Source organism: Sinohyriopsis cumingii, chromosome 8, assembly GCF_028554795.1.
Source record: "Sinohyriopsis cumingii isolate HCF-2022 chromosome 8, ASM2855479v2, whole genome shotgun sequence".
Taxonomy (NCBI): Eukaryota; Metazoa; Mollusca; class Bivalvia; order Unionida; family Unionidae; genus Sinohyriopsis; species Sinohyriopsis cumingii.
The window spans coordinates 104,026,649-104,094,522 of NC_142968.1; the positions used below are offsets into that span (position 1 = coordinate 104,026,649).

The 67,874-nt window shown below is 38.2% G+C and overlaps 1 long non-coding RNA gene across 2 annotated transcripts; it reads right to left on the reverse strand.

The window, feature by feature from the left end:
- Positions 1 to 677: 677 nt before the first annotated feature.
- LOC149794285 (uncharacterized) lies at positions 678 to 34,979 on the reverse strand. 2 transcript variants are annotated; one of them, XR_016422619.1, is made up of 6 exons: positions 34,895 to 34,979; positions 2,725 to 2,838; positions 2,346 to 2,557; positions 1,701 to 1,860; positions 1,348 to 1,455; positions 678 to 921 (listed from the first exon to the last, which is right to left on the reverse strand). It is a non-coding gene; the product is annotated as an uncharacterized LOC149794285 (long non-coding RNA). The 2 variants fall into 2 exon arrangements; XR_016422620.1 differs by lacking the exon at positions 2,346 to 2,557.
- Positions 34,980 to 67,874: the final 32,895 nt, after the last annotated feature.

The window sequence follows — 67,874 nt, forward strand, 5'->3', positions numbered from 1 at the left end:
AAGTTGTTTTCTAACGTTATTAAATAACCTTCCTACAACATTTTTACAACATTCAAATCCTATATGGAAATCTGATGAAAGAGGCTTGTGTTTCTGAAACACATATTCCGCACTTTTGGCAAGAATGTCCAAAAATCGACAACATTACCATCCAGCTAGGAGTTGCGATAGCAGGAATGTCAAGACTGCCATTGCGACAGTATTAGGTGTTAGTTCTGCACCATTTTCATTCATGACGAACCAAACATCACCAGTCATTTGACCATAATAATAATACTAACAGGAATAGCACTCTGCATTCATTGATGCATGACAACTCTCACAAATCAGTTCAAAGTTGCACTTATAGTAATGCACTCTTCACAATACAGAATTTTTATTGATCATTTCATACACTTAAAATGAATCTTAGATAAAATAGTAATGATACTAATTTAATACAAATTCATACCTCCATTCTGAAGTTTGCAATCAGTTTCAGTGTAGGTGTCCTAACACGGTTTATATGCAAACACTGCTTTCTGTTCATTGTATGGAATCCTCTTGCTGGGTAGTTTTCCTAACAGACTTAACAGCAGGGCCTTCCATTAGATTTAAATGGGACATGTGAGTTCACAAAGTAGGCATGGGTTTGGGAAGATCTACTCCAATGAGGATAATTATTTTTTTTTTAGGTAGCAGGGTGTAAAGTAAAAGTAGATGGGTAAACCACACTGCTTTTGCCTGATAAGGAATCCCCTGAATATGCAGACTGAAGGTTTAAACATTTGTTTTTAAAAGACAAAAAGGAAAAAGGAAACAATACAACATATATTGTATTATCAGTTTTTGTTTATTTTCGAGATTTAATTAAGATTAGGACTCAGAATTAGTCTCCTCCTCCATTCTAAATTGTATCTCTTTCATCTTCTGCTCAGGCACCTGCAAATTAAAAAATAATTTAAAAGTCACATATCATCTCAGCACCGCTTACATATGCAGAAGTCACATTAACAGCATTATTAAACTTTATGAAACTTTCTTCACTGCACTTGTGCTTCCCTTAATAGTGTTAAGCCAAGTGACAAGATAACTTTGTACTAATGTGTCATTTCAGGCAAGTGGATGGTGAAATCATTTTGCGCAAAGATGAATTTATTTTGTCCAAATATTGTATGTGAATAAAAATTCCAAGTGGAAGCACTTGTCCTATCAGACAAGATGGATGAAGATTGCAGTTAGCTGTACTCAAGCTTTAATAGTCCTGGAAACTATGATAAGCTGATTTTGTTTGCAATTTAGAAATGCATCCACAATGCTTTAAAAAACTGAATCCAATATTGATGAAATAAGAGTCAAATGGCTAACCTTGTATTTTATCCCTCCGCGTTTGCTTGGGTGCATATTTGAGGGTCTCCAATGTGGCCTCTTCAATTTCAATTTCTTTCGCTTTGCCATTATTTTTCAAGCAAGCTTCTGTAAGAGTAACACAATATTTTAAAATAAGTTTCACAACAAAGAATGCATTGCAGTTTTCTAAATGCCAGCAATAATCAATGGAGTATTTATAAAATATGTACTCTGAAATATGGTCTCAGGTTCTTTCATATAGATGTAATTGCAGTATGCGTGAAGAAACATGTAGTACCTTATCCATTCATGGAAAAATCCTCGTCGAGTCATTTAAAAAAAATAGACAATTGAAATCAAGTCATACTTACTTATCAAAACTCGGCATATCACAAGGTCTTGAAATGCGTTTTTCCCTTTACGTCCCTTTAGACTATACTCTAACCAGAGCCTTTTTGTTCCTAGCCGTCTCATCATCCTGCGGACACTATCCCTCATATTACACCCGCCTAAGGAGCTCAATTAGTATATCTGAAAATAATAATAATAATAATAATAATAATAATAATAATAATAATAATAATAATGTGACAAAATATGCTTTAATATAGTATTTTTGCCATGATTTTGCATGCAAATTTGTTTGCTCTAATTTGAAACAATTTGCCAACACCAAGTATGCAATACAATGTACTAACAGCAATTATAAAACAAATTAACCACCGTGAATCATTTAACTTCATAAATTGCATTCACTCTAAGACTGAATTAAAATGCCAAAAAATATGTAATGGTGTATATGTAGCAAAACACCTGTAAATGTTCATCTCTGTACATGTTTTGACCTACATCCAAAACCTTAATAGCTGACCACTACAGCTTATCCACCCCACCCCCACGAAAATAATTCTGCAGGCGCCCCAGCACTTGTACAATGCACATTGAGGTTCACAACACCAAATAAAGGTTATAGACACGATAACAGTTTGATATGAGAAAATAAGGCCCCAAATTACCATCTTCTTGGAGACTTCGGGATTCTCCTCCAACCTCTGGCAAAGACCCTCTAGTTCCTCCACTGAATCAGGTGGAGTTGCAATAATTTCGTCTGTATATTCTGTGTCTGGGCTTTGTGTAGTAAAAAATATAATTTTCCTAAGAAGGGCCAGCTGCTCCTGTTGATTTTCAATTATTGTACCCAATTTCATTAGAACGCTGAGCTGGAAATCTGTAAGAGATTTATGATACCATAAACATCTGTTTTGAAAGATCAGACTTACTCCTATTAACTCCTTGTAAAGATCTGTAGAGTGAACATTGGTCTAACAATGAAAAACGTTTTGAAATGAAATAGTTGCTCTTTGTACAATTTATTTGAAAAGAAATAAAACTTACTGTCACTGGAATCCTGTAATTTTTTACTCCCCGGCCTCCTTGTTTCTCTACTGTTGTCTGTAAAGTGTTCATCCAATATAGATGGTTTTGGCGTCAGAGAAGACAATGGTGTACCTAAGAAAATAAAATAAATAAACCGATGGAATGAAAAACAGAGTAGACACATCAATGAAAAAAGAATCCATTGTAAATATTGTTTATAGGTACAACTAAGTGTGTGTGTGTGTGTGTGTGTGTGTGTGTGTGATTTGGATTTTTAACATAGCTTTAACAATTTCTTTCAGTCATATCGCTACGATGTCTGCAGTGTGGCAGTTTATAGTGATGTCTAGAACTGGGGCATCATGCCACAGACATGTAACATGATGTCCCACCCAGTCACATTATCCTAACAGAAGGCCAACCAGTCCTAATCAACAAAAACTTGTGCTTTCATGTCATAATCTTCCATTTCCAAACAAAGTTTGATGCTGACTCAATGTATATGACCTTAATATTGAACACCAACATTTATAATGTCTACCTCACCACCATCATTAGACTGAAAACTCACACTGTGACTAGAATCATTAATATCTGGATTATTTTCAGTGTCACTTCTCATGTTCACAAGTGATTTTGCAGCTGATTTTCATTTTCTCCTGTACTGTAAACGTTTCCTCTTAATAACATCACTCATTCTGTAATAAGTAATAACATATCAAATATGTAAATCATGCTTCAACTTCTACGGTCTTCTGTAATGTCTTTAAAATGACAATAGTAATCAAAGTTCATCATCAGTCTTTAAGAAGCTTTGTCAGGTACAATTAAGTCCTAGACTATAAAAAGTATGATACTTGTGATTCCATGCATATTACAGTCATGCTCTGTAGCAAGGCAAATATTTAATTCTTATCAAAACATGCACATTATGCTTAAAATGTATGATCCTTTTCTCAAAATAGTAAAGTCATTTATGCATTGTTTTATTGCCAGTGTGACATGAACTATACGCTTATTTCAAGTAAAATGAGTCAAAATAATTTTCCCAAAAAATCAAAGTTAAGCACCTGATATGGGATCATAATTCCTGACAATCTGACACATGCAAATTAAGTAATAGTACTTGTTGATTTGGTAATGTATGCATTATGTAGGATAAACTGACTTATGCTCAATCTCTAAACTCTTTTTCTTTATTTTCATACCTCATAATGTTTTGATATTTGTAAACAAAATTAAAAAGAGGTTGATTCTGGGTCTACTTAAAATCTGTTGTTAAGCTTATGCTCTCCACAATTATCATTTTGCAGCATCAAATTTATTCAGTAATAATAAAGACCACGTACACAATTATCAATTTAGAATTTAGTAAAGAAATAAATATAGGGCTTGCAAAATGATTTGCAAATTTTTGGTTGAATATTCTGCATGATTCTCTAGAACACGTGGATCCCCAATCACAGAACTGACCATGCAGACCTAGTCCTACAATGTAAGACATAACACATGTTTTTGTGCTTGACGCCCACAATATAAATCAGCATAGAGGTCTTACAGGTAGGACTAACCTAGACCCATCAACTTCAAATGTAACAAGTTCTTCCATCTTATTAATTAGTAAATATACTGCATAGCTGATGACAGATGTCTTTCATATGTGCTGTGTTTATAACTCACAAAAAGACATTTACATAATTTATCACTGAAAACATACCTATATTATAGATTATTTACAGCCATGTCTGTAATGATCAAAATTTAATCTTTAATGTGCATTGTCTTTTTCCACATCTATATAAATCAGCATATGTATACATATGTCTGAACATACATTCATTTGAATTTCACTTGTGATTGAAATCAATTTATATTACTTGGTAATTTTATATAAAAAAATGTTTGGTCAAGAACGATAAATCTTACGCTCTTGAGTTAAGCGCGCGTAGTTCGAAATGCTAGCCTAACGGAAGGCATTTTATCATGGTAACCTATCCTATCCTCGATATTTTTCGTTCCAAAAATGTACCAGTGTAACAATATAATTTGCTTAATAATAGTCTGATAAAAGTCACAGAAATATGCCAAGCAGTTAGGTCATTTTTACAAGTCGAACACGTTGGCCGATATATCCCATTTTCTTCGTTTGAAAATGCAATTGAGACTATGGCATTGCCTCGCGCCAAGCTCGTAGCAGTTTACAAGTGCTTGATTGCATCAACAGACATCGACCAATAAAAAAAACGTTATTTTCTGCACTAAATATGCGAATATACGTTAACTATTTAACTATTTAATGTTCATACCTTGGTGGTTCAAAATAGCGGGAAACAGGAGATACGTCTCTGCCTCAATTGCGATTCGGTCGGTACAGGATGAGCTAGCCTTTGGTTCGTAGATACGTAAAATATTGTTACGGCAATGGCAGTACCTCATGTTTGTAATAAGAAAAGCTGACGAGTAAAATGTTTTCCTACAAAAATTGCAACTTCTTTTTAGTTATTGGTTTTGAAAATAAAAATGGATGAACTACGAAACTGTGAGTGTTCTCCTTGACAATGTAAAGTTAACCACAACATTGGTACAACGTTGTAAAAACGTTATATAATTTCTTTGGAATAATTATATTAATTCTTGTCCATAGTATTAGGATCAATGCATATACATACCATTTGTAATTTGCTATATCTTTTAGATCAGATGACTATTTAATTTCATTTTCATGTGTAACGTTTTAGCAACGTTGCCAAAACGTTATTTTCCCACGTAACCAAAGCAGAACCATATAGCAACGTTGTGAAAACGTTGTGTGTTAGCTGGGTTATGGTGGCCCCCAAAGACCTTAAGAGGTGCCGATAACAGTGGTACCAATGATAGGTGTAGTCGTGATGAGTAAATGGAATAGACATATATCTCAAATCAGTGTCATGTACATATTTGATCTCATTATTACGAGTCAGTTATTGATTCATCTTGCAAACACACACACACACACACACACACACACACACACACACACTCCGAAAATCAAATTTATTTTCTAAAAGGAAACAGCTTACTATTCCAATACTTAATAAATTTTAACGGCACCTTCGACAATTTGTTGACATTATCATACGAAGGAAATGTAGGGCTTAGATAAACGTACACCAAGTAAATTAATACCAGTTAGAGCTAGTGCCAAGGACACACAGAGGCTGCTGATCTGGGCTGTCACGTGTGGGTGTCAATCAGAGATACCTTGGATTTCGAGTCATAAATTTTGGCAATTTACTCACCGCGGCTCCCCAAACGTTGAACGCGCTTATTACAGTTTAAATTAAGCTTTAATAATTCCTGAAACATGTTCATTGTATTCTGAAAAACTTTATACGTGCAATTAACGCAGAAACATGCAATTTGTATTGTATATAAAAGCACTAGTAAAACAAAAATATACGCTTTGCACAAACGTGGGGGTACATGCATATATATTCATTCTCGTCCATGTACGAACACACTCATACATGCTTAGATACATATATGAGTGTGCGTGTGTTTGTGGAACAAGTAACACATTAGAAGAGAGAACCAGTTACACGCACAAGAAGTAATTTGATCTAAGATAGTTGTCTGACACACACAAAGGCTGTAAACAACATCTTAACAGGGATAACACTATGCTCTCTAAAATTCTGAAAGACATCTTGAGGGCAAAGGTCACTAATGATTCTATCACCTATGAGAGACGGAGACAAAAATGGAAGAGATGCAAGGAACTTCGCCCATCAAGACATTATACATAAAGAAAGGAAGTACGGAAAGTGTTTAGGTTAAAAAAAAATCAACGAGACAATTCAACTCGTACCATGATCATCGTCATGTTTGAAAAAGATAGAGACGTCGGGGATATATAAGTGTTGCGTGCAAACCAAACGACTACAACATTTGGGTGCAGCATCTGTTACCCTACTCAAATGTTACACTCGGAAGTCTGTCAGAGACAGGCGCACTGTGATGATTCTACAATACCATCACTCAAACAATGTTCTCTCAATCAATCAGCACAATAAATGTATTAACGAACATAGTATGTTGATTTCCATATGACAACATACATTAATTTTACAGAGTGCACACTTTGAAACACAGGCCCGGCCCTAAGGCAAGGCGAACAAGGAAACCACCGTCAGCCCCGCGCTTTCAGAGGCCCCGCGCTGCTGACTATACATTATTATTACTGTGGTGATCTTTTTGCTTGGTGCCCAGCTCATCGCTTGCTACCTTCGGTCCCGCACATCCTTGGGCCGGGGCTGTTAAAACATTATAGAGAATACATTTTTTAAACGTCACTGTCCTAATTTACTGTAAAATCGATGAACTCCTCTCTGGTGTTGTAGTAAATTTAGTCATTAATCTCATTGGTGTAGAATGGAGTGGGTGATGGATGGGGTGGAAACATTTAATAAAAAGAAAATCTATTTTTCACTTGTGAAGTGTAAACATTTGGTTCGGCTAGTAGAAAGCTTCCCACTTTAGTCGTCAAATATTTCCTTACATCGGACTCAAGAAACTTACATACCCTCTATAGGACTCACGTTACTAATTCAGTTCCCATAGTAAACCTATGCAAACACCATGATATTACTAATTCAATAATTTAAAAATTTTGAGTGCTCATGATCAAACATATATTTATCAGTATAGATGAAACCTGGATGTCAGATTCTGTGTAGAGGAAAGGATACGAGCCGCGGCATTTTCTGGCCCTGCATGTGTTTGAAACATGTGCTTTCAATTCCGCACAAAAGAGTCAGGTGCTAATTTTAGTAATGAGTGTTCCAAACTCAAGATTGTTAAAGGACTGAAATGCCATCCATAAAACAATGTCTCTCTTTTTGCACTTACAACTAGGATAAACTCTCAAAAGATTATTTTTCCTATAAAATAACTTACATTATTAATCAATCCTGGTCAGCATAACCCATATATACTCTATTTTATTATTTTATGTTCACCCATTTCCAGGCTGGTTCCCATTTTTCCATACCATTAGTATCGTCCTATAGCTTCTTTCGGTAAACTCAGTATCTGCCCTTTCTTTTAGAGCTCTTTAGTCGATGGGGGTTGCGCTAGAAGCATTTCCGGTAGGTATTGCCACTGGACAACTTCCATTCGTTGCAAAATAGAACGAAGTGAATTATGTCATATTTTGCGCCAAGGACAAACTTTCCAATTAAACGCCCTAAATAAATACATGATTAAGTAATTAGCGAAAGTAGTAAAGTGGGTCACCCTACGGCAATGGGACTTAGCATTAAAAAAAGCCCTGGGTCACTCTAGGGACAATGGAAATTTAACATGGAGAAAAATCGTGGGTCACTCTAGGGACAATGGGAATTTAACATAGAGTTTGGGTCTGTCTAGGGACAAGGGAAATTAACATGGGAATAGAGTTTGGGCTTGTCTAGGGACAAGGGGGAATTGAATATGGGATTTTTTTTTTTTTTTAAATTTTTTTTAAATTTAAATTTAAATTTAAAAAAGGGGTAGGCAATTGAAAGGCTATCTCTTTTCGAGAAATATGGGGGCCCTGAAAAAGGCCTTTGGGTTTTTCTTCTTCTTCTTCTTTTAACTTCTTAACTTCTTCCACCATCCTCTTATTTTGTCCATCATTCCTTTCTTCTTCTTCTTTTCTGTTTCCGGCAGCCAGTCCGGGTGGCCCATGGTCCGGAACTTCTCTTGGATTTTCATCCAGTTTGTGTTCAGTTTTTCTAGTTCATCCTTTTTTTTTCTATTTTCTTCTTCTTTTCTTTCCTTTGACCACTTTTCTTTGATCTTCTTGACCTCTTCGGTCAGCACATTCCTCATTAGTTCTTCAGCTTTCTTAAGTTTTTCTAACCCCCACTTCGCGAAATACCAATCTCTCCATTCTACAATGTCTTCTAGAAAGCACCTTGCACTCGTCACATGATCTATTGCTTCTTTTAACTTACCCACTTTCACATACGGTGGGTTAAATAAACCTCTGATTCTCTTCTCCTCATCCTCTATCATTTCTTTTACAATATTTACGGATAAGTGGAGGCTGGTTACTTGTCTTGAGACGAAGTCTTTTGTCACTGCATACCTCCATTCCTGTTCAACCCTTTCTGCTACACTCAATCCATCTACCATCCAATACCAACTTCCCATAAGATCGTTGTATAAAGCTGAAGCTGCTGGCATCTTCTTGTTTGCTTATTCCGTAGAATGGGCTCCAATGACCAACACTGTTAGTTTTATACTGAAAGCGCGGACGTGATGGAAAACATCCCCCTAAAAACATAAAATTGATCTTACCTAGATCATGACCAAAAACAACAACGCGCGGACGTGAAGGAAAACATCCCCCTACTTTCTCATTTCATATAATAAAACCCTAACTATACTCTTCACATACGCTAAGAAACCTATAATCTACTATTCACACTAACATACCTGAGCTCTTACAAACACTAACACACAAACATACATTCACTCACATTTTTTTAAAAAGAGTTAGTGTTTATATTCACACTACTCACATTGGCAAATTGATCCTTATTTCTTTTCTAGAGTATTGGGTAGCCCTGAAAAGGGCTGTTTTTTTTAAACTCCAGATGCACCTATCTAATGGTTGCACCTTCCTGGCCTGGCGCCACACACGCATCTTCTTCCCCAGTCTTCTTTCACCTTTCTTCTGGGGAGCGCAGAGGGAGGATGATTCGCTTCAGCACCCCAATCTTCTGTCTCCTGAATATTGTACGACATCCTCTCTTCTATTTTCTTTTCCTCTTCTTCCCTCTCTCTTCTCTCCTCCTCTTCCTTCTTTATTCTTGCTTCTTCTACGATAGCCTCCGCTGATAGTTCATTTACTATGCGCCTGGCATATTCCAGGTGCATCTGGAGTTCTAACAGTTTCACAATTCTGGTGTTCATTCTTCTGGTGGTGTTGATCAATCAACAAGGGTAGCTGGACTGCCGAACGAGTTTCAATTTATACTGAAAGCGCGGACGTGATGGAAAACATCCCCCTAAAAACATAAAATTGATCTTACCTAGATCATGACCAAAAACAACAACGCGCGGACCTAAAAGAAACACTCACTCACTTTTTATGCTACCCATCACTATTTTAAATTTTTTATAAATCACTTCAATAGACTATCCACATACGCAAAGCAATCCAATCTAACTCCAAATATACACCTCAAACACCAAAACAAACATGATTTTAATCTACTATTCATACCAACGTACGTGAGGACTTACAAACACACAAACACATACCCTCACATTTTTTAAAAAAAGAGTTAGTGTTTATTTTCACACTACTCTACCTACACACATTGGCAAATCGATCGTTATTTCTTTTCTAGAGTATTGGGGTAGCCCTGAAAAGGGCTGTTTTTTTGTTTGCTATGGCATTCATTTTTTAGTTTCTAATAATGCGATGTCCTCTGAGGATTGACTTTCTGGCGATAGGTCTGCTTCTTCGGAAAGAGAAGAAGAACTCTTTGGTGTCGATACGACAATCGACAAAGCCTCTGTCAGCTTCAGGTTGTTGCTGCTGTTGTTGTTGTTGCTGCTGTTGCTGCTGTCTCTGAAATCTGTACTTCTCTGTCCATTCTTCTTTCTCTCTGTTCATTTCTTCTCTGAAGAGCTCTTCTATCAGGTCTTCAGTGACTTTTAACATTCTCACATTCTCTATTTCTTCCGGCTTCGGTATCAGACTTTGTCTGACTCTATGCAAATTCACGTAGGCTTCGTTGAGCTTAGCTAGTTTGGAGCACATCTTCTTAGGAGGATGAGTCGACAATGGATGGTTAGACTGGAAACAACCCCGGTTCTTAAAGTCAAAGCGCGGACGTGAAGGAAAACATCCCCCACACGGTTTTCGAGCCGCAACGTTCAGTGAGTGTCATGAGAGGGATAGTAAGAAATCAAAGAGCATCAATCCAACATTCTTATAGCTAAACAAAAGACAAAGGCATTTTTTTTTCAAAACACAACATTTTTTATTCAAAAATCACTTAACACTAAACAACAACTCTAACATTTTTAACAATAATCCAACAATATAACATCAAACAATTTTTTCAAATCACTAACATTTTTTTCTCAATTGACAATCTACTTTAAACAGGGCTGACAACGTTGTGAATTAAATTGTGATTTCCACTTTTGGAAATCATTAGGCCATTGATGGACACTACGTTTCCTAGCTTGAGACAAAAGATAAGCATAATGGTCACAAAACCATCGATCTACTTTCACATCGTTTCTAGAAGAAGAACGAGGATCAAAATGAGTCACTAAATGTTCTAAGGAATAGCCCAGGCTGCGATGATGCAGAAAATACACACAGTACTGTCCACACACCAAGGAATCTGTGCCTTGTAATTTCACGTTATTGAATCGGGTGGTCTGAGCATTTTTTCTCATAAAGTCGATGATATCGTCTTCCAAAGGGGGTAATCCGTACGAATCGAAATATTCCACACATCCTTCTTGAGGAAAGTAGACGGCTACCTAGTGGGTTCCTGGGAGATGACTGTCGTCCGTGTTGATCACGTAAGCTTGATGGTCTTTAGGTTTGCGATGAGGGAGTTCATCTTTAGCACAGACGACAGGATTCCAAGAAGCCGTATACGAACTGTGGTTCAAAAGGTAATAAAGTTCCCAGGTATCCATTGATTTGTGTGGGTTTTTCTTCTTCTTCTTCACAAGTAATAATAAGTCGTCAATTCGATCCTGACTTTTTGCTTGAAAATGTCTGACGAATAAACGGTTATTCGTTCTGTTTCCTCACTCTGATTCAGGAGAGCTTCGATACGATGGATCTCTTGAGTGGTTAATGGTGGACAAGAATGTTCACGCAAGTCTTTATACCACTGGTGCAACACGTCTTTGTTCGAGATGAGACTCCAAGCTTCGTCCAGATACTCGTCCAATTTTTCTTCTTGACTCAACATCAGGCATTTATCGTGTTGAATTTGACTGGGATGATCGTTTTGACATCCATAGCAATTTTTCTTGATCAATTCCGTCATTTTGTCGACCAAGTGTTTGGCAAAACAGCAGACTAAATGGGCTTCTTGTTCTGGCCATCTCGATTTCATCATGATCACTTCTTCTTCTTTTTCTATGGTCTCCTCACATTTCATGTCCAAAGTTTCTCCACTAGGTAAAGAGGGATAACAGTCTTCCATGGCTTCTAATAATCTAGAATGACTTCTCTCAAACTGTTGATTTCTATCGTATTATCAAATTCTGCATACAGGATGACGTTCAACGTTACATCATCATCACCGATTCTGTTTCCAAACTGAATTTCCACACGAATCTGGCCGGATTTTATAGGGTGGAAATGTCCCTCGTCGCTGCCTTGGTCTGGAGTGAAATCGAAAGCCCACAAAGCATAACCTCCGTCATAATCGTCGTACGTAATGCCGTGACTGGTGTTGGTTCCTAACTGTCCCGTGGCTTCGTACAGGGACAAGTACGATCTCAAGTAATTCTTCTTCTCAAAGTCGGGTTCGAAAGGTCGGGTACACAAGGTCTTGCCATCGCGACTGACTTCGATTTTCTTCACGTTGAAGTGATGAAAGTTGAAAGGATTTTTAGTGAAGGCTCCTTTGAAGGCTTCATTCGAGACCATACCAACGATCAAACGTTTGGGTAGCTATCCTTGGAACAGATGATCTTCGATCATGGATTTCTGTCCCCTAGGAATAGTGAAAGTTTTCACTTCCACGCGTCGTATGGGATACTTGGCGGTCGTTCTGCTCAAAGTCTGACTGATCTCGTTACCTACTTTAGGTAACACTTCCACACGGCGTACGTAGAGTCTGGCTTCTTGGATTTTGGTTTTGTAATTATCGTCACTATCAGCTATTAAATGGAAAGCGGCACTGCTGCTATTCAGTCTCAGGCGGACATCCACCCCGTTCAGCAAATACTTTTCTTGCAACCACATGTCCAAATGCAAACGATCCATCAGTTCTAAACTTTGGTTGACTCCCATGATTCTCTTTCTTCGTTCTACAAATCCCTCATTGGTGGTTGTTTTTGATTTGGGGTCAGCTTCAAGAGCTGTTTTATCAAATTCGCCCGCTTCGTCAGGTTCCCATAGCACGCAAGCATTGAGAAGAGTATCCTTGGCATCTATTCCGTACGTCAAGAGATTTTCCAGGTACGCTCGGTAAGGGTAAGTATCCATGCTGCTGCTGACCAGTTTGTTATTCAAGTACAAGTCCACTGAGCTGAACAAAGAATGCATAAAATTGTTGACGGGAGCTACTGGCTCAGTGTCTATATCATTTCCAGTCTTATCTAGAACTTTGACTTTCAAGTACAAGTAACTGCTATTCAGATCGATGTAATCTTCGGGCTGTCCCTTGATTTCAAACTCGATGGGAGCAGAATCGGCCAATGAGGAGACGGGATGAAATTCCACCCATTGGGATTCTTGCATCGTCATCATGGTGGGGGGCATGGCAAACAGATCCAGTTCCGTCTTGGAACAAGCGCAAGACTCTCGGTGCATCATTTTTTTTTTGTCTCTTTTCTCAATAATCGAAAACGTCTAAGTCTCGAACGGTTCTTCATTTCTTGGCCTTTCTCGCTTGAAGTCTGGTGAAAGGGTGTTTTCTTCTTCGTCGTCTCTTTCTGCCTTGTCCTTGCTGAATGCCTGACTCGGTAGCGTGCAGGGCATTTATAGGTGTGTCTCGTCGGCCCAAAATGTCTTTGCCCGTTTGCAGCAAGACATTTTTGCCTGCCCTCATGAAGGCTTCTTTAGGGTTTTGTTTGTCGATGATGACATTTTGGAGAAATTCTTTGCCTTGCGTCAGTGCCGCATCTTTCAAGGCGTGCAATCCGCGTGTCACCATCGGTTTCAACACCGGGGCCACCGAACGAAAGGCCGATTTTAACATGTCTCCTAAACCGTGTCCTCGCTGTCGAGCAACCCCTCGGTACACTGGATACATGACTTACTTACGAGTCGTGAGAAAACCCTTTTCGAAAATGGAGTTTCATCGTGACTTTTCCTTTGGTGAATGGAATATTTTGTCCCAAATCTCCTTTTATAGCAATGTTGACCGTGTCCAAATACGACTTGCTGACAGGCAAATAATGAGGATGGACAAATTCCCGGTGAACGTGATAGGTGTTTCCACCTTCCTGGTCACTGGTTGTGGTACTATCCACTTTGAAAGGAATGACACGCAGTAACGGCACAGAGGTGTGTCCCACCACGTTGTACTCCACCACATCGGAGTACACAAACATCAAATTCAGTCCTTGGTTCAGTTCTACCGGTTTTCCAAAAGCTTTGTAAAAATCCATATTATTGTTGATCTTGGGGCTCATATTGTGTGCGACCATTGTTGGATGTCCACCCAAAATTTCAAACAAACTACCATTGAACCTGAAGGACAACGTTTGGATATCCTGAAATTTTGTCGAAAGTGCGTTTGGTTTTGCCAATGCGCACCCAATCTCCTACGGTCAACTCTCCACTTTTCTTGGGGACAGCTCTCGTCGGGGACGTACCGAACAGGCGTTCAAACACCAGCACTTCGTTGTAGGGAGTCACGTCTTGCGGGGCACGTCCGATGCTTCGATGGTAAGATTGGTTGTACGCTTGCACCAGGTGCGGTAAGATGTCGATGTACTTCAGAGTGTGGTGATGCGTAAAATATTTCCACATGCGTTCTTTCAAAGTGCGTTGAAAACGTTCCACGATGCTGGCTTTGGTTTCGGGATTCTCGGTGGTAAAAAAATGAATGTCACGTTTCTTCAATTCTTTTTGGAAAGCTTGGTTCAGAAATTCGGTGCCTTTGTCCGTTTGCCATCGAAGAGGGTGACGACCGCTTTGTTTCAACACCCGTTGCAGGGCTCGCACTAACTCGCTGCTCGATTTGGAAGTCAAGGGCACGACCCAGGCAAATTTGGAAAAGACGTCGATGACACAAAACAAATATTTGTAGCCACGATTGTAGCTGGCCAAATGAGAGACATCGGCTAAATCGGCTTGCCATTGATGATCGATGCCTTCCACTCGGGTGCGACTTCTGGCAAACTTGCGTCGAATGGGTTTGTGTAAAGTGTAGGTAGCTTGTTCTTGTAACCATCGTTGCACTTGAGGTAAACGGAGACTTTTCAGTCGAGTTTTGGCAGCACGATACAATTTTTGAACTCCTGCGTAACCTGCAGGATGCGAGGGATCGTAGTAAATGCTGGCTAAGACTTTTTCCATTTTTTTATGTTGGTTGGTGTCTTAATAAGGCACCCACTCTTGGAAGAGGCTACTCTTTTTCTCTTGGGGTATTTTCTTGGATTGCAATGCTTTGCGTGTGCGACCGGCAATAGGTGTTGAAGAGGAGGAGGATGTCTGAGCGGGGGATATCGGTTCTTGTTTCACTTCTGTCTTCACTTTCTTTTTCTCTTGTGATGAAGAAGGGGTGGCCATCATCTTTTTAATCCATCCAATTCTGGAGGTAGGTGGTGTTGTTAACTTGCGTACTTTTTCTGGTGGAGTTTGAAACCCTTCTTCTTCTTCTTCTTTTCCTTTTTCCGTCTTGGTCACTGGTACTGGTGGTACTGGTACTGGTGGTACTGGTACTGGTACTGGTGATGATGCTGGACTTTTCATCAAGGTCTTAAAATCTTTCAGAGTGGGTAGAGCTGTTTCGTCTAAAGCTTTCTGGTGAAAGAGTTGCAATCGTTGCAAGAGTTGACCGTACTTTTGCGATTTTTCTGTTTCGGACAAATCTTGGCGATCCATCAAGGACTGCAATTCGTGTTGTAACTGGGACATTTCGCTCAAATTGGGATTGGGAGGTAAATGCGGGGTGCGTTGTTCTTGCCACCGATGGCATTCCATCCATCGTTTGTAAGGCACTAAAGCTAGTTTTCGTCCTTCCATGGGGTTGTCAGGGGTCGATTCTGAGATCTTGGGACTTCCGAGGGCCTTTTTATCTTGCTCCCACCAGTCCTCCCAACATGGTTCACAAGACTCCTTTCAGTATGGGGCCTAACAAGAGAGGCAAAATGCCTCCACGTTGGACCAACATCTTATTTTTTTGATAAATGGGAATTTTCTTACGAACCTTTTTCCGAAGAACGTGACGATGTTTGCCTAAGCATTGTTTCTGGTGTTTGGACAAAGGGATCGTGCCTTTCAAAACGTTCAAACAACATTCGCACACGGTATCGATGACCTCTTTGGAGGCCGTTTGAATGAGTTTTTTTCGTAGGGGTGGAGAAGCTTTGGACAGGACAGATAACATGTCCCCATGTTTAGCTAAACGTGGTGGCAGTCCTTTCCTTTTCTTTCCTTGGGGTTTTCTGGAGGGTGACATCTTTGCTTGTGGGTTCCGGGACATTCACCGAACAGACACTAACGTCGATGACTTAACACACACCCTTTTATCTTTTTTTTTGGGACTATCGCTTTGTCATAAAGGTGACAATGTTTTTCCCAAAATCGCCAAGGAATCCTCCCCTTTGTTGACGCCTCTTTTTCTTGGAACGACTGTGTCTTTTCTTAGGGTAATGTCGATGCTTGGCTAAGCGCTTTTTCGGATGACGCGTCTGCCTTTGTCTCTTTCTTTTTTGGCTTCTTGGAGGTGACATCTTTTACAAGTTCACTGATACCCCTACTTGGTCACAGGCCTTTTTATACTGGAACGCGTCGCCACTGATTGTCTTTACGTCGTATCAGTTTGAGGACAGGCATGACACGTCGTGCAGGGGTACGTAACGGACTAAATCGAGCCAGTTCTTGCTTGGACAAATCCAGTAAACTTTGTAACATGCCCGATCTTTCTTGGACTTTGATTTTGGGAGAAGGTACTTTGTGAGCAGCAGCCACTGCCACTAAATTGGAGGGTCCTGCCACTGGGGAAGTTCTTTTGGGGGTCATCAACGGAGAAGTTCTTGGTGTGATCAACGTCTCCAAGTACTCTTCAGTTCTGGGTGTCATCAACGGAGAAGTGGATAAACATGAGGCTGCCGGAGACGCAGTCACCGCTGTGGCAGGTCGTGGTTTGCGAGTGTAAGGTTGCGTCCTGGCCGAAGTGCCTCTCTTGCGACTAGTTTTCTTCTGTGGGCTTTTCTTTTTCTGGGTACTTTTTTTCTGTTTCTTTTTCTGGGGGCTTCTTTTCTTTTTCCGGGGTGGTGGTGGTGTCTGGTCAGAGGAGGGTCCTGCCACTGGAGAAGTTCTCATTGGGGACCTGGTCTTTTTCTTTTTCTTCTTGGGACTTCGTTGGACTTTTGTCTTGGGGATAACTTTGGGGGCATTAGGATCCCATCTTAAGAGTGAGCGAATGATGACCCCTCCTAGAGTACCGCTCCCTCCAGGTTTCAAAATGATTTGTTTTTTGGTTTGAGTGTCGATGCGGGGATCGGCCAGTTGGACCAAAGCGACTTTGTTTCGATCGAAAAAGCGTTTGGTTTGATGAGGAATCTGAATGATTCCTTGGAGTAATTGACGTGCCGTCACCGTGAACCATCGTAAGACTTCTTTGAGACTAGCTTCTAAGACACGGGCTCGTGTTTGTGGATTTTTTTCTCGACTGATGCCATACAAGGCACGAATCAATTTGACGAGAAGATGCGACTGAAGGGACATCATGTTCACATTGTGTGAGACAGACGAAAAAGGGTCTGAGGTGTTTATAGATTTTTTTATGGGGAGTGAAATGAAGTCGAGGACGGAGACGTGTACAGGACAGGCCCTCCGTCTTGGCACCAGTGGTGAAACAAGTGGGTACGAAATCACAAATCCTCGGGAGTCGTAGGTTTCAAATCGACGAGTAAATAGGCGTGTGGCGTTTGAGTGGCATCGTCTTACGCCTGAGTCAGCCAAGGCGTTCCTAACTGTTTGGCTAAGACTTGCACTTGCGATTTATCTCGAGGGCTTTTAAACAAGACCACGTAATGCGCATTGAGACTGATGGTGCGATGGGCTTTACTTTGTTGAAACAAATTTTGGGTGATGTAAACGACACTGGCATTACGGTGATGCCCTTTGCGCGTGAACCACAATTTAATTTCTTCTTCGTCTTCTCCTAACATGTCGTCGAAAATGACCAAATGGGTTTGACGGGAGTCAGAGACGATGCCGTCGTCTTCTTTAGGAATGCCTTCCACAAACACGATGGAATCTCCTTGACTTTCTCGCAAGAGGCTGTACGCCGATTGCCACTCTTTGTAACACCACACGATCCGTTGAGGGGGTCGATCGATCAAATGATGTTTATGTTCGATCAAACGTTTGACGAATTCGGTTTTGCCAGAACCGCTAGGTCCAGCAATGAGCATGTTAAAGGGATGGTGAAGATACAAAGCCTCCCAACTGGCACGATCTAAGTGTTCGTCGATGACTTTGACAGTAGAGGAAGAGGGAGCAGAGACAGTAGAGGTAGCCATGGTGTGAGAAATGTCACTTGTGACACGAAAACAAACAAGACAAGAGTTTATATACTTTTTCAGAACACGTTTATTGAATGTTTTTTTTTCAAACATGAATACGAAAGACAAAAATACATAAAAGCCAAAGGCTTAAGTACAAGGATAAAAGGCACATGATAACTATGAACGTGGAATAAAAACAAGTGTCTGTACAACAACATGTTTTGGGTAATGTTCTAACCAGTTCAACAGGGGGTAAGGTCACACAAGTGTCCTCCCGAAAGGGTCTTTCAGGTCTGTCCACGACAGTCCTGTCCTGGGTGACGGGTTCTTCTGGCACCGTCACTAACACGGGTTGAAAAGTAACTTTTTTCCTTGAACAACTCTCGTGCATACTGGGCCACTTCTTGGGTCCAAGCCTCAAAACCCCATTCTTTCCAGGCACGGACATCTGTCCAGTGGGGATGTAAGTCGCAAGCTACACACACATCGTCATACAAGTCTTGGGTAGCTAAAAGTTGACGAATCTTTTTTTCCTGTTGAGGTCGAGAAGTATCCAGATGAAAACGCAAGGCTTTGAGCAAAAGGAGTTTTTCGTGACCATTTAAGGCCATTGAGGTGGTAAGTACTGGTCGTAAAGAGTCCACAAAGAATCGGCTGGTAAACAAAATCCCAGAAAACAAGTCACTAAGACACACACCACTTGTCGTCCCAAATTGAACGGATACAGTTGTTGTAATAATTGATGGTAATGATCCACGGTTTGAATATGGTCATTGAGTTCCTTCCACGGAATCTGTTGAATGATATGTGACATAATCCGTGGCATGGCAACTTGATTTTATAGTGTCTTTGTTTCGGAAGCAATAAAGGTAATTTCTAACCAAACACGTTCGTTCTCCAGTAGGGAATTTAAATGTTACATACTGTAACTGAAACGTCAGAGTTTGTCTAGATGTTTCGTCTTTTTCTAAGCAGATTCCATGTAACAAATGTTGGTAATCCTTTAACTCGTCTTCCTCAATACGTTGCAGTAAGTGAATCTCGAAGTAACCAAAATTACGAACGTCTGGTCCATCATCATCATCATCATTTATACACTGAAAGTGTTCAACAAGGTCCGACCAGTGAAACAATTTCTGACGAATCAGTCCTCTTATACCATTCAGGTACCAGTGGTTAAAGATCTGGTGACGTAACGGATGCAATTGTTCTTTACGTTTCACTTGTATTTTGACCAGCTCTCGGTAAATCCTTTCTCTCAACTCCTCAGGCAAGCCCAAAATGTTCTCTTGTAAAGTATCCATAAGTATATACACTGTTTTTGGAATCGTTGGGTGGTGGCCAATAGCCTCGTTTAACTTTGTGCCTAATGTAATATCCACTCATAATCAGTCTTCTTGTACTTTGGAACATAGCATAATTTAAAAACGGATGAATCACTTTGAGTTTGCGTTTCACTTGTATTTTGATCAGTTCTCGGTAAATGCGTTCTTTCAACTCCACAGGCAAAGCACGAATGTTCTCTAGCAAAGTATCCATGAATAGGTCATACTAAATCCTCTTTGGTCTGACACAAGAAATGTACTCTTTGCACAAACATGGTTTTACTTCAGTGTCGAATTTAAATCGTTGAGTCACTAATCTACACATTACAATTCGTTCACAAGTTTCCTCTTTCACCAAGTTGACATTGTGTTCAAGATGTTGGTAATTCGTTAACTCTTCCTCTGGAATTCGATGCAGTACGTTTACAATGATGTAGGTAGAATCGTCCATACCAAACCAATCCTTTTTAAAACTAGAGGATCGTTGATCAATGTCTGTCCGATGGAACACTTTCAATTGAATCAATCCTTGTATAGCCTTCAGGTACCAGTGGTTCAAACACCGGTGACGTAACGGATGCAATTGTTCTTTACGTTTCACTTGTATTTTGACCAGCTCTCGATAAATGCGTTCTCTCAACTCCACAGGCAAAGCACGAATGTTCTCTTGTAAAGTATCCATGAACAGATGATGGTAAGAAGTTACTTCAATGTCTCGGTCCCACTAAGGGTAAGTAATGACAATTCGGTGACCATCGAGCATGTTCTACGTAGGCCGAATCTTGCGGTTCCAAGTGGTGAAGTGACACACCGCAACTGAAGCACTTGACTTTATCTCCTTCGCCCAAGTAGAAAAATCCGGCTCTGGCTAATTCTTCGGGGGTCGGTCCTCCTAGATACTTAGGCCATTTTCCTTTGAACGATTGAAAACGATTTTCAAAGTCGCAGTATTCCGACAAATGCACAGGAAACGAATATTCGTCTTTCACAGGTTCGTTTCGATGAGGGTTGAGTGACATGGGTAGGAGTTTGCTCAGGGCTGGATGACATCCGTAGGGGGGTAGACGTGAAGGTGAACATTCCCCTTTAAAACGAAACCCAGTAAAATGTCCAAGAGGACGAGCGGCATCACTTTCGCATCCCTCAGGTTTGACACGCACAGCATCACTTTCCATGATAGGGGTAGGGACACTAAAGTTCCCATGATGCTTTACGCCATCGCTCAGGTCACAAGGTACAGCATCGTACCCATCGCAAGGCTCACAATCGCATTCCACTTCAGAAGCCTCACACTTGAATTGTGCCTTTCTAAACAACTTGTTCTGTGTTTCTCTGAAAGTATTCATCTTGTTTGCTCGGTCTTGGTAGTCACAATGAACTATCGATCTTGCCTAGGGTTCCTTTTTATATACAGACCAATACCGACCATACGGTAAGGTGAAATGATTGGGAAGTCGCACTCGCTTCTGGTACACGATTTGATAGACTTTTTCCAAGGGTCGACTGACGATGTGGTGAGTGGGTAAACGTACAATCTTGTTCGGTTGATAGGTGGTCACTTTAAAGTTTCCATCCTCTCCCGATTGCAAGGCTTCTTTCAATACCCCAAAGTTGACCACTCGACTGGTACGATGATTCAGAGTCAGTCCTTTCACTTTGCACGTCGTGTGCACTTCTCCTTGTTTGTCACGGTATTCGTAGCCGTAATTTTTGGGACCACCACTGACGAAACTTAGAATCTTGTCGTCGGGATGCTCGTCTGTCCAGGCTCCTAAACGGTCTCCTTCGATGTCAGGGTGATGTTGAATCGGGTGATGGATGTAAATGCAACTGTCCGTGTCAAAGTACAGGACGCGTTCTTCTAACAGTTCTAAAGCTTCGTACAATTTTAAGCGAGCATGCGCTGTCACGTAAGCCGCAATGATGACATTTCCAAAAGGGTCGTCTTGTACAAAGTCCAGATCTTCTTCGTAATTGACCAAGATCAAATCCTCTCGAACGACGTCCACGTGTTTCATGTATTTGGTTTTGTCGTGAATCATCTGGAAGTAGCGGGAAGGTTCTGTCAAATATTCCGTCTTGGGTAAACACGGTCGTTGTGCCATTTTACCCCACAAGCAATTTAACATCACTTTGGCAAACGATCGCCTGCCTTCGTTTTTTTCGATGTGGTCTAAAGTGATGCCTTCTTGTTCATAGTATTTCTCTTTGAATTTTATTTGGTCTTCGGGAGTGTGACACCAGGAAGGATAGCCGCTGCCTTCTTGCTTCAGTTTCAAAAAGGCATCCACGTAGTCAGCGAAAATGCCTTTCTGACTGGGATCACCCTTGTGGTATTGTTGTGTCTTGGGAAAGTGGCAAATTTCGTACACTTCTAACAGTTGGTATCCTATGTCCAGAGCTTTGAACAATTCTACGCTGACCCAGGTTCCCGTCAAGGCCCGTTCTTCCTGGCTCTGCTGACAAGGCTGATCTTGGTTGCACGTTTCGGCACAAGTACGGCACAAGGGAAACATCAGTTTGCCTTGACAATGGTGAGGTAAGACGGGATGGTATAGGTTCGTGGGAGGCAGAACTTTACACTTGATCAAGCCTTCGTATTGTCGAATGTTGACCAGGTCGATGTGTTCCGTGAACAATTGCGGGTGCCCTACAGGAAAGCGACAATATTTGCACACGTAGGGATACAGCGAACACACGTCCAAGTATTTGACTTCTTCTCCTTTCTCTTCGTCGGCTTGGTACAGCAAACAGGTGGCATTGGTCCTTCCTCCGTACAAACTATCCCTCGGGTTCAGCGGGTCCATGAACTGGTAACTTTCCACGAGGCGTTTAAACTCGGGATCGGTTTTCATACGGTGATCGTACTCGTGTTCCCACATTTCCACCAATTGGTATCCTTCCTGTTCCAACTTTAGGCGTCGCTGACAAGTGTCCTGGTACAGGTCTTCCATGGTCCGTTGTAAAAACTGATTTTTAGTGTCACGGTCAGGGTAACAGACGGGACATCCGTGAAATAAGCAACCGTTAAACTCGCACACGATCTTGGGGTTTTCTAAGTCCCAGCCATCGACCGAATACGTTCCGACGGTTTTTTCGCCTCCTCCGTTGCGGGCATGTTGCATCCACTCGTCTTCCTTGTCGCACAAGTAATGTAACCAGCGTAGGGCTTTGACCGAGTATTGACGCTTGACAAAGTGGGTCGTTTGAGGGCTGATGACAGCCACGGTGTTTTCAGGCATGAATCGTTGTCGATACACTAAGGAACACGCTTTGGCAATGGTGCAAGCTTCTTTCAAAGGATCGACCCCTCCGTGTTCCATGAACAGTTCTCGAAATTTTCCACAGCAACGCCGTAAAATGTCCACGTCGGAACGACAATACTTTAGCATTTCTTCCTGAAAGTCGAAAGGGTCCGAGGCGTGAGCCTGGTACCAAGCGTAGAAATCTTCTCGTTGTTCGGTACGCATGTTGTCGGGGTCGTAATAGTGAGCCTCAGGCAAATGGGGTAGAACGGCATGTTGATTGGCTTCCGTATTGAAAAAGTGTGGAAAATAACTTTTAGCCATTTCTGTCATTCCAAACGTTTTAGGCATTCGACTCAAAGGCATGGCCAAGTAACTCATCGAATCTTTAAACTGCACTTGTCCCACTTGCATGAAAATGATTTTGGCTCCGTTCAAAGTCACTTTAGGACGTTCGGTGCCATGTTCTGTATAGTACCTCAAAAGAAACTGTCCATCGTATCCGGAGAAATTGTGAGCCATCACTGTGGCATGACGATGACAATCTCCGTAACGTTCGATGTCCTCTTGGCTCCACGTCTTGTCAATGGGGTCTAAGATCCATCGAGCGAAATCGGCTAGCGTGTTCGGTCCCCAAAAGATTTTTTCACGCCCTCCAGGAATTTTGCTGCAGTGAGGGCAATAACTGAAGATAGGTTCTTGAATGCACTTCTCGCACGCTCGATGAGCCACGCAGAAATTAGGAATGTGAATGCCGGTCTCTTGCATGCATTCGAAATCGAAAAAGATGAAATTGCCTTTCTTCTTGTGACCGTCCTCTTTCTCTGGTGGGGGTTGGTATTTTTGCACGTAACATTGGTGTTCCAAGTCCACGATGTGGTGACAGATGTGACATTTTTTCTTTCCTCGACATACGTGTGCCTTGGTACTATTGGTAAGTATGCCTTGTCCACACGTAGGGCACAATCTCAGGAGTTGACAAGCACATTTCTTCTGTGAACCTTGTGTTCTCAGATGTTGTTGGTAACAGGTAGGGCTGACAAACGTGCGCAGACAAGTTGAACAAGGCACTGGTTCTTCGCTCAGACAGGGTGGAGAGGCCAAACATCCTGAGCATTTCCATCCACAATGTTTGTGTTGCTCTCGATTATTATAACCATAGTCACATTTCTCACAATAATAAACATATCCCAGGAATCCGGTGATACTGGTAATGGTATCGAAATGGTCATCGTGATGATAGACATGAATGTATTTTCCGTCCTTAAAATGTTGGCCTCGAAACAACAGAGGCCCGCGCATTTCTTGAGGGTGCACTTTCAAGGTGTAGCGTGGAGCTAGGGCATCTTGCAATTTTTGCATCTCAGGAATGCCACAGGGTGTGTCTTTGGACAGGCCAGCTTGTTGCAACAGGAGTTCTGCTTCGTTTCGTTGTTTGGTTCGGTTCGATTTTCGAATGTTCTCCCAGGTTCTTTTCCATTCTACCGTGTCGTTCTTGTTGGCATAGGTTCGTCCCACCACGATGGCACGGGCTAAACACATCTGGTCTTGAGGGTTGTTAATTCGGACGAGACTTGTTTTGGTGTTGCGAAGTTCGTCCACCAATAACATCTTTTTGCGTCCTGTCCCTTGAGGAAGAGAGACGTGAGCCATTTTCAGTGTGGCTTTACCATCGGTGATGTCAAACTGGTCATTAGATTGTTGTACGTGTTGAATCTTGTCCATGACTTTGGAAGGGGTTAGTTCTGCGGGTCTGCTAAACTCGATCCAAACAGGGGATTTCAAACCGTCGTGATCTATGGATAGTGTCAAGCGATCGTCTTCTTTGGGTTGACATTGTCGCTTGAGTGCGGTGAGCAAAGAATCCCACATCTCGGTGATGAACCCTTCTGCTTTCTCCAAGGGTACGTCGGCCTTGAAATCTTTAAACTTCACCGTGTAGGTGTAAGCCGTGGTTCTAAATTTTCTAGAGGAGCGCTTTTCCGTCTCTCGAATGGAATAGTATTTTTCAGGGTTGTCTAAGGTTGACGAACTTGGTTTAGAAGTTTCAAATTCTGGTTCACTCATGTCCTCTTCAAAATCACTGGCATGAATTTGTGCCAAGATTTCAGCTCTGGTACGAGGCGATAGATCACGTTTCTGCCTCTTACTTTCTTCTTCTTCTTTCTTCTCGAATGAATGGGATCGTTTCATCTTGAGTGCAAAACGTCAAATGACTCAAGTTTAAACACCATAGACTAATTTATAGTCATGGCAGACCAACGTATATAAAAGGGTGTGTGTCTTGTCCTTTCACTATTCATTTCACTCTCAAGCCGAGTACAACGATGGAAGAGACTAACCAAATCGAACGTTTCGTCAGAGCTTTGCGAGGGGTCATTAGAAAATTCTCTTCAGATCAACCCACGGACTACTCTCCTTCCTTTCGAGATAAAAGTCAAGATACTTGCTATATCTGTCAGAAGAAAGGGCATTGGTCTTCAGAATGTCCAGACCGTCAAAAAAGAAAAAAAACAGGGGCTAAAAAAGACAAAAGTCAAGATACCTGTTATTATTGTAAAGAAAAAGGACATTGGTCTCCAGATTGCCCAAAAAAGAAACAAGAGGAATCAGAAGAAAAGAGGAATTCTTCAGAAGAAGAAGAGAGGGATTCTTCAGAGGAAGAGAGGGATTCTTCTGAGGAAGAAAGAAGACAGGTGAAGAAAAAGAAACAGGAGAAAAAAAGAAGAAGGGAAGAAAGCGAGGAGGAGGAAGAAGAGGAAAGGAGTGTGACGGTGAAAAAATTCAAAAAACAGAGAGACTAAACAAGGAAACAGAAGAAGTTAATGAACTTTTTATTAAAGTGTTGAGTTGTGAATTGTGAACTGGATTGTAAAAAATGGATAAAAGAATAAATGAATGATATAAGGTAAGTGTCTTTGAGTTGTGATTTTAAAATAAGAACGTACACTCACGCACTCATACACAGAAACGTACTATAAGGGTAAAATGTTTGGGTTTTTTTTTTTTGAGTGATTGGCAAATTGAAATTGTATTTCTTTTCGAGAAATGTGGGTAGCCCTGAAAAGGGCCTTTTTTATGGTGTAGGGTTGAGTTTAAGCAATCAACTTTAACTGCCTTAAGCCTTTGCCACGGCCAAGGCCTACTTCTGGACTGCGTAATGTTGATGATGATTGGGTTGAAATCACTAAGGGTGGTACGGTAGGCTTAGTCACAGGGTTGACGTGTTTAGCTCGGGAAGGTCGTATTCTCTTCGGTCGTAATAAAGAAGTCTGATACATTTGTTTCAGACTTCTTAACTCCGCTAAAATGTCCAACAGTACCGTGACCGTTTGATTTTCACCCTCTTGTTTCTTTGCTGCTACTTCTTCTTGCTGTTGTTGCTGTTGTTTTTTTCTTACTGCTGTAGGAGAAAAGCTTGTTCCGCTTCCTTTTGTCGTTGTATAAATTTCTCCAATTCTTCTTTCTGTCTCTGTCTAAAATTCTCCACTTGCGGTAATGAAGAAGGTAACGCAGGCTCCGGAACAAATTCTTGCGAGGAGAGAAAATTCACAAAATCCCAATTCACCTCTTCTGAAAGTAAGTCCGGGTTCCCTTGGGCAGTCTCCCCTGTTGGTGCACCCCAATGGATCGTTTTCTGAATTTCCGTCATGTTGAATCACTGTCGCATAGACTGACTGCACACAAGCGCTAGCGAATCTATATAGACCACGTGATGTCACAGACTGCTCTCTTCGGATTGGATGCGGGCTGACTGAATTTTGTAACGCGTGCTCGGATTGGTGAATGAACTCGATCCGTTTCAATCCTACCTCTACCTATAAATAAGCGCAGTTCACTGCATTGATTCACCTGTTCTCGTCGCTTCAAGATGTGGACCGATGTGCAATCTTCTACGCTTGTGTCTTCCATGATGTTCAGGACGGACATGCTCATGTATGTCCGATCCAAGTGGACCGTTGTCCACAGGACAAACACCAGCCTGTGGATACGTAGGATCTACGTTGAAAGACAAGGATGCCTGAAAAGAGTGCTGATTTACGGGCCAACAGTGAGACGCAGCCTAAGGACAAGAAGAAGACCAATGCGGTGCCATTTATGTTAATGAATACATTAACATAAACCCAAAGGCCCTTTTCAGGGCCCCCATATTTCTCGAAAAGAGATAGCCTTTCAATTGCCTACCCCTTTTTTAAATTTAAATTTAAATTTAAATTTAAAAAAAAATTTAAAAAAAAAAAAATCCCATATTCAATTCCCCCTTGTCCCTAGACAAACCCAAACTCTATTCCCATGTTAATTTCCCTTGTCCCTAGACAGACCCAAACTCTATGTTAAATTCCCATTGTCCCTAGAGTGACCCACGATTTTTCTCCATGTTAAATTTCCATTGTCCCTAGAGTGACCCAGGGCTTTTTTTAATGCTAAGTCCCATTGCCCTAGGGTGACCCACTTTACTACTAGCGAATAATTGTTAGGCACAATGGATACAATCATAGATCAATGGGCATGTGGATAACCTGTGCAGATAAGTGCAATTGAAAGTTTTTTTTAAAAAATGTAGAAGATAATGTAGGAATAATAAAATAGTGGCAAATCAACGACACTAACAACACAAACATATTTATAAAATATATATAAAAAAACCAGTTGCAATTAAACTGAATCTGAAAGAAGCATTTTATTTTAGTTAATTATGAAGCATCATTCATGATGATATTCTGTATTATGGAAAACGCTTAGAAGTTGCCCCTGATGATGAAATCCTTCTGTTAACTTTCCTTAATCAAACAAATCATTTAAAAATAAAATAAATAATTTTCACTGCGAACTTTATTTCTATTGCGTTAAAGTTTTGTACAATCCCAAAATTCGGCAATGAACATTGTTTAATATGATAGTTTCCATTTGCTGACGACGATTGCATACTCTCTCAAAAGAGCACGTTTCATTAAATTATTATCGTCAGTTATGAAAATTAATTCTATTTTCTGTTATGCAATTCGAACAGATATGTATGCATTTGATGATTAAAAACTTCTTTTGATTTTTTCAATGAAAAACAAATAAAAACAAAAATAATTTCCATTGCTTATTTTATTTCCATTCCGTTCCATTTCTTTTTAATTGCGTATTTTAGTCATACCTATATATAATTCACTAATTACATTCCACAATAGCTGGACCGTTTATCAGAGTTATTTTATGAATGGTGAGCTGTATACTGTTTTATTTGTTGGCACTTTAAAGGCTTTAATGAGATTCCGTATCCCCAATAGTGTGGGTGTTTAGTTTTTTGTACCAAATCAAAAAGAATTTTAAGGAAACAAAGTATTTATTATTCTTGTTCAGGGGTTGCTCATTGCTATTTGCATTGTATTATTTTACGATATGTCGTACTCACAATGTCCCTGGAGCTGGTCCCTTTGTTTTTCCTTCCCGCTATATTTCTTTATGACATACTTCCTTCCTCAGACACTAGGTCATGTGACTGGTTTTTATAACATGATCCTTAAATTTAAGTGATCTTGACCAAGGATCAGTTTATTGTATTGTGTGTTATATGTGTATGCTATATTGTTTTAATCATGTAATATCGTGTTTGTGTTCGGCATGCCCATTTTATATATTTTAATTTGCATCACATTTTTTATCTACTTTAATCTACAAAAAAAAGAAGAAAAAAGTGTAAGGTATAACATTTGTATAAAATTATGTGTTGTGATGGTTCTCCGGTTTCGGTCTAGTAATTATTTTCGAATAGTGACGAGACCGGTGTTTTGGGAGAGAGAGAGAGAGAGAGAGAGAGAGAGAGAGAGAGAGAGAGAGAGAGAGAGAGAGAGAGATTTTCTTCATTTCGTCGCTGTATACCTATGTAGTTCCCCAGTCTTTTCCCCATAGTAATTGTATACTGCGAGAGGGGATAGAAATCACTCATGCGTCATGATTAATAGAATTAAATACAAAACACTTGGCAAAGACGGATTCGTTAGTGACGATATTAGTTATTTTCTTGTCCAGCGGCTTAATTACCTACCGGATGCAGTAAATACCTAAGACGAGAGGGAGGTTAGCGAAAAGGTCCATGATATTAAGCTCAAACAGTGTATGTTTCCACTACGTCAACAAACAACACATTTTACAATAAAAATTCAGCTATAATAAACATTAGAATAAAGGCACTTTTACACAAGGTCAATTAAAGGAATCGCCAAGAAATTAGACTGAGTGGTGAAACCATCAGCTTTTGCTTCATTTGAACGGGATATATAGTGCTAAAAATGCATATGGATTGAACATTAATATGGCAGACTGGTCTCTAAAGGGAAATGTAATGTCAAAATTGTCCATAGGCTTAACATTAGTTTCATATTCTAGCATCAAATGTGACTTTATAAATGACCAGTCTGGCCTAAATCACGAAAAATACCTGGTTTCTAACTGTTAATGTATTAAAAAATATCCATATATTTAGCATCTAACGGCGATTGTAATGATAAAGTATCTATTTAGAAATTAGTATAGTACATAGCCTCTAACGGAAGATGTAATGTTAAAATTACATCTACTGGTCAACACAAATACATACTGACCAGTACCCACGCTTACTAGTAGGCACACAGGAATACTGATCAATATGACCATCTATTGACTATAACCCGCAACTACTAATCAGTACCTACTCATACATAATCTTACGAACCGGCATTCATGCTTACTAACCGATTCATAGTGTTATTGAAAAGTACTCACATCTACTAACCTACTTCCGTGTTCACTAACTAATACACTGTCTTACTGATCAGCATCCACACCTACTGTTCAGCACCGACCAATACTAACTAATACAAAATTAGTGTTACTGACTAGCACACACATCTACTGACAGGCACAGGCACCTACTGAACGTAACCCACATATGTTTTCCAACACATTGTCGTACTGACCAGTACCTATATCTACTAACCAACATCCACGCTTACTAATCACCACAAAGTATTTCTAACAAAGTATCTACATCTGCTGACTAGCATATACATCTGCTTAGCATAATCCGTACCTACCGGTCAACACACAGTCATAATTCCAGCACCCACATCAACTAATCAGTTATGATGCATACTAACCAGTTCACAGTATTACAGATCAGCACCCGTACCTACCGACCAGCTCTCAAGAATTCTAGCCAATACACAGTGTTAATGACTGGCATCCATACCTATGAACAAATGTCTAAGTTTAAGTTGTAAATTTAGTGGAAAATTAATGAGGATTGACACCTATATTTTGGACATACAATCATTCACTATCGCCATCCAACATTTCCCCTTGTACTTAATTAAATGACAGCGGAAGGTAAATCATCTGTACAGAATACTGCTTTTTGGCTAGATGTTTATATCCGAAGAGTGAAATGACTATAGTTATTACGAAACAGTCTCAAAATTTAGCGGAGATTAGAAAGATTATTAGGGATGCGCACATTGTCGGTGAACGTTTCCTCCTTTATCGTTAGAACTCATTACAGAATCAACTCTAAAGGGAATGCCTCTCAGAAACGGACGGAGCAGCTGTGTTTTCCACCATGTCCTACTCGTCGACATTGTAGTGCACGAACATCAGATTTAGTGTCTTCCTTCAGGTCAATGAGGTATTAACACTATTTGAATAAATTTGTTATTGTTGCTATTCATGATGATGATGAGGAGGAGGAGGAGGAGGATAAGGAGGAGGATTAAGAGAATGATGATGATGATTTGACATCCTTTACTGGAGAAGGATTTGTGTTTCCACTCAAAACGACAAACAAACTTGGAAACAATTTGTTGAACAGCGTTTTGCTTTCTAACATATCCGTTGTAACACGACGAGAGGCTGGATGGTACCATAACACATCTATCTGGTTTTATTGAGTGGGAGTACTTTGGGAATGTGATGCTTAAAAACATTCCAAATCGTATTGAAGAGATGTCGATCACTAAAATAATATCCTGAAGAATTTCTCATGTCATACAGATTCAATCGGTTTTTGCTCATTGTAGTGTTTTATTTTATTAATTGTCATGATCATATTTATTCATTGAGTATTTCAATGAGGAAACTCGTTTGATCCTCAGTATTAGCTCAACCTTCAGTGGAATTAATGGTTTTTATCAGAGTCACTTCCCAACGAGCTTCGTTGTCCAGTTGTATTGTGCTTGAGGTAGTTTTGCCCTGAAACAACACATACTGTTGTTGGGAGACACATTCAGAGATATGTCACTAAGTGAATTCAAATAAAACGAATTATTCGTATTTCAATTGTTCTTGCCTTCTGAAACGACAAAATGACTCCTCAACGGTTGGAAAGAGTTGTTGTGGTTTTGATTCTACAGTTAATGCCTTTGTCGCTGCTGTTCATACTGCCGGTATATTTTCGTAATGGATTGGGAAGAAGATAGTCAAAACAACTGTGGAGTAAAATGGTCCACAATTAATTATCCTCTTCTTGCTCAAGTAACACAATGCACCATACTGATGTGACAGAAAAGTCTATCTGAGTTTAGGGACACCTCCTGTTGTTGTTGCTCTTGTTTCTGGGGCTCGTGGAGAGATGCTGCGGAAAAAGGTGACAACGTATTCAAAGAAATGTATATGAATTCTTCCTTTTATAGACAGTGGCTTACGATACTGCAGTCCAAAGATAGAATCTGTGTGGGTATCCTTTCCAACATACTTTGACTTCTTGGACTCGATACATTCCCACCTTATGTGTTCTTTGATCGAGAATGATTTCGATATCGCGCAAGTTGTCGTTTTTTTTTTTTAAAAAAAATGAATGTGTTGTATTTTGTAAATTGCTGATGGACAAATATAATCCGTTTGTCTGCTTGCCATCGCAGAAGGCTTCAGCCACTTCGTTTCAAAGCTTGCACTAACTTGGAACCTTTTTTCAATGTCAAAGTCAGTTTGGAAAAAATATTAATGACACAAAAGAACTAATTGTGACTTCGATAGTATAAAGCAAAGCGACACATTCATTTGTTTAATGCGGATAACCCTGAAACTAAACGTGTTAAAAGAACCTCGAAAGAATGAATATGGAAATATTGTACGCATCAATTATTCCATTTGTTATGACTGGACCGAAGTTTCTGCAATCTGATTGGATATAAACAGTCACGCGATAGTAACAAAAACTTTCTTATACATTGGTAAATACCGCGGACTACTTTTCGTTCCCAGTTACCAGGTAATTTGTGTAAAAGTTTATCTATACCAACGTCTTATATCAGAACAATAACAATCCCCACCCACCCACTAATGTGATTTCCGACTAATATGTGCAACTCCTGATTAAAATCGCCCATTAGCAGTTTAAACAATGTAATTGCACAGTTGTTCCTGAACTTCAACACTCACCATTTTTTAAAAGAAAGCATATGGCAGACTTCAAAAGCCAATCTTAAAAAATTATTGCATTTTGCTTCAACGATGTTTAACAAGCCGTTATTCAAGGTCTGGGTCATATATCGATTAAAGGGTTTCGCTAAAAGTGGACACGACTTCGGTTTTGAAAGATCTCAATGCGTAAAAAGCAAGAACAACGAATAATATAACAACACATGCCATACGCATTAAAAAAGAAATAGTCTGATTTAAACAGCATCAACCAATTTTTTATATTAAAATAATGATAATAACAACCTTCTTATATAACTGGCTTGACCCCTTCTGACACAATACCCTGTATTACTATATCAACAACCAACGACTCTTGAAAAGCGAAGATCGAGCTATGTATTATGTTGCAATGAAAAGGCTAATAAAGAAAAACTTCGGGCTACATAATGTTTTCTTGATGAAATCTGCTGATATGATGACAGAAAAGAAGAAATTTGGAATTATAAGGACTGAATGATCATGATTGGGGATTTATCGATGTTTAAATTTTACCTATTCATTCACAAAGTTAATATAAAGTCCTTCTGACTTTATTTACTTTATGAGTGATTAGGTAAAATTTACACATCGATAAATAGCCAACCATCATCATTTAATTATAATTCTATAATATATTCTCAAATATATCAACGTGTTACCAAGTCTGGTGAAATAGTACAATAACTCGTACCATTGCAGTATCGGATGTGCCCCAGAGGAAGTGTCACCTTTAAAAGAAGCGGGAGTTTTTGGATCCATTGTTTCGAACTTCTGAGACATCAAAAACAAAAATAGTGTTAAACACTGCAAATTGGGTAGGCATCTGAAAAGGCACCAGAATTGCTTCGTTTCACATGACAGGTGCATGGACTCGCCAACCTGTCTATCATTTGGAAGGCACAAACGGAGAGGTACTTAAAGGGACCTGTAACAGGCCCGAATTACCTCGCAGTCGGAACCTTGGCTAGCGAAGACGGAAAGCAAGGTCACAGTCTAAGTTAAGTTCAAAAGCTATAAAACAAGGGCGAAGGTCCTTTCGGAAAGCAAGACGTTTTATGACCAAGTGTTGCATTTTAATGTTATGCCTGTAAATTCACAGTGTCACAAAACGTGAGTAATTTTTGGAACATAACACTCTCCACAGTATTGACTCCAACCGCTTAAAAGATTATTCAGTAACTATCATTATTATATGCTCATTTGTTTCTCCAATACTTGACATTGTCAGAATCGTGCAGTATTTTTATATGCTCCACCAATTCATACTGCACGACACGTGTGTCGAAAATAGTAATTTGTGTTAGGAACTATTTGTGTGCTTTTGATTTATTATATATATCTGTGGATGAACTAAAGTAGTTATTTTGGTCAATTTGAAAATACGGATGGTCAATTTGACGATGTAGATGAGTTCCCCGAGTCCCAAAAGAAACTTCCAACCAAGCTAGCGAATGAACCTGACATCCGTAATGTCCACAACATACGTGAGGCATCAGTTTTGAAAATACCATTCTCATCATTTAAACATGCATTTAGGATAAACGTTCATTCATAACTATTCGCAATATGCCAAGGCGAAAAAAGAAGCATTGCAGAAGCTTCTAGACTGTAAGTAATTGATAAGTTGTCGCAAAAACAATTATTCATTACCTGATACATATGGAGAACATATGTTTGAATCAGGGACCGGAAATTATTGACTGGAAGGGTTATCTGAGTAACCCTGATTATTTTATTTTATCATAGGTGGAATTGTTACACATTTGTACTGGTAGGCTTGATTACGTGATTACAGCTGAAGTCATGCTATTTCATGCAACGTGTACTGGTAGGCTTCATTACGTGATTACAGCTAAAGTCATATGTGATTACAGCTAAAGTCATCCAATTTATGCAACGATCTATATTTTTACTGGTAGGCTTGATTACGTGATTACAGCTAACGTCATCATATTTCATGCAACGATCTATATTTTTCTTCACTTAGTTCATGTTCATGACGTGGTCACATCATTTTATTTTATAATATCACCCACCCATATCAAGGCAATGTTTATTTTCTCTCCTTTCAACCTTATTTTCATTCAATTATTTTATAAAGGTTGGTTCGTACTCAATCCCACTCGTAAAAGCTTTCCTGTATATTTATATTGACTTTCGGGTCTATAAATGTGCTCTCCTGTACAGTTGCCTTGACTGTATTTTGAGTGACTTGTATCTGCTACTTACAATGGATTCTCTATTTTTACATCAGTGGGCTTAAATTACCCATGATCAATAATTTGGTCCTGAATCTATCGGACAATCATGTTCTATTAGTGTACATATTAAAATTTATTCTGACATGTATTCATATTTTCTCTGATCAAATGAATGTTTGAGTATATTTCCTTGAATCAACACGAGTACAGTATTATTAAATATTATATTTTCATGATTATGTGGTCAAAGAAATATAGGTTATGAAATGAAAATGGATTTGTTTTTGTTTTCTCCCATTATTTATTCATAACCTGCATAAGTCGGAAAAAAGTAGATTGAAATGTTTCACACCATCTAAGCACAAGACGTTTGCCTTAGTTCACTTTACAACTGTGTAATTAACACAAAACCCAAAACGTTTCTGATGTATAAAAAGATAGGTTGTTTTCTAGTTAATTTACTATATCCATAATTGGCTGCAATGCGTACACAATCCATTTAAATAAAACATTGCGAAAAAAATTGTTGAAGAGATTAGAATCAGTGGTGCAAGTAGATTTTAATTCTTACCGCGAAGTTATCGACATGGTACTGATCCCATCCCACCTTTTCATCTGACCCCTTCTTTCCGGTACGGCCTTACCGACAATAAATGTCTTACTGGTACGGCGTACCTTTCCGTATCGGCTTTTTTGTACCACCGATTAGTGCAATGATAAAGTGACTGTCATATTATTTTATGTGATTTATATTGATTACACCTACATTCATACAAGTATAAAAGATCCGAAAACTGATAGCATATATGAATACCACAAAGCTTAAAAATGTAAAGGTTCTCTCCATGTATCTATACAATCACACTCCCCTGATAATCCGTGTCTGCCGATTCAACGCCTGTAAATGGATAACGTTTTAGGGAGTAGTAATTATTTAAACTAGGGACAGGAAGTTGATATAAAAGAATAATTAACTAGGCTGTGTTATTTTCTCCTCGCAGTGAAAAGAACTCGGAATAATCACCTGATCTGCAGGCCTGACCTCCTGCCTGTAGAGGCGCAATCCTGCTGTTTTAAAATCTATTTTTTGGAATTTCAAGTTGTGATAATAATAAAAAAATTATAGCATGTTTATCATTTTACCACATGTCCCATATTTGTCGTCCATGACCATAAAGCCACTTTTGTGCCAGACAAGATAATGCAAACTATAGAAGTCAAACATGTGTGCTTTAAACAGGAACATCGTTCCGGATTCCTATACATAACCGTGTCCAAACAAGGGAGGTGTCGGAATTCCTCATCGGCAACATATCAACTTGACAAAACTACACGGACTTTCAGACTCCTCATTAGTGTGTAATAATGCGGAGGTGAGTTTCAGATTTAAATTCAATAACAGATGTATTATTTACTCAAGTTTACAACCCAACTTACTCTAAGATGCAAGTGAAATACGATGGCAATATTAGCTGCAAGAAAAACATAAAAGAACAAGAAGTTGCCCCTCCCACATCACTACTGTGTATGGACTAGCTAAGTCACTTGTTAAAGTTTCTTCTAACAGCTGCTTCTTAGACGGGTTTTCGGGAAACTTACACAACAATTTTACCATGAATATTAAAATATTCTCCTTTTACAGATAAGAAATGTTACAGAAAAGGAAACTAGAAAATTATTTATGAAATACAACAAATGATGCGCAGTTGTCCAATATAAACTTGACGTAACATCATAAAGTGTTAAGTCGGTGTTCTAGTACCATCGTGACAACTGTCTGTTGTGGTACATACTAACGACCTGATCAGTACAGTAAATGTGGTTTAAAGGTTACATTCAAATTATTTAATACAGTTCAAATTTTATATTAACAAGTTAAAACATAACAGAGATTTCGAACATAAAAGGCTTATGGCTGTTTGATCATTAAATGCAAGCCACAGTATAAGTACATTAGGGTGGAGACATGTTTATAGGTTGTACTATTTGGTTGTAGCAAACCTGGCTTGAAAATTACAAATTGAAGAATCATCCCCATTGGTTTTGTCAATGAGCAGCCGAACTGGGTTACAATTGCCTAAGGGCAATTAATAATACGAATAGGTTTAACGTGATGGGTGGGTGTGTTATAGCCTAATGTCATGTATAGTACACAATACATTACAAGTTATAAATTATTATCGTTAAAAAAACTGTCATATAAATGATAAGGGATGATCTGTTTTGCTGAAAATATATCTATATGACCTAAATTATGCAATTTCATATTGTATTTTACGCTCAATAGAACACGGCATTGAAATAGTATGTAGCTATTGCATTGTAATTATATTGAAAGCACATTTATGACCGATACTGACAATATAATAGCGAAGAAAAAATCAAAACATAATACATACTAAAAATTACATAATTGCCTGTTTACAGTTCACTTCTTTGAGGGTCCGCGGAAGGGTGGGGGGACGATTCGTCTGAAGCGCTCACCTTTACATATAAATGACGTTCCACATCTGTCCTCGTGGATTCTAGTCGCGGACTTAGCTAGCGTGGGTATGTGAGAAAGATTACTAGTAGCGTCCCGTAATTCATTCGTTCTTTCTGGGGTTTTCCCACCACCAGATATACTGGCCGCCATGTATGGCCTATCAGATGTGGAAAATGGCGTTAAACCCAGTACCGCAACAACAACTTGTTTGCATCTCTTCTTTCACCGCATGTGGTTCTCTGAATACTTATCCGTCAAAGTTGATATTTTTTGGCATCATCACTCCTTTGTTCCTAATACTCCTCTAGCGTTAAGGCAGGGTACTAGCCATCAACTAATTATCCTCAATATACTTTATGTGTACTCATGCAGGAGAATATAGTGAATTTGCTTATGAGTTTGAGAATTATTCTAGTTGAGGAATGCGTTTCCGCTAGTGCGTGAGAAAGCACTTCCGGCAAAGTAAGAGCGTGAATCAATTTAAGAAAAAGCAAAACAAAACAATTTTTATAAAAACTGCAAACTGATCAGGTAAGATATAGAAGTCGTTGTGTATAATTACAAAATCGTACCTGGTAAATTCATCTGGAGGTTGCAATTGTCATTAATTGTAGATCTTAAACTAAGTACAGCAAAAAAAATAATAATACAAAAAAATAAGAAAAAATAAACAAAAACAAATATGTCCCTACGGCGCACAATTCGCCTGGCGTTACGGAACAAGCACCCTCTCTCATCCCCCATCTCGCGCCGCCACTGTAACTTGGTATTCATTCGGATTCAAATTAGATGTCAAGAATGGGACGATTACAGGAGATTTGAACAAACTGATTCTCCAGAACTGAATGAACCTCTTTTTAGTTAGCGTTTTACATAATGACATCAAAGAGATTGCATCTTTTACAACTTGATTTAACTAAACTTCAGAAGCATCCATATCATTTCATAAATTTCTTACAAGAATGGCACATAGGCGCCGTAGGGACAATTTTTGTTGTTGTTGTTGAAATTTTCATTGTGTTTCACCTTCACATTTGTGTATCGAAGGCACTTCTCTTCACGATACTAATATTTAGGAGGATAAGAGGTGTACGGGAGGAGGGAGAGTGTCAGCTGTAGCAAGTACGTTGCGGCACTGTGTCTTTGGTGGATGTGGCCATATTACTAGTCGTTTTGACATGGTTTCGGATTTATTCGCCTCTACTCCATGCTGATACCATTAGGTGGAATAAAACTAAACTGAATTCCTTTACAAAAGTATAGATTATATAACGTCTACAAATTTTTAGATGGTGGATACCATTTTGTTTTGGAATGTCATTACTAACATCAAGGAAAGTATAATCGATCTAAATTAGGTAAATAATCTTTTATGTTATTTAATACCGGTATCGAAACTCACCTAAAAGAAACTTCGGTGTCTTTGAGGGGAAAGGCTGAATTGCATGGAAGTATTATGTTTGCGTAATGCATTTCTCCATTTCTATAACGGAATATTTTTTCTTTACGAAAATAATTCTGAAAATATATGATTTTTATGTAATATGACATATAACTATACATGATAAAATGATGCCTATATGATTATTAAAGTACCATATATACACGTGCTAAGAATACATACTTTTTATTTGGTTTAATTCCACAATTGGCACTGAACATGTGGATTTAAATAAAGTTTTATGACTTGGTTACTTTGATATTGAACGAAACAAAATCTAGTCATTGGTCCACTGCTGATAATAGACTGGTAGGTAGGCAGAGAAACTGGGTGTAACAATTAATATATGTCACTCAAGCATTAACACGTGTGCATGTTTATGGTGTGAGGCAGGGGTCTCAAACACGCTGCCCGCCAAGGCGTATCCTGTGACCCGCAAAATAATTGGCGTCACAAGGTGTCATGAGAGATAACAAAGGTAGTGCGCCCCTTGAAACATAGAAAATGCCCTCATGTGGCCCCCAGGGTCATTTGAGGTTGAGATCCCTGGTATAAGGCATCATGTGATTTAGAGGTGTACAAAAATGTGTCGGCCATTCACGCTTGACGACAGTCACCTTGCTGACTGCTGCTATAAATCAAATACAAATTCTAATCATCATTACTTCCACATTTCTCAACTATTTCGCGTGATATTTTCAGCATTCTCATTAGCATATCACATTATATAAAATAAGAGTGTCTAATCTTATACTACGTGTTTAGGTTCGAATAAATAGTAACACAAGAAAGAGTGAAAACAACAAACTTTGAAAAAATATAATAATTTTTTCACTGGAAAATTCTGTATCAATGGGAAAAATATGAACTTACGGTTTTAAGAATCAAATCCAAAACTAATCCAAGAATAATCCACGAATACAGTTTTTGAAGTCCTAATAACAAAATGTTCTACTGATTTCAAATTCGAATCCCGACAACGAATCCATGATGGAAGACGACGACGTATGCTGTAACCTGTAGTGTTGAAGTCTACACTTCCTTGTAGAAACAAGAATTATTACTCCGGTATTGGAAATCTGAATAAATTTTTATAAAACAATTTCACATGGGCACAAGTATTTTCCAGAAGAAAAGAATTAATCCTTGTAAATCCAAGTAATTTAAAATAATTCCAATACACGTGATTTGAAATAACTCCAAACAGCACAATATACAACTTCCAGTGTAAGAGAAAGCCCAGCTTCTACTGAGAATATCTCTCCAAAACGAAGGTCATATATTCTACAACGCAAAAGGGGGCCACGTGATCATGATTCAGAAGCTCGTAGAAATTATGTACTTGTTAAAGATCACGTGGCCCTGACGAAAACCAATCATTTCACTCTAAGAAATAAAAAATAAAAAATATTGTTTACATCTTAAACACTTAGTCCCATCATGACCTCAACAACAACCAATCAGTTTAAAATAAAATATAGAACTTGTTTGCGTGGTTGTTACTAATTTTGAATCAAGGTCAGCATCTATATCAACACCTGGTGTTTATAAAACGAACAGTCAAGGTCAAACTAATTTCTGGAAAAAGTATCATCTCCAGTGAATAAATTTACATTGCAATATCATGTAATGAAAAATAAAAAGTTTAAAACTGACAAACAATTAAATTGAAATAAATTCATATTAAATCAGATATAATTAAATCAAATATACATAACATTAATGTTGTCTGGTGTAAAGGAACATGATTGGTTTTATTAAGACACTTTACGTTAATTCTGTGTGCCGGCCTATATTTTGAGTTACCAGCAAGGAAGTGGTAGGAGATGAAATGGTAAGGAAACAAAATAGCAGAGAGTGAGAATCAGTACAGGGTTCCAATAAGCATATTGTGCACATAGTCATTAATGAGTTGTGCCTGACATTCGACTAAGCTTCACTACCATAAAAGGCTGATGAAAATTGTTTTATACAAACTGACGTAGGTAAGATGATTGGCTCAAGCTTCATTTGTGCCAGTCCTTACAATATAATAAAAAGATGTTCTGCCTTAAGTACACGCCCTGTCTACGTTTGTCAAACATTTCGTGTTGGAAAAAAACCCCGGGATTTCTAACATATTCGATTTCATTTAAAATAGGTATAATATGATTGCCTATTTTCCACTTAAGCTTCTCCTTGATTGTTTCTCTATTCTGATTAATAAATAGTGTACTATTTTTTTTTTTATATACTAACATTGAAGGTTAAGCTTGATTTTAGGGAGTATCTGTTTCATATATTAAGCATCTTTTGCAAATGGATTGGTGTGCTTGCAAGCAGAGATGGCCAGTGTCGGATTTCCAGATGGATTGCACCTAACAAGTAGCTCGAGTTCTTACCTGTAATTATGGCAAAAGGTAATTACTGTAAACAAGGTATAATAATATTGATAAGAAACGTCATGCCGAATGCCCCGTTCTGTTCGAAAAAGTTAAGTGTGTGATATGATTTGTATTTTTTAACGTAGCTTTAACAATTTTTCAGTCATATTGCTACGATGTCTGCAGTGTAACAGTTTATAGTGATGTCTCTAGCACTGGGGCATCATGCCGCAGACATGTAGCATGATGTCCCACCCAGTCACATTATCCTGACACCAGGCCGACCAGTCCTAACACTAACCTCTTAATGCTGAGCGCCAAGCTAAGATTTTGATTCATTCACCAGGGCAATGCTTTGCATGTTTTGAATAGGATTCTGATGTTACTTGTATAACCTTTCTTGAATGCCAAGTTCTCTGGGATTTAGGAAAGGTCCGGCATAATTCACAGTCTCAAAGGCCTATTGCATATCTATGAAACCAGGAAACAATCTATCGAATAAGCACTTTTCAAATAGTTTATGTAATAAACGCAACAGGGAAATAGCTCTATAATTGTCTGGGTAAGTTTTAGACTCTCCTCCACCTTTAAATATGTGCCTCATTAATTCTACTTTACATTGAATGCGACACTGATCAATTACCCAGTTAAAGGGTCCTGTGCGTTTCCCACCACTACCACAACCACCGCCACCATAATTTCAATGTTTATTTTGAATATTATTATTGCCCGGGGCTTTATTAAATTTTGGTTTCTTTATAACAGAGACTATTTCGTGACAAATAAATTTTGTTTTAAAGGTAGGTTATCAGTTCAGAATCAGTCCGTTTATTTATGATTTACGAATATGCATGTAGACTGCGTGTACATTTTAGAAAAATATTTTGGTATTAAACCCACAAAACCAACTACAACACTTTCTTTGTACCTCTTCTTTTACTGTATGTAGTTCTATAAATAGCCACCTGTCAAAGTTTATATTTTTAAGTATCATGAGTCCTTTGTTCTTAATACCCGTCTAGAGATAAAGAAAAGTACTTTCCATTACCTAAAAATCCTAAATATGCCTTAAATGGGTGCATAAATGGAATACAATTATATACTGAATTTGCTTGTAAGAGTAGTGAATGGGGCCACTTTAGCGTCAGGCGGAATTATCATTGAAAAACACCCTGGGCCACTTTAGCGTCAATGGGAAATTTAACATTACAAAATCCCCTGGGCCACTTTAGCGTCAGTGGGAAATTTAACATTGCGAAAACCCCTGAGCCACTTTAGCGTCAATGGGAAATTTAACATTACGAAAACCCCTGGGCCACTTTAGCGTCAATGGGAAATTAACATGGGAATAAATCGTGGGTCTGTTTAGCGACAAGGGGAATTGAACATGGGAATAAATCGTGGGCCTGTATAGCGTCAAGGGGAATTTAACAGGGTGGGCCTGTATAGCGTCAAAGGGAAATGGAACAGATTCCGGACCCTATTTTAATACGGTTCCGACCTTATGGGTCTATGGAAATTGAACATGGGAATAAATCGTGGGCCTGTTTAGCGGCAAGGGAAATTTAACTGTCTAGGGACAATGGGGAAATTGTATAGCGCCTGTCTAGGGATAATGATGGTAGAGGGCCAAACACAACAGAGACAGAGACAGACATACACTAGTACAAGCCTGAGATTTATATATAAAGCATTACCAAGACCTGAAATTTTGCTGGGGTGTTCAAAAATTTGCATAATTGTAATGATGCTATAAATAGCTATAATCAAGGAAAAGCTCAACGCCAAAATGGATGTGACTAAAAGTAACGCTAAAATGACGAAATTGTCCCATAATTTCAAACATATTCCCGAAAAATAAGTTACAATGGTTTAGACTAAAATGGATAAAATTAGTAACTACTTACAATATCAACTTGTGTGACGATCGTGGATAAACACCCATGTATCTATTTATAGCTACAACTTGTGGGCTATTCCTTTGGAAAACCCCACTATCTTTTTATAGCCTCAACTTGAGTGACGTTCCTGCTTATGAACTCTAGTACATATGCATAGCTACAACCTGTGGAAAACCCCAAGTCCATATTTACAGTCTCAAAATTTCCAGCGACAGTGACGTCAATGTACTGGAAACTAGGGGATAAATGGCAACAGTGTTGCAAGTGGCTGACCTGAATACGCGCTACTGTAGGTAGGTAGGTAGAGTGTATTTGATAGGGATAAAGTGAGTTTTATAGGGACAAACAGAGACCAATACACACACACAACACACATACACACAACGTACGCGAGCAGACATACACACACACACACAATGTACGCGGGCCGACATACGCACACACACACACACACACACACACACAGGGAAGAGGAAAAAACGAACCCCCAAATATACTATCAACACAAAGGGAAGCGGGAAAAAAACCAAGATATACTATCCACACGGAAGGGAGGGAAAACAAACCCAAATATACTATCCATACAAACGTACGCGAACGCATACAAACCCCAAATATACTATCCACACAACGTCGCTAACGCATACAAACCCAAAATATACTATCCACACAACGTACGCGAACACACACACACACACACACACACAAAGGGAAGAGGAAAAAAAACCAAATATACTATCAACACAGAGGGAAGCGGAAAACAAACCAAGATAGACTATCCACACGGAAGGGAGGGAAAACAAACCCAAATATACTATCCATACAAATGTACGCGAACGCATACAAACCCCAAATATACTATCCATACAACGTCGCTAACGCATACAAACCCCAAATATACTATCCACACAACGTCGCTAACGCGTACAAACCCAAAATATACTATCCACACAGAAGGGAGGGAAAACAAACCCAAATATACTATCCATACAAACGTACGCGAACGCATACAAACCCCAAATATACTATCCACACAACGTCGCTAACGCATACAAACCCAAAATATACTATCCACACAACGTACGCGCGCAGACACACACACACACACACACACACACACACAGGGAAGAGGAAGAAAACAATCCCCCAAATATACTATCAACGCAGAGGGAAGCGAAAAAAAAACCCAAGATATACTATCCATACAAACGTACGCAAACGCATACAAACCCCAAATATGCTATCCTCACAACGTCGCTAACGCATACAAACCCAAAATATACTATCCACACAACGTACGCGAACACACACACATACACACACACACACACAGAGGGAAGAGAAAAAAAAAACCCAAATATACTATCTACACATGGAAGAAGAAGAATACAAATCCCATACCTACTATCCACACATAGGTGAGATGTAAAAACATAAACCCCATACATAAAATCCACGTAGACGGAAGAAGAAGCAAATAATCCAATATACACTATCCTCAAAGAGGGAAGAGGAAAAAGCCATAATATACTAACCACACAGAGGGAAGAAGAAAACCATTATACACTATCCACACGGAGTAAAGAAATAACCCTTTATATATGAAAATAGAGTGAAAAAATAACCCATTATATTTCATCAACACAGAGTGAAGAAGAAAAAGTTTTTTTGAAAGCACTTAAGCCCTCACCTGCAATGACCAACTCTGCCAAACACCTACACCCCACCCCAACCCAACACTACAAAACCCATTTAACCCCTTATTTTATGGCATCAGTGTGTGATTTTATGAAACATCAAGACACAAAATGATGGATGAATAGACTGACTATTTTTTACCGACTTGCATGCCTAAAGAGCGTGCGTGAAGGAAAACATCCTTCCATTTCAATTCTAACTAAAACATGATCCAGAGGGATAGAGAGAGGTGAAAGAGCACAATTTCATGAAGTGTGAGTAAAAACAAAACACGCCATCCTTATTATAGAATGTCAAGACCAAGAGACACTTACGGTTTCTTTCTGGTCTATTCTCTTTTAGAAGGTAGTATGAAATTTCACATCAGGCCAACGCATCGGCTCACATTGTCAATTTTTCCATTTCCATGTCTTCACTGGCACCAGTTCTTCCTCATCTTCTTCTTCTGAATCCCTCTCCTCTTTTTCGTCTTGTTTCTGTTTCTTCTCTTTTCTCTTAGAGCACTCTGAATCCCAGTGTCCTTTCTCCCGACAACGATAATACGTATCTTGACTTTTGTTTCTCTTTCTTAGACGAAGCAGGCATTCTGGGGACAAATACCCATTTACCTTTGCAGATATAGCAAACTTCATCAGCACTTCTACACTTTCGTATGACTCTCATCAAATCAACGACCAAAAGAGTAAGTTTTGTTGCCACTTTCGCCTGTGAATTATGCTTTCGTATTACTTTTAGCAAATATTTGACCAGCAGATCGATCTGTACTGACTCTTCCGTCTTCTTGATCGTTTGAGAGTGGAATGAATACTCTGACTCTAAGACACTCTCCCTATATACAGGGACCTGCTGCGTATGAAACCTTGTCAAATGTAATTTTGCAATAAGATGAAACGATTTCATTGAGAAAGTAAAAGGCAATGACGTGTCGTGTCGCCTCACACAAGAGCTGAAGTGTTAGCTCAGATCCGTGTCAGCGATTTCGAAGACGACATATCTGAGCTTTAATCAATGCTGTCCACTTGTGCCACAAAACCACGAGTCCTGATTTACGCCAAAAGAAATTTCGTTCGGTCCATAAAAAATAGTATCACATTTGAGAAACGCAAAAACGAACTTCCAGAAAACTGAGAACGACGGCTTACACCTACAACGTGAGATGTATGAGTTCAAGTAGTGAGTAAAACTTAGTCAAATTAAATTTTTATAGTCAAGACGAAACGATCTATTTTCGAAGAAGAAAGCAGACACCAAGCGACAATGGCGATCCGTGTCACACAACACTTTTCAAAATGTATTATTAGAGGTTTGTTCTAGCGATCTGCACGGTTAAATTAAATGGTTTACGCCAATGGTTTCTATTTGTAATTAAATTTTTGTACAAACGATATGTATGTAAGCGAAAGCTAACACACACACACACACACACACACACACACACATGTTACTGCATTGGGTGACAATGGAACGGGCAGTACTTTAGTCTGGAGTGTTTTGAGAAATGGGCAGACTTAACATTACATTGGAGAGAGAAAGAAAGAATGGTAAAGAAAAAAACGTAGGTCACCATTTTTGGTTTGTTATTTTTTTGCGGTATTATAGGACAAAGATAACTAAGACAACCTCACATTCTATGTGAGAAATGTTCATTGTTTTCATTCATTCATCAATTTTATTTTAAAAAAAAGGTATTGTGATATCTATTGTCAACTGACTGCTTAACATTTTGCTGTATATCTCAAATTTAAGAGATGTCCCGTGTTTCGTAGCACACGCGACTAACAATGTTGAAGAGCTTTCACAAATCTAAGGCAGGGAAAAAAGCAGCACCAAAAACGCGCTTTGTTCTAGGAGTCACGGTACTAATTCAGTCCCCATAGCAAACCTATGCAAACCCCATGATCTTCAAAGTTCAATAACTTACAGTATTTGAGTACTCATGATCAAACCTATATTTATCAGCATAGATGAAACCTGGATGTCAGCTTCTGTGTAGAGGAAAGGATATGAGCCGCGGTATTTTCTGGACCTGCATTTGTTTGAAACATGTTCTTTCAATTCTGCACCAAAGAGTCAGGTGCTAATTTTAGTAATGAGTGTTCCAAACTCAAGAATGTTAAAGGACTGAAATTCCATCAATAAAACAGTGTCTCTTTTTTTTTCACTTACAACTAGGATAAACTCTCAAAAGATTCTTTATCCTACAACATAACTTACATTATTAACAAATCCTGGTCAGCCTAACCCATATAAATACTGTTTTAGACAGGCTGGTTCCCATTTTTCCATACTATTAGTAAGTGTGTTTTCTATCGACAGTCTAAACTGAGAGAAAATAGGTCGAACATTGGTAAATTTGTTTCTGAACGCATGTTTTGGTTTTAGAATTCAGAGTTAAACATAGGCAGGGTTATACATTGCAATGACACTCGCTTTATTCTTTAAAAAGTCATGTGTTTGTTGCCTTTCTGAGAAGAAAAAAAAAAACGGTAGACCTAATGTTGCAAACTTTTCCGTGACACATTGCGGTGCCAAAATAAGGATAAAGCTAAGATACATGAATTGTCCAAGCTCATCTACTCAAGATTTTACTTCATCCAACGATTTACTGATAAAAAAATCATCGTTATACAATTGTTAGGGTGTAAGTTTTTGGAAAAAAATGACATGACAAACGGAACAGCTCACCTATTTATGATAACTACTGATCACATTTTTTGGAGAGGTATCTTTAAAATGAACAAATACTATTAAGATTTCAATAAAAACTACTATAAGAGAGAGAGAGAGTATGTTATTCCTACTTTTAAAAAGAATTACGACAATTACGTTTGTTTTTTTATGGCATATTTTCCCGAAGAAATTTTCAAGGAAACACACATTACACTTAGAAAATAAAATCCATCGGAAAAAATCCACCATTGTAAAATATCACCAGAGTGAACTGCTGACAAATGCGACTAAAACGTACTCACAGAATAGTACAATTAAACATCATTCCTTGATGTATTTTGCAATAAGACTGACACAATTTCCATGGGATCGCCCCTGGTACGATTGTTCGTGCATTAGTTTAATTTTTTAAAATATTTTTTTATATATAAATAGTCTATAGGATAGACCCAGTAAAGCATGACCATTCTCGTCACTGTGTGAATAGCTACTCAAGTCAATTCGAAGTGAACGCGGTCAGAAAATAAGTATAGCCAATGAAATGGCTTACAACGGGTGATGCATTGTTTTGTTCTAAGGCTGTGTGCCAAAAGTGTGTGCGTGTTTTGGAAAATGGTAAAAATTGGATATACAATTTTCTCGTGACACTTATAAAGTGAAGAGTCTGTGCAAGTGTCAAAAGCCAAAGTCATATAACTTTTGTATTTTGTACGGCTTGTAAAGATTTCCACTTTAGAAAATGTGAGGTATCACAACTTATTATCACAAACAGAAGTGGAACATACAGGCTTGCAAGAAAGAAAATAACTCAGGCAGTTGGTGTCATCAAGAGTGCTAGAGACGGTACCCGAACTTGCTTGCTTGCTTACTTGAATTAAAGTGATTTTCGCTTCAATGGAGCATGTATCACTGGTTTAATCACGCACCGCGTGATTTTTAATTACTCCTGGGGAAGGAAAGAGAGCCTCATCCCCCAGGCTTTTATGTACTCACAGAGTACTTTTAAATTTAGCCACTCAGATGTAGGACTAACTAGTCCTTAACAACCTGACTGAAAGGTTTTAAACATGAGTGGGAATAGTCTCACCACACACTCATTTCTCTTAGTTGGATTGAAATGCCTCAGGTGTCAACCCAAGCAGTATGTAACGCCCGCTACGATTGGTCGGCAACGATGACGTCACATTAGGACACATGGGCGTGTGGCAGGTGGAAATCGTTCCACATTCTGCCACGTGTACGATGTCTGAGCGTGGTAAAGGAGGAAAAAAGGTGCTCAGCAAGCCAGCCATGGATGTTAAGTACTCCCCAAAACGCTAGCCCGTACTTATTTCAGATCAAGTCCAGTTTTTGCTAATGGACAATAAAAAGTACCAATAATGTGTTAGCCGCCTGTGCAATTAGTTCAAATCTAACGATTCTGTTAAATTTCCTACTTCCTAACGTATCTATTTAATATTAGTACTTAGTGTACATAAAAATAGCCATACTGGTCTTATTTAAATTAATATGTCTAAGCGACATGTACAAGTTTTGTCCCTGTTAGGTTTAACAAGTTAAGTTTGTTACGGTGTTTCAATGAGTCAAGTTTGTTTCGAGTTTAGTCAAGGAGGGATACCAAGCCAAATATGGTTCCCTATTTAATAAAAGGCAATCTTATTGAGCCCTAAAAAGGGCTGTTTTTTCTGATAGAATGTACCACGTCTCTCTTTCGCCCTCACGATCTTTTCCGCACTCCTAGTCTCATGATTCTTGATATCAGGAAATGAGTAGCTATGATGGGCGGCATTGTAAGCAGCGGCTTCTACCAGTTGACTGAGGGGGTATCCAGTGTAGGCTTGTCTGTAGAATTGGGGAAGAACTCTGACCCCAATTCTTTTGTGGTTTTTTTTGTGTGAACTTGAAGCTATAGCCATCTTTTAGGTTCTAAGATGGCGGCCTCCTCTGACGATAGGCTTTCTCCCAGGATAAGGTCTGCTTCTTCGGAAAGAGAAGAAGAACTCTTTGGCATCGATACGACAGTCGACAAAGCCTCTGTCAGGTTCAGGTTACTGCTGTTGCTGCTGCTGCTGTTGCTGTTGCTGCTGTCTCTGCTGTTTCTGAAGTCTGTACTTCTCTGTCCATTCTTCTTTCTCCTTGTTAATTTCTTCTCTGAAGAGCTCTTCTATCAGGTCTTCAGTGACTTTTAAGATTCTCACATTCTCTATCTCTTCTGGCTCTGATATCAGACTGTGTCTGACCCTATGCAAATTCACGTAGGCTTCGTTTAGCTTAGCTAGTCTGGAGCATATTTTCGTAGAAGGGTGAGTCGACAATGGATGGTTAGATTGGAGACTAACCCGGTTTTAAAGTCAAAGCGCGGACGTGAAGGAAAACCGTGTATGGATGTTTTCCTTCACGTCCGCGCTTTGACTTTAAAACCGGGGAAGAACTGGTGCCAGTGAAGACATGGAAATGGAAAAATTGACAATGTGAGCCGATGCGTTGGCCTGATGTGAAATTTCATACTACCTTCTAAAAGAGAATAGACCAGAAAGAAAACGTAAGTGTCTCTTGGTCTTGACATTCTATAATAAGGATGGCGTGTTTTGTTTTTACTCACACTTCATGAAATTGTGCTCTTTCACCTCTCTCTATCCCTCTGGATCATGTTTTAGTTAGAATTGAAATGGAAGGATGTTTTCCTTCACGCACGCTCTTTAGGCATGCAAGTCGGTAAAAAATAGTCAGTCTATTCATCCATCATTTTGTGTCTTGATGTTTCATAAAATCACACACTGATGCCATAAAATAAGGGGTTAAATGGGTTTTGTAGTGTTGGGTTGGGGTGGGGTGTAGGTGTTTGGCAGAGTTGGTCATTGCAGGTGAGGGCTTAGGTGCTTTCAAAAAAACTTTTTCTTCTTCACTCTGTGTTGATGAAATATAATGGGTTATTTTTTCACTCTATTTTGATAGTATATATAAAGGGTTATTTCTTCACTCCGTGTGGATAGTGTATAATGGTTTTCTTCTTCCCTCTGTGTGGTTAGTATATTATGGCTTTTTCCTCTTCCCTCTTTGAGGATAGTGTATATTGGATTATTTGCTTCTTCTTCCGTCTACGTGGATTTTATGTATGGGGTTTATGTTTTTACATCTCACCTATGTGTGGATAGTAGGTATGGGATTTGTATTCTTCTTCTTCCATGTGTAGATAGTATATTTGGGGTTTGGTTTTTTTTCTCTTCCCTCTGTGTGTGTGTGTGTGTGTATGTGTGTGTGTTCGCGTACGTTGTGTGGATAGTATATTTTGGGTTTGTATGCGTTAGCGACGTTGTGTGGATAGCATATTTGGGGTTTGTATGCGTTCGCGTACGTTTGTATGGATAGTATATCTTGGTTTTTTTTTCGCTTCCCTCTGCGTTGATAGTATATTTGGGGGATTGTTTTCTTCCTCTTCCCTCTGTGTGTGTGTGTGTGTGTGTGTGTGCGTATGTCTGCGCGCGTACGTTGTGTGGATAGTATATTTTGGGTTTGTATGCGTTAGCGACGTTGTGTGGATAGTATATTTGGGGTTTGTATGCGTTCGCGTACGTTTGTATGGATAGTATATTTGGGTTTGTTTTCCCTCCCTTCTGTGTGGATAGTATATTTTGGGTTTGTACGCGTTAGCGACGTTGTGTGGATAGTATATTTGGGGTTTGTATGCGTTAGCGACGTTGTATGGATAGTATATTTGGGGTTTGTATGCGTTCGCGTACATTTGTATGGATAGTATATTTGGGTTTGTTTTCCCTCCCTTCCGTGTGGATAGTCTATCTTGGTTTGTTTTCCGCTTCCCTCTGTGTTGATAGTATATTTGGTTTTTTTTCCTCTTCCCTTTGTGTGTGTGTGTGTGTGTGTGTGTGTGTTCGCGTACGTTGTGTTGATAGTATATTTTGGGTTTGTATGCGTTAGCGACGTTGTATGGTTAGTATATTTGGGGTTTGTATGCGTTCGCGTACGTTTGTATTGATAGTATATTTGGGTTTGTTTTCCCTCCCTTCCGTGTGGATAGTATATCTTGGTTTTTTTTTCCCGCTTCCCTCTGTGTTGATAGTATATTTGGGGGTTCGCTTTTTCCTCTTCCCTCTCTGTGTGTGTGTGTGTGTGTGTGTGTGTGTGTGTGTGTGTCTGTGTGTGTGCGTGTGTGTGTGTGTGTGTGCGTATGTCGGCGCGCGTACATTGTGTGTGTGTGTATGTCTGCTCGCGTACGTTGTGTGTGTGTGTATGTGTGTATTGGTCTCTGTTTGTCCCTATAAAACTCACTTTATCCCTATCAAATACACTCTACCTACCTACCTACAGTAGCGCGTATTCAGGTCAGCCACTTGCAACACTGTTGCCATTTTATCCCTAGTTTCCAGTACATTGACGTCACTGTCGCTGGAAATATTGAGACTGTAAATATGGACTTGGGATTTTCCACAGGTTGTAGCTATGCATATGTACTAGAGTTCATAAACAGGAACGTCACTCAAGCTGAGGCTATACAACGATAGTGGGGTTTTCCAAAGGAATAACCCACAAGTTGTAGCTATAAATAAATACATAGGTGTTTATCCACGATCGTCACACAAGTTGACATTGTAAGTAGTTACTAATTTTATCCATTTTAGTCTAAACCATTGTAACTTATTTTTCGGCGATATGTTTGAAATTATGGGACAATTTCGTCATTTTAGCGTTACTTTTAGTCACATCCATTTTGGCGTTGAGCTTTTCCTTGATTATAGCTATTTATAGCATCATTACAATTATGCAAATTTTTGAACACCCCAGCAAAATTTCAGGTCTTGGTAATGCTTTATATATAAATCTCAGGCTTGTATGTCTGTCTCTGTCTCTGTTGTGTTTGGCCCTCTACCATCATTGTCCCTAGACAGGCGCTATACAATTTCCCCATTGTCCCTAGACAGTCCCACCATGTTCAATTTCCCTTGACGCTATATAATCCCACCATGTTGAAATTCCCTATGTTAAATTCCCATTGTCCCTCAACAGGCCCATTCCCCATGTTAAATTTCCCTTGTCGCTAAACATGCCCACGATTTATTCCCATGTTCAATTTCCATAGACCCATAAGGTCGGGACCGTATTAAAATAGGGTCCGGACCCTGTTCCATTTCCCCTTGACGCTATACAGGCCCACCCTGTTAAATTCCCCTTGACGCTATACAGGTCCACGATTTATTCCCATGTTCAATTCCCCTTGTCGCTAAACAGACCCACGATTTATTCCCATGTTAATTTCCCATTGACGCTAAAGTGGCATAGGGGTTTTCGTAATGTTAAATTTCCAATTGACGCTAAAGTGGCCCAGGGGTTTTCGCAATGTTAAATTTCCCACTGACGCTAAAGTGGCCCAGGGGTTTTGGTAATGTTAAATTTCCCATTGACGCTAAAGTGGCCCAGGGTGTTTTTCAATGCTAATTCCCCATGACGCTAAAGTGGCCCCATTCACTACTTGTAAGTATTAGAACTGTTGTAGTCGTTGTATGCGTTTCCGCTAGTGTGTGATAAGGCACTTCCGGCAAAGTAAGAGTATGATTCAACTTAAGAACATAATGAAAATTTAGAGAGAAATTCAATCCTCTTTAGCTAAGATATATGAATAGTAGCTGCGAACATTAGAAGAAGGTAATACGTTCAGATCAGTTGTATTTAATGTTGCAATTGTCACTAATTGTGAATCTTAAATTAAGTACAGCGCAGCATGCCAACTTATGATGAATATGACACGTATATATAGATGTGTGTGTGTGTGTGTGTGTGTGGTTTTCTACAGCGGATTCCTCTGTATTTCGAGTTGGCCACATATAGGAAAAGAGTGGAAACATATTCGTATATACACATTAATCGTGATTAATCGTGATTTAGTGACCTTTTTCTGTATTTTTGAGAAAGAGTTACTTGTATTATTTTATGTGTGATATGTAAATAATAAGCAAATGGAGTTTTAGCTTTGTACAATCATTTGCAACAACATGGGATGTTTTAGAAAAGGGCAGCTTAATGAGGCTGGTGGTCTACATCAAGTGAATATGTTCGACGAAAATCTTATATTTGGCACGATTTGCCTTTAACCTATTGCTAGCATACCAAGAAAGTGGTTCGAATGTAAACTCTATATTCCATCATTACAAACTCTATATTCCATCATTACAAACTCTATATTCCATCATTACAAACTCTATATTCCATCATTACAAACTCTATATTCCATCATTACAAACTCTATATTCCATCATTACAAACTCTATATTCCATCATTACAAACTCTATATTCCATCATTACAAAACTATAGAATGTAAACTCTATATTCCATCATTACAAACTCTATATTCCATCATTACAAACTCTATATTCCATCATTACAAACTCTATATTCCATCATTACAAACTCTATATTCCATCATTACAAACTCTATATTCCATCATTACAAACTCTATATTCCATCATTACAAAACTATAGAATGTAAACTCTATATTCCATCATTACAAACTCTATATTCCATCATTACAAACTCTATATTCCATCATTACAAACTCTATATTCCATCATTACAAACTCTATATTCCATCATTACAAACTCTATATTCCATCATTACAAACTCTATATTCCATCATTACAAACTCTATATTCCATCATTACAAACTCTATATTCCATCATTACAAACTCTATATTCCATCATTACAAAACTATAGAATGTAAACTCTATATTCCATCATTACAAAACTATAGAATGTAAACTCTATATTCCATCATTACAAAACTATAGAATGTAAACTCTATATTCCATCATTACAAAACTATAGAATGTAAACTCTATATTCCATCATTACAAAACTATAGAATGTAAACTCTATATTCCATCATTACAAAACTATAGAATGTAAACTCTATATTCCATCATTACAAAACTATAGAATGTAAACTCTATATTCCATCATTACAAACTCTATATTCCATCATTACAAACTCTATATTCCATCATTACAAACTCTATATTCCATCATTACAAACTCTATATTCCATCATTACAAAACTCTATATTCCATCATTACAAACTCTATATTCCATCATTACAAACTCTATATTCCATCATTACAAAACTATAGAATGTAAACTCTATATTCCATCATTACAAAACTATAGAATGTAAACTCTATATTCCATCATTACAAAACTATAGAATGTAAACTCTATATTCCATCATTACAAAACTATAGAATGTAAACTCTATATTCCATCATTACAAACTCTATATTCCATCATTACAAACTCTATATTCCATCATTACAAACTCTATATTCCATCATTACAAAACTCTATATTCCATCATTACAAACTCTATATTCCATCATTACAAACTCTATATTCCATCATTACAAAACTATAGAATGTAAACTCTATATTCCATCATTACAAAACTATAGAATGTAAACTCTATATTCCATCATTACAAAACTATAGAATGTAAACTCTATATTCCATCATTACAAAACTATAGAATGTAAACTCTATATTCCATCATTACAAAACTATAGAATGTAAACTCTATATTCCATCATTACAAACTCTATATTCCATCATTACAAACTCTATATTCCATCATTACAAACTCTATATTCCATCATTACAAACTCTATATTCCATCATTACAAAACTCTATATTCCATCATTACAAACTCTATATTCCATCATTACAAACTCTATATTCCATCATTACAAAACTATAGAATGTAAACTCTATATTCCATCATTACAAAACTATAGAATGTAAACTCTATATTCCATCATTACAAAACTATAGAATGTAAACTCTATATTCCATCATTACAAAACTATAGAATGTAAACTCTATATTCCATCATTACAAAACTATAGAATGTAAACTCTATATTCCATCATTACAAACTCTATATTCCATCATTACAAACTCTATATTCCATCATTACAAACTCTATATTCCATCATTACAAAACTCTATATTCCATCATTACAAACTCTATATTCCATCATTACAAACTCTATATTCCATCATTACAAAACTATAGAATGTAAACTCTATATTCCATCATTACAAAACTATAGAATGTAAACTCTATATTCCATCATTACAAAACTATAGAATGTAAACTCTATATTCCATCATTACAAAACTATAGAATGTAAACTCTATATTCCATCATTACAAAACTATAGAATGTAAACTCTATATTCCATCATTACAAACTCTATATTCCATCATTACAAACTCTATATTCCATCATTACAAACTCTATATTCCATCATTACAAACTCTATATTCCATCATTACAAAACTCTATATTCCATCATTACAAACTCTATATTCCATCATTACAAACTCTATATTCCATCATTACAAAACTATAGAATGTAAACTCTATATTCCATCATTACAAAACTATAGAATGTAAACTCTATATTCCATCATTACAAAACTATAGAATGTAAACTCTATATTCCATCATTACAAAACTATAGAATGTAAACTCTATATTCCATCATTACAAAACTATAGAATGTAAACTCTATATTCCATCATTACAAAACTATAGAATGTAAACTCTATATTCCATCATTACAAAACTATAGAATGTAAACTCTATATTCCATCATTACAAAACTATAGAATGTAAACTCTATATTCCATCATTACAAACTCTATATTCCATCATTACAAACTCTATATTCCATCATTACAAACTCTATATTCCATCATTACAAACTCTATATTCCATCATTACAAACTCTATATTCCATCATTACAAAACTATAGAAAACTGAACCACCAATTGTGGTATAATAGATAGAAAAATATACAGTATGTACAGAATGAAATGTGAGCATATAATATGAAAATATTCCAGATAGATGGATAGATATACATCATACACACAGAAGGACATGTGAGCATATAATATGAAAATATTCCAGATAGATGGATAGATATACATCATACACATAGAAGGACATGTGAGCAGATAATATGAAAATATTCCAGATAGATGGATATATATACATCATACACACAGAAGGACATGTGAGCATATAATATGAAAATATTCCAGATAGATGGATATATATACATCATACATAACAGAAGGAAATGTGAGCATATAATATGAAAATATTCTAGACAGATATACATCATGCACACAAAAGGACACGTGAACATATAATATGAAAATATTCCAGATAGATGGATAGATATAAATCATACACACAGAAGGACATGTGAGCATATAATATGAAAATATTCTAGATAGATATACATCATGCACACAGAAAAAACATGTGAGCATATAATAAGACAATATTCCAGACTTCTTTTTGGGGATGTAAGTAATATTTGGAATAAAAATACAGCCTGTATTATCATTATTATTATTATTATTACAAAAATACACAGTGAACTGTATTATTTTCTTCATCATAAAATGCTGCTTATAACCAATACAGGCTCTCATACTTTTTTATGAAATATTGTCAAAGTTATTTAGGGCTAACTGGAGTACATTTTATTTTTAAACATGACATTCAGTAAAAAACTCATGTACAATACGTGCAGAATAACATGTTATGTTCAATTTCTCCGGGTTTGTTCCACACAGTCCATTTGTCAACATATACAGTCTCCATATTGCTGTACAATTTATCAAAGTCTGTAGACAAAATGGTACGGAATACTTTTATTATAATTTATTCTTTCACACACTCGCTGGTAAATGTTCCAGGATACTTCTTTTAAAGAAATGGGATATCACTATTACAATAATTTGTAGCCATTTCATAACAATAAGTGTGCCATCACTCACCTACCTGTACTGAATTGCGCACCACAAATAGCCCGTAACGGAGATCGCGATTGTTTACAAAGTTGTTAGAAACAGGTCAAGCGAATCATTTGTAATTTTAAGAAAAGAAGTCAAAGTTGGTTCAAATGGACGCTTTTTGTCGCTTTTGATAGTGGGAAAGAACCGTAAGGAGCGACGACCAGTTTATGTGCATATTACGACATGTAGGCCAAGAAATTAGAGTCAGTTGTGTTGGATCTTAAACAAAATGTTTGACGGTGATTCCTCATATGAAGTTGGTGTGCACATCAAACACGAGAGAGAGAGAGAGAGGAATTACTTTGCTGCTGAATCTTGTATTTAAATTATTTAAAATCCAGACAAAGTAAGAAAGACTCGGAGAGTCATTTCAGAAATTATTAGAAATGCCCCATATTTAAAGATAACTTTGATTCCTGACCATCTCGACATTCCTGCGGCGTATCCAGCTCGTTCTGTCTGCAATTTACAACTTGAATAATTCAAGAATAGTCCACTAATAAACTATTACAAATGTCAACACGCACTTGTAATTTTAATATTGGGTGAAAATGGCGCTTTGCTGCTGGGAATAATGGGGCAGTACTATAAGTAGCGATGAGTAATGTCATAGTATCTACCGCCGAAAAATTAGAATTAGTTGAGATTGCCAAGAATATTTTGGACAAAATATTTCACAATGAACTCTGATATGAAGCTGGTATATCATATTGACACTAAACATGAAAAATAAGAGAGAACAGGTACTTTGACGCTGAAATCTTGCATTGAAAGTTTAAATAAAAATCAGACAAAGTATTGAAAAAAAAACGGAGTCATGTCAAGATTATATGCATGGTTAGAAATGCCTCCACGTTTGGAGAAAACTTTACCCTTGTTTAATTAAACACTTAAATTGGTGCCTAACTGATTGCTTTAATGAAACTAGATGGTCAGTACCTTGCACCAGTCTTTTAAGTTACAACACGGCAATATACAGATAATTAAGGGACAGTAACTATGGCTACAGCATTTGATCTTCAGAAGAGTTTGCTAATTGCCACAAAGTGCCGAATTCTGGCCCAACGATTTGAAACAAGAAGGTTTAAGAAATCGGAGAAAATAAACAAACTTTTTAACTACGCACAGTTTCCAACTGCAGTACTGATGAAACTGAGAAGATACATTCCTCAATTCAGATCATCTAAAAACCGAAACCACATAAAAAATCATTTCGGTTTCAGAGTTTCAAAACTTTAGGCTACGGTTATATATATATATATATATATATATATATATATATATATATATATATATATATATATATATATATATATATATATTAGAAAGTAAATTTAAGTGTAGGAACTTTCAATTTGTGTATTAATATTACTGTGAAATCGAATTTGTTTAACAAATCGTAAGCTAAAATTGACAAAAATGTACTACATAAAGGTTGACGTTTGACAGAAGAATTACATCGTTTCAGATTACTGCTGTTGAGATCTTTTCATTACTGGGGAGCATTGTAGGTTAGTTTACATTTAAATTGCTGCTACTGTCCATTTTCTTATGAAATATCCACATGATTATTAAAAATATAGTTGGTATTTGTTAGAAGAGATTCCATCTTTCGTTAAAGCATATGCTTAAATTATCACATTTTGGTTCAGTGCATCAAAGATTTCTTGTAATGAAAATATAACAAATAGCCAGATTGAAAGAACTGTAAATTAACGAGCTTTAAGAATACAATTAAATGTAATTAAGTACTGCCAGTATGTGCAATTCGCCATGAAATTTGCTTGGAAGTAGAGTGTGTGTATTCTGCATGTATGGTGCACGAAGAAAGGGTCCAAGACCTATGTTCCATTAGATAAGTAAGGAAAACTCCATTTGTCTGTGACTGCAGTTCATTAATTAATATACCCCACACCATATTTTTGAAACATTTAAAACTAAAGACTTAATCACCATTTCAGCAATGCGGACAAACTGATTACACTATTTCACAGTATATATCAAAGCCTAGCGCCGGTTATATGGGGAATTTTTCAGAGGTTGTACAATCTTTAAAAAATAACAACACCAAATGCCTATTTCATATTTACAAGTATATATTACAAACATTTAAAATAATGTGTGACCAAAAGGGGGTTAATCAATAAAAGCAAAACCACTTAAGTGTTTAGTTCTGAGACGGGGAGATAACTCATTTAATGCAGCACACTCGGAACAAAACACATATATAGTTTTGTCTATATAGTTATGCTCTTTTAAACACAAGTTTTACACGTGCCACCTATACCAACGCAATGGCCAAATGGAATGTTGTCAAATACATTTAAGCCAAATCCAACTTTTACCAAATGGCGGATTAAAAAGAGAAAGAAAGCACACAAAAAAACAACAACAAACACACTTCATGTTTTAGTTACCCGCTAGAGCATGTGAATGTGTTAAATATATGTTGCTAATCACCCTACGATTTTCAGGAGCGCACTTGTTTCCGGTCTGAACATGACGTATATATTCTCTGGTCCACTAAATATTTTCTCATTTCTGAATACGTGTGTTTCATGTTTACTGTCTTGTCCCTACCGTACCAATATTTTAGCTAGTAAATTGTTGGCTTCAGTATCACCACTTACTAACTTTATCAACAGGCCCTCGAATGTCAGCACGATGTCTTGAACGGTATCAGCTATAGTATAAGCTAAGTCGTACCACTTGAGTTACAGGTTTTAGATTGAAACTTATAGAACCGTTAGACATAACACATTTAGGTTCTATAAGGTGTTGGCCATCTAATTTTTGGGGTTGGGGAGTAGGACTGTGATTTTCGTTTGAGCTGAAATCCCCTGCCCCAGACCATTTGAAGTGTTGGTCCCTAATATAATTACGGTATACTGTATCGTGGTATGTTCAGAAATACCGCAGTTTACCGCGATACAAAATGTTTCGCGGTACCCAGCTCTATTCATTACTAAACTATAGAAAACTTAATTATATGTATATCATATACGGGATCATCATAATTTTGGAACAAAATATACTTTCATTATGTTTACATTCAAAATACACGGATAACTGTGTTATTGACTTCATCACAAAACTGCTTTTGACTTCATCATAAAACATTACTTTTGGACAGTACAGGCTTTCATACATTTTTTAGGAAATACTGTCAAGGTTGCTATATTTTATTTGCAAACATGACGTGCAGAAAAACAACTCATGTATAGTACAGAAAAACAGCTTATGTTTAATTTCTCCAAGTTAGTTTCATACAAAATCCACTTCGCAATACACAAGACTCGATATTGCTGTACACTGCATCAAAGACTGCGAACAAAAAGGTACGGACTGTTTTTTTTTAAATAATAATTATAAGTTATTCTTTCACACATTCACTGTTAAATGTTAGGGGCCCCGAGTGGCCGAGTGGTCTAAAGCGCTCGCCGTTACGGATCACTGCCATCTCACCTCTGTCTACGTGAGCCCGAGTCTCATATTCGGCTAATGTGGTTATGTGAGAAAGCTTGCCAGTAGTTTCTCGTGGGTCGGTGGTTCTTTCCGGGTTTTTTCCTGGTTCTTCCTCCACCATTTATACTGACCGCCATGTATAGCCTATCTTGTGCTGATAAATGCCGTTAAACCCTACAATAACAATAACTGTTAAATGTTGCAGGATACTTTATTGAAAAAATAGAACATCATTATTACCATAATTTGTAGCCAGTTATTCACCATCACCAACCCACCTGTACTGGATTGTGCATTACCAATAGCCCGTAACAAAGCTCGCGTTTAATAACAAAGTAGGGGCCCCGAGTGGCCGAGTGGTCTAAAGCGCTTTCCGTTAAGGATCACTGCCATCTCACCTCTGTCTTTGTGGGTTCGAGTCTAGGATTCGGCCAATATGGGTATGTGAGAAAGCTTGCCAGTAGCTTCTCGTGGGTCGGTGGTTCTTCCCGGGGTTTTCCAGGGTTCTTCCTCCACCATTAATACTGGCCGCCATGAATAGCCTATCGTGTGCTGAAAAATGGTGTTAAACCCAACAACAACAACAACAACAATAATAATAACAAAGTTGTTAGAAACAGGTCATGCGAATCAAGTTGATTTTGTTTACTAAAACTTTAGTCGAAAGCAATGAATGTCCACCAGGCAAGTCAGAATAAAACTTTTAAATTCGATGAAACAAGTTGCTCGTCAACCATATACTGATGATGCTATTAAGATACTGATATGAAAAACACGTAAGATTATGTCTTTTTTGTAAGAAATTTATGAAATGATTTGGGTTTTTCTAATGTTTAGTTACTGCAGGATATAAAAAATGCAATAAGTTTGATATCGTTACATAGTGAGCTAACGAAATACATGTCCATTAATCACGGAGCATCAGCTTGTCCATGTCATCTGTGGCCGTCCATTTATTATCCAAGTCTCACGTGGCCCTCCCTTTATTGTAATCATTCTGTGGAGTTTGATTGTATGCTATAGTTACAGTGGCGGACTGAGGTGGAGGAGAGGAGGCAATTTTTCTTTAGCGAAAGTCGAAGGGGGCGCCGCCGGGACCATTTGTGAACCTGAAATTTTTATAATATTTCATCCTAGTGTAACGAATTCGAAACTTCACGAAACATAGTGGATGCGGGGGAGGAGGAATATTGGCAGCCGACATAAAAATTGTTCACTGGTGGAGGCAATAGTGCCGTTGCCCCAGGTGCCTAAACCCTCGCGCGGCCACTTAACTGTAGCTGGTGTGGAGAATTTATTAGTCGCACTGACATGGCTAGGGGTTTCTTCACGTCTACTCCATATTGAGATCATCATGTGGAATAAACCAAAATGACTGTTATACAGGTAGAAAATCTGGGCACATCAATGTCGTATGTCAATCAACCCATAGCACGTGCGTGTATCGATGGTGTGAAGCATCACGTGATTTTCAGTGGCCTAATATTTGTCGATTATTCAAGCTTGACGAGAGACACATTGCTGACTGCTGCTTTAAATCAAATTCAAATTCAAGTCAGCATAACTTTAACATTTTTCAACTATTTGTCCTGAAATATTCAGCATACGCTATTTCTAACTGTTATTGCACATTACATACAATCAAAATATTTAATGTTGTCCAATGTAACGGAACATGATATGGTTTTACTAAGTTATTTTACGTTAGTTTTGTTTGCAACACTGTTTTTCGAGTTACCAGCAAGAAATTTGTATGTTGTTGTGGGGTTTAACGCCATTTTCAGCACAGGATAGTCTATACATGGCGGCCAATATTAATATTGGAGGAAGAACCCGGGGAAAACCCCGGAAAGAACCACCGACCCACGAGAATCTACTGGCAAGCGTTCTCACATACCCACAGTGGCTGAATCTGAAACTCGAACCCACGCAGACAGAGGTGAGATGGCAGTGATCCGTAACGGAGAGCGCTTTAGACCACTCGGCCACTCGGGGCCCCGGAATTGGTATGAGATGAACTGTAAAAGAAAACAAATTGGTGGAGAATGAGAATAAATACGGGGTTCTAATATGCATATACCTATTAATTACATAAAAGTCTACAAACGACACTACTATGAATAAGGTGGTACAAAAATCTAAACTGTTAAGCAGGCAAATGATACGGATACATATAATTATATTCCAAACCAGAAAGAGCACAGCTTACGAAGACCAATAGCTTAGGGATGGCAGTATTCATTTGATATCAGTTCTATCACACTGTCCATATTTTTTACTCAAGTAAGCTCGCTACAATGTTCATCACTCTGATTGTGATGTATTGCAATTAATATTCTTATGTAAATATGCAGCTAGTCCCCACGAGGTATTAAACCAGAAATGAGGCCCGCTGACATTGCCGCTTATTGGGAAGAATGATCAGGATTCGGAGAGTAGTTACTTCTGAAATCATTCAAAATGTTTGACTATTTTTTTCATTTATGGAATTGTTTTTAATCTTGAAGAAAGTATGATAAATGAACGCGCACGAATGCATTAACCATAAAAGACACCTGATCCTGACGTCGACAGCGAGGGTAATCGCCCCATACATTCACTACACGCGTATTGTTTTACTCATTTCACATAATTTTAACTCACCAAAAGGTATGTTAACTTCTATTTTAACATTTTACCTATGGGGCCCCGAGTGGCCAAGTGGTCTAAAGCGCTCACCGTTCCGGATCACTGCCATCTCACTTCTGTCTGTGTGGGTGCGAGTCTCAGGCCCAGCTAACATGGGTACGTGAGAAAGCTTGCCACTAGCTTCTCTTGGGTCGGTGGTTCTTCTCGGGAATTCCCAGGGTTCTTCCTCCACCAGTAATACTGTATGTCATGTAAATCCTATCTTTTGTTGAAATATGGCGTTAAACCCTACAACAACAACAACGTTTTTACCTTATTTCTTAATGAGCTGTATCAAGTCGAAATGCGTGGCCAGCGACTAGAAGAAAAACATTGAGACAATTTATACAGTAATGATTACAATATTCTTTAATCGGAGCATGTATAGTCTTCAAAATACCTTTCAAGTCATAGTAGCCTTTCATCGGTGTATATTGCTTTCGGTTTGAGCATAAGCTTTAGTAGTATAGTGGGCTTCCTTAGCGTCAGTGGAAATATCAGTCAAAAAGGTCGTGGGAACGTTTAGCCTCAAGACTTTTCAGACCCCCTTTGGAACGTTTAGCGTCAAGGGGATTTGAACATGGGGAATATTGGGACTGTATAGCTTCAAGGTAAAGTGGGGTTGTTTTATAGGGTAGCGGGTAGCAGGTAAGTTCAGCTAGTTCAGCAGGTAGCGGGTGGCGGGTAAGTTCAGTTAATTTGTTTCTTAACCTGTCCCCTAAATATAAGTAAATGATTCGAATTTATTGTCTTGATTTTAGTTACTAGCTATATGTTGTTTTAATAAGGGGTGGAGAGTATTTTAGTGATTGTTTGAGAAGACAAAACATAGTTTAATGAGTGAGTGTGCTATGTTTAGTAAATCGGTATGGTATGTTATAAGGTGCTAGATGCCTGACAGGGAGTTTTGGGTTGTATATTTTATTGTTTTAGTCCTGGTGTTTCCAGGAAACTTAGGATGTTACGAAATGTTCAATTTAAATTGGGATTGCTATTGTCTAGTATGTATGGGTAGGTACAAGGGGTTACAGTTGCTTTTTGAGCTTTAATGAATTTTGCTTTTGCCAGTTGATATTTAGTGCAATTATTGAATGCGTGTTGCAGGTCCTCAATTGCATGCCAATGATAACAGCTGATGTTAGCTGGTTGGAGTCCTACGAGTTTACCAAAACTGGCAGCTAAATTTGTTTTTCCTGTTATTATACGATTTATTAATTTTTGGTCCATACAGTTAACTTTGGGTGGTTTAATGGACCTGTTGACTGTTTTTAGAATGGAGTAAAGTTTTCTTCTTTTGGGTGTGGAATTCCAATGACCCTGCCATTTATTTTTTTATATAGGTTTTTGTGAAGCTTTGTGGTTCAGTAATGCTATATTTAAGTGGGTCAGGATCGGAATCTCCTAATTTGCTTTTGGCGACTTCGTCAGCTTGTTCATTGCCAGGAATTCCTATGTGCGAAGGAATCCACATGAATTCGACTATCCGATTTGTTGTGGATAATTCTCTAAGAGCATAGTAGGTTTTGGCAAGGAACATTTCTCTTGATTTAGTGTTATGAGATTTGATTTAGTTAATTACACTAAGGGAGTCGCTGATAATTACGGCTATTTTGGATATTATTATCTTTAATCCATTGTAAAGATTCAACAATTGCCTAGAACTGGTGAATATGGAGCAGTGGTCTGGTAGTCTTGTCCCTATTTGGATATTGTATTCGGGGATAACTACTGCAGCTGCTATTCTGGGAGGTTCAGCTGTTTTTGATCCGTCTCTGAATATTTTTACAAAACCAGCGTAGGTGTCCTGAATATCCTTTACAATGATAGATTTTAGCATAATTTCTTGTTCCAATTTGTTCCTGTATTCGGTTGCTTTGGTGTTTTATTATTGGTTTGGGTTGTAGCAAGGGGGTTGGATCAGGTGGTTTGGTGAATTCCTCCTGTTGTTCTAGGATTGGTTTACCACCTGGAGGGTTTGGAACTAGTTTCTGACTATATTTGACGTTACATTTGTCAATGGCAAATTGGGTGGGATGCGTATTGGGGTGTTTGGCCAATCGTATTGCATATCTGAGTAGCATTTCCTGTATTCTCAGATTTAGTGGTAGTTCTCATGTGAGTATTTTGGAGTTCGTCCAATGAGATTGATGGGAGGGTGCATACGATTAGGGCTTTTCAGTGGATAGCATCAAGCTTATTTAGGAGTGTTTGATTTGCAGTTGTAAACTTGGCAACCATAGTCTAGTTTTGATCTGACGTGTGCTCTATAGATTGTGAACATAGTTTCTTGATTGGATCCCTATGTGGTGCCTTTGATGTTTCTTAAGAGGTTGATGTCTTTGTTGCAATTTTGTATTAAGAAATCAATATGGTGTTTCCAGGGTAAGTGGTTGTCAAAATACTTACCTAGGAATCTTACCACTTTAACATATTTGATGATTTGATTTTGAATATAGAGGTTAGGGAGTGTTGGATGATTTTTTCGTTTTGGGGTGAAAATGATAGCTACAGCTTTTTCTTGTGAAATTTTAAATCCCAATTTATCCGCCCATTTCCCTATGTTATCTAATCTTTGCTGGATTTCAGATATTACTAGATTTGCTGGCAGTATTTCCTGCCCTCCAGTTACTCCTATCGTCGACGAATTGCGAGATATTAACCTTTATGGACGCAAGGTTAAGGTCAGTGTCGTTTATCATAATGTTGGATAGCGTGTGGCTGAGCACGCTCCCTTGTGGAGTGCCGTTTTCCAGGGAGAATTCCTTGGAGTGAGTGTTCCCTAATCTAGTGAGAATTTTACGACCTGACAGAAAGTTTTCAATCCAGTTAAACATGCGCCCAGTAATGCCAAAAATAGTTAAGATTCGCAATCAAACCTTTAGTCCAAACTAGGCCAAAGACTTTTTCGAGGTCAAGGAAGACGGCTATCAGGTATATGTCTGTTTTCCTCTTCGAGTTTGAAGGCCAGTGTGATATCTGCTTCTAACCTTAGTAATTGGTCAGTGGTGGATCGCTTGTTTCGAAAGCCACATTGGTTTTCTGATAGTAGGTTATTGCTTTCGAGATGGTGTTTTAATCTGTTTGCAAGTATAGTTTTCATGAGCATGCGGATTATTTTGTTTGTGTCTTTGCCAGGTTAAGGGATGGGGATAACAAGGACGTGTTTCAAGCTTTCATGTATTTTCCCGCTAAACCAGATTAAATTGGTTCTTGTTGCTATTCTGTCAATGAAGTGACTGGCGAGCATATTAGCTTTGTCATGATTGGTTGTAGAGCCTCTCAGTTTAGGGGTTATATTAATTGTTTTTCCCTTGATGGTTTTTATCTTATCCCAGACTTGTTTAGAGTTGGATTTTAGGTTTAGTTTGGAGCAGAAATATTGCCATGATTTTTCTTTAGCTTGTTTTATAGTTATTTTAAGTTTTATTTCTTTATAATGGATAAAATCTTGGGAGTTTCCTGTATGCTTAAATTTATTTAGGGCTCTTTGTTTTATCTTTATGTGCTTTCTGGCATAGGTCGTTCCACCAGGGTGCTGATTGTTTAGTTTGTGTATTGGTGGTTTTTGGAATACTTAAGTTGGCTGCATCTTGAATAGATTTAATTATATTATCATAAAAGAGATTAATATCTGCATTTCCTAAATCCTTGGTATTGATGTTTGTTAAGATTTTTCTAAATTTATCCCAATCTGCTTTATCAGATTTCCATCCATGTGGAACTTCAAGGGGTTTATGTTGTACTGACATTTGGAAAGTAATGATAATGGGGAAGTGGTCACTGCCTACTGAGTTATCTTGATCCACCCGCCAATTAGTTAGTTGTGCTAGTTTGTGGTACATAGTGTCAGGACAATAGCTGAGAGGGAACCATCCTTCGGATTCAATCTGGTTTTGGATCCGTCATTGAGTATGATCATATTGGCTTCAGCTGTCCATTCTTCTACCAATTTGCCCCATTCTATCCATCCTATTTCATCCCATAATTCATTATGTGCATTGAAGTCGCCACAGATGATAAAGTTGTTTGTTAAAATTTGGGAGACTTGGTGATAAGAATATATATTGGCTGGGTTATCATTGCCTCTTGGGTCATATATGTTAACAATTTGAGTATTAGCTGAACGAGTGTTTACAAGGACTGGTTGAATTTCAAGGTTGGAGTTATTGTCGATGGATGTAGGAACTGTTTCTGAGTTGAGGAGGGTTTCAAGTAGAAAAATTGCCAGGCCTTCTCCTTTCTTCCCATTAGTGCGATGTTTAAATATGCCTGGGGAGTACCCTGGTATCTTAGGTAGGCGTATATGATTTTTGGATAGAGGGGTTTCTTGTAGGCAAATAATATCATGGTTGAGTTTATATAATAGTTCCGGGAGTTTTTTGTATTAATCCCCTACAGTTCCATTGCCAAATTATAAGGTCTTTTTTGTTTGTGTTATCCATTGTGGGTGCCGGATTTTACTATTGTGATTGGGGCCTGGGGAGTGATAGTTAGAGTGGTGTGGAAGTGACTTGAGAGGATTGTCTTTAGTTTAGTGACTATGATTTCTAATGTCGGTGATTTAGTATTGTCTAATTTTGCTAGTTCTTGCTGTAGCTCTATGCACATCGGCCATGTGACTGTGTTTGTGGTATCCTTATTTTGGGTGTTTATTTTTCCAGGATTGTCAGAGTGACTGTTGTGTTCATTAGCGTCCCCATGTTTAGATGTTGTTGATTTTGTAGTGTTGGTCTTGGGGGTGGCTTTCTGTTATTCCTGGTTTGTTTTTGGTTACTGGGTGTGGTACCAGTTTCAGGTGTTTTGAATTGATTATTAGTATTTCTTTTAACCTCAGGTAATTTTGATGGTGAATTATTTACTGCATTGTTTTGTTGCTAAGTGCGTCAGGTGTTTTTCATTCCTGAGATCAATGATCAGTTTCTCTTTGATGCTGTGGGGGCCCTCTGTTTCTCTGGGGTAGTGATGTTCGCGGCAG